The sequence below is a fragment of the Phalacrocorax aristotelis genome, chromosome Z, assembly GCF_949628215.1.
Source record: "Phalacrocorax aristotelis chromosome Z, bGulAri2.1, whole genome shotgun sequence".
Lineage (NCBI taxonomy): Eukaryota > Metazoa > Chordata > Aves > Suliformes > Phalacrocoracidae > Phalacrocorax > Phalacrocorax aristotelis.
Genome location: NC_134311.1, coordinates 9,975,989 through 10,048,077, shown reverse-complemented (window position 1 = coordinate 10,048,077; position 72,089 = coordinate 9,975,989).

Genomic DNA, 72,089 nt, shown 5'->3' with positions numbered 1-72,089 from the left:
GGAGTACAGTACTCAGTAAATTTTATTATTTGCTGGTATGCAAATGGTTTCCCATGCCTCAGATCTCTGTGAGTTTACTTCGTTCCTTTGGAATCTGTGCTAACATCAAACTTCTGTGTATAACTGAGTTGTGGCCACCACTCTTAATTGTTACTTCCATGTGCATGTGAACCTGAACTGGTTATTCTTCAGAATAAACCGCTGTCATCAGAAGTTTACCTAACACCACTTACAGGGATCTTCATCATAGCAAATACAGGCAGCCTTGTGATTATGACAGGGTGCTAACTAAATGTGTATAGGGGATTCTCACATATATGAATGTGTCGTCAGCCTTTCAACTAAAGAATATAAATATGCAGAAAATACAAAGTTAGGGTAAATTCTGCTCCCAGTCATTCCATGTCATATGTGAATGGTAATTCACATCCAGTGGACCGAGGTAGTTTCTAAAGTCAGTAATATTGACAGAGGAAGGAAAGCTGTTACCTTTCTGAACAATCTGGAAAGATGGTTTTGCAGAATGTATATGGAAGAATGACTGACCTAGGCAAAATGTGTAATAATGGAAGTAAATGTCCCTTTCCTCTCTTAAATGAAGTGTTCCTGTTATTACAAAGAGATGCTTTCCATTTGAATTCCCAGTGTATTATTTTGTTGGGTACTTTAGTAAAAGAGATTTTACTTCTGCAAAAGTTGCAGAGTTCAGCTCTTGTCACCCCACAAATCTCTCACCTATTTGAGGTTTTGAAGGCCTAAGTTTTTTTTTCCCTTGACAGTTTTGACTTCTTTTAACTGTCCTGCAAGGGACTGATATAAACCTGTTTGCAGATTGCAGGCAAACATTAAATTGCTTAATCTTAATTTCATAATGACTCTCTGCCTGCTTGCTATTGTTAGCAAAAGAAGAGACAAAGCTTTCCACAGCAGCTTGCCTTTGTAGAATGGTCTTTTAAAATAAGCCTGGCCATACCACTCACATAATAAGAAATAATTTACTTCACTGTGCTCTGGCAAAGAGGTGAGATTAATATTATAACTGAAACTGCATTCCTTTATAACTGGATCTTGAAAATGGAACCTCTACAGGGTGGAAAATCTTTCATACTTCTTAGAAGTAATTAACGTCTGTATTAAGTTTTACATTTTAAAAATAATCCAGAAAAAAATTTACCATAGTCTTTTGTGTTAGTGTCATTAGCTATTTTTGTACGGATCTTCAACAAAGTTATTAATTCTAATCTTCCAAAGACATTGGACTTTGCAAAGCTTGGTGAGGTACCTGTCAGAGACAATGAGGCCCAGATCCTACTGTCAATGTAAAATGCAGCCATTAGTTCTCGACAGTTTAAAATCTGGTTTGATCTTCTGGGGAGTTGGGCCATTGCTTTTGGTGAAAGCAGAACAGATTCCTAAGCATTTAAATCCTCACTTGGCCGTGTGAGCTCTCCTACTTGCCAAAAAAATAGACTAATTCTCTGGAAAATCCTCTGACAGCTGTTTTTGTGATAGATAACTGATCATCATTCATCTCTCTATTAATGTATAAAGGTTTGCTCTGTACTGACCAGAATAAATTGATCTTTGATCATATGAGATTAGACTGCATTAAAATTTCCACTTCTTCAGTTTCCAAAGCAAACTGAAGCAATAATGATCACAAAAAGAAATCGATTGAAAAAAATTTCCATTTAGAGTAATCAAAAATATTTTATTTTCACAACAATAAAGAAGACCTACTTAGGTTCAAAGTCACATTTTGTGTTCCAACATTTAAAGCATAACTCAAAACATTTCAAAATAAAATATCAAAATGCTTTGCCTGAAAGTGTCAAAGCAAAAGGCTTTGGCATGTCAGAACTCTTTCCTCTCTTCTTTTTCAAGTCTTTATTTCTGAATGATGAGTGTAACCCAAATGAAAATAATTTCAGCTAGGTATCTCTTATAGACTTTGAACTGGCCACTTCAGATTTCAATTTTGAGCTGTGTGAAATAACATTCCACAAATGGTTCTTCGATGGCAGAAATTTTAACTCTGAGGGCATTCAAAGCCCTGATCCTCTTTGCAGGTAGAACTTATTTTGCTTTAGTAAGATTTCTATTTAAGGATGGCAGTTAATTGCAGGTTTTTTCCTCCATTTTGTGGTGGTAGGGAATAGAGTTCCAGGCAACAGTTTTGTGTTGGTTGTTTTTTTTTTTTTTTGTCTGACTTTTTTGCAGTACTGCTTTTCACATGGACACCACTCTCTGTTGAGTAAAACTTTATCAGTGCGTCCCACTATGATTTATTACATCAATACATCATTGGAGTGATAGCTGGCTCTGCTGATGCATGATCTAATACATCATAAGAACAACATCTCATTTGGATTATATGTTACGTAAGATTAATAGATAATCTCCCTCCCCTTTTTCTTAGCTGTAGACAGGACTGTTGCTAAGGGCTGCAATAGCATTAGAATTAAAGTGAGGTAGAAGTCCTAGTTTTTCCTTCTATCTTCATCCTTGAAAACAGAAATAAACAACGTTTGTCAGAATAGTTTTAACTGTAGCTGCGATAAGTAAGGGAAACTCAAAGGAACCTTGTCCTTAACTCAGTCCATAGTTTTCACATGCTGAAAAAGGAAGGCAGATGTGCAATGCTTCCCAGTATTATTCAGTGCAAAGTTTCTCATAATAATAATATTCCTCTTGCCAAGTGAGTCTATTTCCACTGGCAGCCCAGTTAAAGCTGCAAGAAGTTAACAGAAAGCATTGCATGGACTTGAGTATGCTTCACGTCAGTCATGGAAAAGGAGAGCAGATCAGGGTCTGAGAACTCCACTGTCAGGTCTCTAAGAGATCATCTCTAGATGTTTCTCAGATTTGGAGGATGCTGGAGACTTGGTCGAATAAGCAGATCATTAGTTTACTACTGCTAACTGACTCCGATTTACGAATATTTAATAAAACCATGGGAAAAAAGCACATGGAAGAAAACTGTTTTTAAAACTAGCTGAATGGCTGGTGCCTCTTGACTTTTTAGTCTCTCTGATAGAGGAAATGAGGAGCTAATGCAGTCATAAAGGAGGTATTTAAAAAAAAATATCTTAGAAGAAAAATACACACTTAAGTCTATTTGAAAGTTTTCCACCTTTCTTAGCTGTAGATAGGAGTCTGCAGGTATGTTTACATTGTGCTGTAAGACAGAAAACATGGTAACACAGATTATTAGAAGTGGAGAGGCCCACAATGACTAGATTTGTAAGTTCACCTGTGGAGAACGCTCTATTGTAACCACAGTAAACTGCTTCATGTTGAAAACAAAAGGGACTGGTTTTCTTGGGGTCTTCCAAATACACAACAGCCAGTGGCCTTTTCTCCCCTGTTTCTTCCTACTCTTCCATTCAGGTAGAAAACCATTGCAGAGCAGATCTAACTGCTTGACTAAAAGCAAGGATGAAAACTTTTTTCCATGTGAAACTCAGAGCTTCGTTCCAGCTTTCCCCAGTGGCAGTAGAAGTGTTTCTGACAAATTAAACATGTGAGTTATTGCTAGCTGAGTCAATCTGAACAGCTACGTTTCACTCCTTTCATCAGTTTTGGGTAGCTGTGGTGACAACCAAACTCAGAACATTTCTCATCATTTGCTATCAACCCGTCAGCCTCGCATAGAGAGAGAGACTCCTAGGAGCCAGAGAGTCTGGCTTCGCCTCTTTCATGGGGGAAAAAAAAAAAAGGAAAAAAGGGGAGAAAAAAGAGTGAGAACAAGAAAGGAATACCCAAAAAGCTGCAGATGATTAAACCCTAAAATAGGCTGGCTAGAACATAATTTCTGCTGACCTCTGTTGAAGTTACTGGAACTTGTGGCCTTACTTCCTTGCTCAGGATCAAGCAGCAAAAAATCTGCAGTAACACATGCAGCTGTTAAAATTAACGATAAATTCATTGAACTGACTCCCCTTGATTTGTGTGGACATTTGCATTGACTGTGCACAAGCTTGTAAATCTGCATTTGTTTTAAATATTTTAGCCCCGTAGTGCTGAAGAAGACATCAGCTTTACACAATAGCATCTTAGGTACATTTCTTTTTTTTTGTAAACCACCCCAGAAACTAATGATTTAATTCCCCAAGAGCTAGCAAAATACTTAAGTGTGTGCTTGAAGTCTGGCATGAAGTTATAGAAGCCTCCTAACTTAAGGTGTATCCCTGAATTGAGACATGTATTTTTAAGGCCAAACAGGGCATGTCTGATGTTCTTGTTTCTTTTCTTTAATTACCCAGCCATACAATTAGTTTTTGTTTACCAGAAAATATGTAGCAATGCATTAGTGGGCTCATATGTAATTCCAGGCCTCTGGGCAAAATACATTGCATGGTTCTTTCTGGATGCTTTTGCACAACTCTAATGGGAATTCCAAGAACAGGATGAACAGAAATCTAGCTACAGTGTCTGAACTGTAGGAGGGATCTTTCCTTAGTTTCTGGTTAGGTTAAAGAAATTCCTAACCTAAACTTGGCACCAGTTGCCTGCACATTGGTGCCTACAGTAAGCCATAACTACCATGTGCTGGTCCTGCAAATACAAAAATGCAGTTTTGAATTCCTTTGGAATAGTCTTTAGTAATGCTTCTGGAGCTTTGCTGTTTTGGTTAGAGAAAAGAACAGATTTATGTCAATATACAACTCTCATCTCATGCTAAAAAAAGCATGGTGGGAAGAGATGTGGTAGTATTTTCTGACGGTGAATTAATTGTCATTCACCCAAAAAGGTTATCTGAACTGTTGACCCATTTCAGTGAAACCTCACCTCTTTCCTGAAAATTTAAAACTTCACTTTAATTTGCTTTTCTTTACTGCAAAATATGGTGGTACTTTAGTTCTGAAACATGTCTATGTTTTACTGTCAACCAGCTTTAAGTAATCTCCAAAGTAACTGAAAATGAATCTGTTTTCAATTTTTACGGGAAAGCAAAAACTTTTACTTTAGTCAATCCTAAACTGATTTTTTCCTTTGATTTTTGTTCAGCAAACTGAAAAATAATTTACGTGAAAAATTTATCTACAGTCCAGCAATTAAAAACTGAAGCTAGAAAATAACAAATAGAAAATAAGCATGCATTTTCTAACAGCAAGACCTGTTAACTCTTGGAAAAAAGTTTAGTTAGAGTCATGCCAGGAGGTTCATTAGTTAAATTATTTAAATCAAGACTGAATAGCTTTCTAAAGCTTCCTTTGTAACTTAGCCTGAATTTGGTGACTTAATGTTGGGATTCGTAAGGCTACCTTCTGTGGCTTACTGCAAGTAAGATTATGTGGTTTCTGTGGACTCATATAGCCTTACAAACCTGTTAGAGTATGCAACCCACAATAGAAATCTAGAACTAGATTAGGGATAGTTAAAACTCTTTTATTCTTAGGAAAAACCTATTCTCTCAAGTAAGAGCAAATAATAGGGCTTCCTTTTCTTTTAGATCCAGTGGCAGATACCTGGATAATGTGGAAGCTATTTCTCTTAGTTGATGCCATATTGTTTGCAATATTACTTGGGGTCAGCTGACTCTCCTCCTGCTTTCCCCTCACACACAACCACCAGAGGAAAATAAGTAATTTATTTTTCATTTATATAGCAAAACTAGTTGAAGAAAAGGCCTGTGTATTAAATTCTAAAACCAAAGGTGTCAACCTTGTCCTACACAGGCAGCCAGGAAGACAGACTTGTGCTTTTAGTAGAGAGACAGCATGTGTGTGAATTGCCATGCAGCAGGATGTTTTAATGCACTAAAGGACTTAAGGTCACCCAACATACAAATGCAGAAAGGCTTTCTTTTCCTTCCCCCTTCCCTTTCCCCCCTTCTCCTTTCTACCTTCCTCCTTTGTTTCCCCTTTTCCTTCCTCCTTTCCCCTTTCACTCATGCTCTCCCTCCTGCCCTCCCCTCTTACCCCTTCCTCCCTCTCTGAAAGCCTTCTTGGACCTTTTTTCCAAAGGCTCAGATTGGCCAAACATGCATACTGACCCCTTCTTTGCCTTATTTCCTGTTTTAATTGAGTGTCGAAGGTTATACATTGCTATTAGAGCAAGACATGAGTGGCAGCAGGGGTCAGGGACTCTGTGGCTTTCTATTAGAGCCATAAAAACAAAATGGAATGATAATTTCACCTGCTCTAACCCCAATTTTTCCAAGATGTGATAGACACTGACCTTAGTGTTTGACTGCTATTGACTATGTAAACTGCAGCCACCCTAATTCTGCCTACTAAACAATAAATATGCCCTTTATGACCAGGATGGGAAATAAAACAATAAAACATACACACAGAAGATTCAAACAAGCAGACTAATCCAGGTGACATAAAATGATAAAATAATGCCTTACTGGGGAGGTCAGACCCTTTCTCTGACTCTTGTGCCCCTACAGTTATTTCTTCTACCAATTTTCAATTTCTTCTCTTTGGCAGAACATACTATATCCCTCTCCAAGTGTTGGGACACAGGCAATAAATCTTAACTGCTAGAGAAGTCCCATCTATGCCACTTCAAAGGTTTGTGGATCTCAGGGGAAGTGGATTGTTTTATTTTGTGTGCATGCGTTTTGGAGAAAGTGAGGGAACAGTGTTTCTTTCTTTTTTTAAGGATACTTTTCACGAAATGCAGCTATATTCCTCAATACCTTCGTGGTCAAATAATAAAATGAAAAAAATAAAGTCTATATAACAACAGAAGTCATTATTTGATATTAGGATGTTAAAATATTAGTATCCATTTGTCACAAACGTCTAAACTGGGGTGTGTGGCCAGATCCACATCCCAGTCACATCAGCTTCTTTTTACCTGGTGTTTCACCTAGGTCCACAATGAGGAAATTCCAAAATGTAGTTCTTCACTACTTTGTAACCTGAGAATTGCCTTTAACCATAAAGGACAGCCGCTATAAAATGACAAAGTGTAATTCTAAATTAATTAGTGATTACTCAATAGGTGATGAAATTCATTCTCTTCTGAATTTCTCCTTCTGGCTTTGACAGAGACTTATGAGAAAGGTGCTTAGTGGAATAACCAATTTGTTTTACACATTATCCTAAAGTTTAAGAAACCTTCTAAGACTGTCATCAGTCACAAATTTTCACTTGTTCTAACCAGAAGTATTTACCCATCCCTACAGAATACTTTTGCCCAGGCTGTAGATTTTAAATCAGATTATGCAAAACAATACCAACGACATCTGTAAGCTTTGCCATAGCAACAGTGAGGAACTGCAGTGGGTCAGAAAGCAGGACAGCCCTCTTTCATTTCCTATTGATGTCAGTATCCATGGAAACCCTTTTTAATAGTAGCTCCATCAGGCTGAGAAAACAGGTAAGCTCTCATCTAAAAGGGAGTGCATTAAAAGAACACAGTCCTTTGCAAGGTCAGCTCTTGAAAGCCTTGAAGAACCTCTTAGCTGAGAAAGCTGGAGGACTGTAAATCCTCAGTTTCTTTGCTAAGAAGCTCAGCTACAGAGAATCACATTAGCACTCTCTAACATGGACTGAGGAAGGTAAAGCCTTTGTTCCCTGCCTGAGATGTTGCACTCCTGAGAACTCACATCCTTCACTAGGAGAATATATAGAAGAGGTGATTACGTGAACCAAGAGATTAATTATGAGCAGAATTCAATGGGGAGAGACTGACACAAGCACATGCACTGTATGTTTAAAAAAAAAGAAAAAAGACTGAATTGCAGGAACACCATATGGCAAGTGCCTGTAAACTAAGAATATGTACACAGGAATATTATTCACACAGTAACACTTTAAATACCTGTAAACTCAGCATTTTATGGATAACTGGTTTGGAGCAAATCGTGCTACCTCCCTTTCCCGTCTGAGCTATTTGAGTGAGAAACAAAAGTTATATTTTTAAATCATCATGGTGGCAAGCCATCCCTGTTTTCCGCTTTTGAATGCCACAACTAAATTAGCATAGGCATGATTTTGAGTAACAAAAGGATACAACTTTATCACCTTGTGATTAATTTACAAATAACTGTCACACACTAAAGTTCAGTTAGGAAGCAGTTTCTGATGATTATTAAGCCCAAAGTATTGTTCAAAGTTTGACAAAATACAGCAAAAAATACACTAGAAAAATCAAGGCTGCGTTAAATTTGAATGCAGTTGTTCCATTGATTTCACTAGATTTGTGACTATGTCTCATAGGGTGAATTTTTATATCACAATGAGAAAAGTAGTCTTTCACAGCAGATACTACATTTTAGTTAATTACATAATGTGGCTATGAATGTGACATTATGACAAAACTTTCCTTTTATTTTCAGACACACTTACATGTCACTGATTGATCTCTTGATCTCTCCTTCCTCACCAAAATAAAAAAAAAAAAAAATCTGAGTTCTCCTAATGAGTCGCTAGTTCGTGGCTAAGGACAGAGTATGTGGATTGCACGGTTTACATGACACACAGCCTGCCAGGGAAGCAACTTGAGGTCTAATTGATGAAGGAATCATATTATTGGAAAGATCTTGTGGTTTAAATTGCAAAGAGTTCTATACATATGATTACAGGACAGCTTCATGATATGTTCTAAGGAAACCTGACAAGTGCAAGTTAGATCTGCTTTGTAAAATCACGAAAACCATGAACTGTAACAAAACTTAACAAAAAAGTAAGGGCACTGCGTTGAAATATTTAAATATGCTTCCTGTCTGAATATATGTAACCCAAATGTTTAGAATCACTGAATCACCCAGAACAATTCAGGGTGGCAATGACATCTGGAGGTCACCTAATCAAAGCCCCTGCTCAAAGGAGGGGTCATTCAGGGAGTTGTCTGGTTGAGTCTTAAACACCTCCAGTATGGGACATCCCACAACCTCTCCAGGCAACTTGCTCCAGTGTTTAACTGCCCTCATGGTACTTTTTCTTATCCTTATCAGGCTTTCCTATGTTCCAACTTTTGCTTGTTGCTTCTTCCTATCACCAAGCACTTGCAAGAAGACTGGCTTCGTCTTTTCCCATTAGGCAGATGCAGACAGCAGTGAGGTCTCCCCTACTCTCCTGTTCCCCAGGATGAACCATCCCAGCACCCTTTACCTCCCCAGGTACATCCTAGGCTCCAGCCCTGACCATCGCAGGGACCCTCTGCTGGACTTGCTCCTGTACATCAGGGTCTGTCATGCGCCAGGAGCCCAGACCTGGACTCGGCACTCCTCGTGAAGTCTCACCAGCGGCAGGCAGCAGGCAGCATCAGTGCCTGGCCCTGGTGCTGCACCCGTGCTGGTGCAGACCTGGGTGCGGGGGCTGCTTTGCTGCCAAGGAGCAACGCTGCCTCCTGGCGGTCTGCTGCCCCCCCAGGGACGCAGGACATATCTGCAGAGCTGCTGTTTGCATCAGCGGTGATAGCTTTCTGATCCCAGCACTCCAGGCAATTTTCCACTCACTTTACTATCCACCTACCCATCCCCATTCTTACCAATTTAGTGAGAAGTAAACTATAAGAGGCTGTGTTAAAGGTTTTTCTTAAATCAACATAGCACCTACTGCCCTTCCTTGCCCACGCTGCTGGTTAGGTCATCACAGACATCAATAAGGTTGGTTGGGCAGGATTTGCACTTGGTAAACCCTTGCTGGCTCTTCCCAGTTACCTTCTTGTTCTTTGTGTGTTTAGAAACGGCTTCTAAGACGATTTTCTCCTTCCCCTTTCAGGCACTGTGGTGAGGCCAAATGGCCTGTAGGTTGCCTGGATCCATCCTTTTCTTGCCTTTCTTTAAGATGGGTGCAGTGTATGTCTTTTTCCTTTCTGGTCCTACAGGCTTCTATATGTTTAACTGGCTTAAGTGCTCCTTGTCTCAGTGATCCCTTCTGTGGGTACTGCCATCCTCCTACAAGCTCCAGCAGAGAGCTGTGAAGCCCTGAAAAGGCCAAAATCAGCAGTTCTGAAGTCCACAGTTGTAGTTCTGGTTTGCTGAATTCTTTTAGGACCTTAAAATTCATAGTCTCATAGTCATTGCAGCCAAACATGCCCTTGATCTTCACCACTTCTTTCTTGTTTGTGAGTAGCAGGTCCAACAAAGCATCATGTCTAGTCTGTTGATTCATCACTCACATCAAGAAATTGCCTGGAGTTGCCAGAAAACTGGATTGCTTGTGCCTGTCTGTATTGCCCTGCAGTAAGACGTGTTAGCATCTGTATCTAATTTTACAGACGAATAGAAATTTCGGATTGGCTGAGTTCACTGCCAATAAACAAAGGAAAATCTCCACTGGGCCTTAAAACAAGTATGAGAAACTGATTTTTCAAAAAACTATAGGAAAATGGAAAAACACCACTCTTAATCTACTTCATCCTCTTCTTCCTGTGCCTAAAACCTGGTTACTTTGGTAGATTAGGTGTGGGGTGGACACTAGTGCCAGTACTAGTCAATACCAGCTCTGAGCAAGAGTGCATGTCCTTGAGTCTCACCCTCTTGGAACAGCTAAATTGAAGCTTGTTGGTAGGGGTCCTGCTTCTGGAGAGAAACTGGCTTTGGGAGATAATCTGGACTTTTAGAAAGAAGCACAGGTTTCTTTTCTTACTTTCATACAGGATTTTGAAGTCCATTAGAGCCAGTTTTTTCTTTTTGAAGCTGGGAATCTGTCACCCTGGAAAGTGTCAATTAGTTGAGAAACATAGGCATTCCAGACCCATACCCTGGAAAGTTTTATGGGAAATAAGCATGTGTATGTGAACAGTGCACTTACTTATACATGAGAGGAATAATGAACAATGTTCACATTTCATAGACAGCCCAGGCAGGTAGGTGATGTTTTTTATTCTTTGTTGTAGCCAGACAACTTTAGGAAAATGGCTGAAATAATATATGAAAGTTTAAGGGGGGTGAGGGGTTGTGTGCTCGTGTGCATGTGTATTCCTGTGCTGGGCTGTACTCAAGGTCAGAATAGAAGATCTATGGTTACTATTGGCCTTTAAAAATCTTTGTCTGAACCCACCTTTCTGACCCACTTCAAGCAAAGAAAGAGCCTTGTCTCCCTAGGCAAGGAGAACTTCTGTTTATAGCCACAGGGTGTGGATTTTGCCTTATTTTTACTCATTTTCCAAGGTCACTTATGAATCTTCTGACTTTTAAAATGGAAGTACAAAGGCAAAATGGCATCACTTACTTCAAAAGTCGTTCTCTAAATTGCAGTGCAAGCCTGCCTTTCAAAGTTCTTTGTACCATGCTTTTATTTCTCCAGTGCAAAAGCGGTAGCCAGAGCAGTAGAAGAAATACAAGTTCCTGTGAGACAGTGTTACTAAAAGTAGAGCTGTTGCAGTATTGCAACAAATCTATGTGAGATATTCACTAAGAACTGCTTTTGTCTGCACAAATGATCACAATTTTCTATGCTTGTTTCGCTGAAAGCTAATTTAATTATCATTACATTGTGCACTGGTATTCTGCTAGCATGAGTCTGAATATCATGCTAGCAGTCAAAACTGTTGGTTGTCCTCCATAGTGGAGTAACACTAGAAAAGCTTATACAGGTAGGAGTTTGTCCAGGAGAAGATAACAGTTTCAACAATTGCCAACTGAAAAGTTAAAAAACTAGATGAAAAACTGCATTCCTTCCCATCATTGTCCACTAGGGTAGCTTGATTTAAGCAACCTTTGTGGAGAAGGTGGCATGCTTCTCAGGGTCTCCTGTGCTTGCATGGGACACTATGTTGGATATGAGTGTGAGCACAGTGAAAGAAAATATCTTTGAAGAAATAATATTTTCATGTGTAAAGTGTTTAGCCTCAGGTAATGACCTCAATATCAGAGACTTGCAGGAGATCTGGGTAATAACACCAAAAGGACAAGGCAGGGGAGAGGTTTGGTGATCCCTGAAGAAGGCTGAGAAGACAAGAGGTTCTGGGTTTAAATTATCCACAGATCATCTGCAAAGACAGGAACACCTACTGCTGCTAAACGAAAACTTTTGTGGAAAAAAAATGCCTATTGTTACAAAACTTGTGTAAATATACTTTTTGTTCTCATCTTGGGCCAGTCTTGTTTAATAACTTTATCAATGGTCTGGATGAGGAGATCTAGTGCACCCTTAATAAGTTTATGGATGACACCAAGTTGGGCAGGAGTGTCGATCTGATCAAGGGTAGGAAGGCTCTGCAGAGGGACTTGGACAGGCTGGATCAATGGGCTGAGGCCAGTTGTATGAGGTTGAACAAGACCAAGTGCTGGGTCCTGCACTTGGATCACAACAACCCCATGCAGCGCTACAGGCTTGGGGAGGAGTGGCTGGAGAGCTGCCCAGTAGAGAAGGACCTGGGAGTGTTGGTTGATGGCTGGCTGAAAATAAGCCAGCAGTGTGCCCAGGTGGCCAAGAAGGACAACAGCATCCCAGCTTGTATCAGGAATAATGCGGCCAGGAGGATCAGGGCAGTGATTGTGCCTCTGTGCTTGGCACTGGTGAGGCCGCACCTTGAATACTGTGTTCAGTGTTGGGCCCCTCAGTACAAGAGGAACATGGAGTTGCTGGATCATGTCCAGAGAAGGGCAACAAAGCTGGTGAAGGGTCTGGAGAACAAGTCTCGTGAGGAGAGGTTGAGGGAACTGGGGTTGTTTAGCCTGGAGGAGGCTGAGGGGAGACCTTATCGCTCCCTGCAACTACCTGAAAGGAGGTTGTAGCGGGGTGGGTGTTGGTCTCTTCTCCCAGGTCACTAGCGATAGAATGTGAGGAAATGGTTTCAAGCTGCATCAGTGGAGGTTTAGGTTGGATATTAGGAAAAATTTCTTTCCTGAAAGAGTGGTCAAGCTTTGGAACATGCTGCCCAGAGAGGTTGGGGAGTCACCATCCCTAGAGGTATTTAAAAGACATGTAGATGTGGCACTTCAGGGCCTGGTTTAGGAGACATGGTAGTGTTGGGTGGATGGTTGGACTTGATGATCCTAGAGGTCTTTTCCAACCTTAATGATTCTATGTTTCTATGATTCTAGACTGCCCCAAAAATCTCTGTCTCAGAATTCTTAAAATGTATTTTTTATTACCTCTTCCATCTTATAAATACTTCTTTAGTGAGAGCACATATTGTTGTAACAACAAAAATTGTCCTCAACATAAGACGTTTCCTTAAGAAGCATATATTTGAGAAGAAGGACCTTATCCATGATCATGGTTGCCAACTAAGTGTCGTTATATGAAGCTGTGAGCTGCAAGAGCATGTGATATGTTAAATTTTCACATATAAGAGAGTATGACGTTTTTATAAGAGTTATCACTATCCAGTTATCACTATTGAAGCAGATAATCATGACAGTAAAGAATCATAAGTGCTGTTCAGAGGTGTTGAGGTGGCACAGTATTACTTCTGCCCCCATGCTTTGAAGACATCTGTCCTGTCAGATGATGGGCAGTGCTCAAGTACCAGTGCAGTCAATCGATGCACAACATCAAGGGGAGGTATGGTGCTGTGTCATAATATATATATAACAGCAGTTACTTTCAAAGGAGACAGTTTTTAGAAGTGGCTAGTACTGACTGATCAGGATCACTAGCTGACATTCTCAGCAATTGCTAACGTGTTTTTGCAGCTTCTCTGTATTGATGTTGTTCGTTTGTATAGAATAGGTTTTATCAAATCTGAGAAGCTGTGGCACTCTCATTTTGAAAAACTCCTTGAGGGGATGTTCACTGCACAAATCAAACTTTATTGTTAGTATTGTGCGGAAAAGGAGATGGTGGATAAATGGGTATTATTTTATTCCTATCCATGTCTCTAGTTAAGAGATGTCCCATCCTTTATAGGAAGTCTGTCATGGCTTAGGTTAACATTTTGGTTTTCTGTATCCAAAAAGCACAAACAAGTGCTGTTCAGTGACATCTAAACTGCTTTGGTTCTGACCTGCTTCCTACTCAAATATCTTTCCTAACCTAATAATTGGCACTGACTTCTTCAGACTTTTATTCCTGATGTTTTTCTGCTTGCTCATAAGCCCTGCTAACTTAATTCTCTATTCCATTTCCCCATGGAGAGGAAATTTTTCCCCAGCTTCTGCCTACCCAAGGAATCCTCTACAGAGTTTAATCTTGGATTTTAGTTGAGCTAGGGCCTGCCACTAGCCCTTATCCATGGCTTAAACTCGCAGGTAATCCTGCAGTACAAGAGATTATAAGGTTGTTCTCCCCTGAGATGACAGATGTCCTTGCAGACAACTGTGCCTCCTAGCCCTTCTTCTGCTTACAGCAGAAATGGCCACAAGTGTGCCATGTTATGTACTATAGTCTGGCAGAGCAAAGTTGGGCAAGATTATTTAAGCAGGGTTTGGCTGTCTGTACATGTCAGTGTGATTTTCATTATAAAGGTATGGGAAGCAAGCAATGGTGTATCAGCAATTGTCATATTAATTCCACTAGTTCTCTGCCTAGCTTCTTCATAAGCAAAATCAAGAGTGAGCAAGTACACTGAAAAGTAAAGGGGGATAAGGACAGAAGGGGAAGGTGCAGAGCTGTAGAGTAAGGCTGATCTGAGCTAGTCCTTAACTAAATTTTCCTGAGCAGAAAAACTACTCAGGATCTTCAGCAAGGCATTCGACACAGTCTCCCTTAGCATCCTCACAGGCAAGCTAAGGAAGCCTGGACTGGATGAGTGGACAGTGAGGTGGACAGAGAGCTGGCTCAACAACAGAGCTCAAAGGATCGTGATCAATGGGGCAGAGTCTGGCTGGAGGCCTGTCACTAGTGGTGTTCCCCAGGGGTCTGAGCTGGGTCCAGTCCTGTTCAACATATTCATCAGTGACTGGGACGATGGATTAGAGTGTACCCTCAGCAAGTTTGCTGATGATACCAAGCTGGGAGGAGTGGCTGATACACCAGAAGGCTGTGCTGCCATCCAACGAGACCCAGACAGGCTGGAGAGCTGGGCCGAGGGGAACCTCATGAAATTCAACAAAAGCAAGTGCAGGGTCCTGTACCTGAGCAGGAACAACCCCATGCACCAGTACGGGCTGGGGGCTGAACTACTGGAAAGTGGCTCTGTTGAGAAGGATGAGGGAGTGCTGGTGGCCAACAAGCTGACCATGAGCCAGCACTGTGCCCTTGTGGCCAAGAAAGCCAATGGTATCCTAAGCTGCATTAAAAGGAGTGTGGCCAGCAGCTCGAGGGAGGTTATCCTCCCCCTCTGCTCTGCCCTAGTGAGACCACGTCTGGAGTACTGTGTCCAGTTTTGGGCTCCCCAGTTTAAGAAGGACCCAGAACAACTTGAGCCAGTCCAGTGGAGAGCTACGAAGATGATCAGGGTGCTGGAGCATCTCCCTTGTGAGGAAAGGCTGAGAGACTTGGGTTTGTTCAGCCTGGAGAAGAGAAGACTGAGGGGGATCTCATCAATACCTATAAATATGTGAAGGGAGGGTGTCAGAATGATGGGACTGGACTCTTTTCAATAGTGCTCAACAACAGGCCATGGGGCAATGGGCACAAGTTGAAACACAGGAAGTTCCACCTCAATACGAGAAAAAACTTCTTTCCTGTGCAGGTGGCAGAGCAGTGGCACAGGCTGCCCAGGGAGGGTGTGGGGTCCCTTCCCTGGAGACATTCAGAACCCACCTGGATGCGTTCCTGTGCCCCCTGCTCTGGGTGTGCCTGCTCAAGCAGTTGGGTTGGATGAGATGATCTTCAGAGGTCCCTTCCAGCCCCTGCCATTCTGTGATTCTGTGATCTGGGTAGCTATGAATAGAGACAGAAATCTGAATCAGCACATCATTTAAATATGTTCATCTATCTCTAATAATAACTCTAGCCTTTTTCAGTGCCTTTTCTCTTTATTTTCTATCAGAGATTACTTTGTCATTTATATTTGTTTAGAAGCTCATGTTCTAAAATCATACATCCAACTGAACTGACTAAATCTACAGATTACAGGCACTATGGCACACTTCATGACATCCCACATCTTGCAGGGACAGGCAGTCACCGCATCGTGAAACCTTTTATGTCATATCAAATTTAATCCCGTGGTTACTGTTATCATAGAATCACGGAATACCAAGTTGGAAGGGACTTCAATGATTATCTGCTCCAACCTTAACTCTTGCTAATAAAGATAAGATCTGATTTTGTAATGTTCCTTAGCACCACATTAACGTTACGTGGGATTAAAAAGGAATACCACTGCAAAAAATAGGGCTAACCTTATTGCATGAAAACAGATATTCTATTAAAAGTTTTCTCTAAAGGAAGGCTTTGCTGTTTTGTTTTTTGGTTTGTTTTTTTTTGTGTGTGGGTTTCCCCCCCCCCAATTATAATTATTTTTATTATTATTTCATTTTGTGCCTAAATGTACTTTAGTTTGTAACAACAAAGAATTAATATTAACTTAACCTTTTGGGGCCATCAAAGGTTCCATCAGTAAGTTTATATACTACTTAGTTCATACACATTTCAGCTTATTAGAATATGAGCCTTCTATGTGTATTTTTCCTGTGCTCTAGACAACGTTTAACATTTATGTCTTATTTTGTGGTTTCCAAGAGTTCCATCTGTTCCTTGCAACATTGGGTAGTTATAGAAAATAGCACTCTTGCTATGTAGCTATTCTCAAAAAGAGGAATAATTGGAGGAAACAGAAAATTTAAGAAGCAGAATTTGTTCTAATGCTTTGTAGCAGCATTTCATTACTCCTTTATTACTAAATTTCCAGGCCTTCTGTGGGAAAATTTATCTGGGAAATCATTATTAATAAAAATAAACTGTGACAGCAAAGAAACAGTGATATAGAGCAGAGTTCATCAGCAGGAGAAAGCACAGCACTGGAACAGGTTGCCCAGAGAAGCTGTGGATGCCCCCTCCCTGGAAGCGCTCAAGGCCAGGCTGGACGGGCCTTTGAGCAACCTGATCTAGTGGAAGGTGTCCCTGCCCATGGCAGGGGCGTTGGAACTATCCTTTTCACCCAAAGCATGCTCTGATTCTGTTCTATGATTCTATGTACATTAACCTGTCCAAAGACCATGGACCTTTGTCAGACTCAAAACCAGTTACATTTACAGAGCTCTGCTAAACCCATTTTAGGAAGGGCAGGGCAGGGCAGGGCAGGGCAGGGCAGGGCAGGGCAGGGAAGGGAAGGGAAGGGAAGGGAAGGGAAGGGAAGGGAAGGGAAGGGAAGGGAAGGGAAGGGAAGGGAAGGGAAGGGAAGGGAAGGGAAGGGAAGGGAAGGGAAGGGAAGGGAAGGGGAGGGGAAGGAAGGGAAGGGAAGGGAAGGGAAGGGAAGGGAAGGGAAGGGAAGGGAAGGGAAGGGAAGGGAAGGGAAGGGAAGGGAAGGGAAGGGAAGGGAAGGGAAGGGAAGGGAAGGGAAGGGAAGGGAAGGGAAGGGAAGGGAAGGGAAGGGAAGGGAAGGGAAATAAAGAGAGAAGTTTCCTTGATTTACAGGGGAGGTGGAGAAGCCACCCCAGACAAATGGCAGTATAGTATAAATGCAGTAGATTGAATGTATGATACCTTTATAAGGCCGTGTGGCCTTAACACTAGTGTTAAGTATTTCTGTTCCTGTATCACTGTGTTAAAGGACAAATGTCTTGCCTGTGAATAGGTTGAAATAAGATTCAGTTGTTCCCTAAAATCTCATAATTTTCGGTATTTCCTGGAAGACTATATTGGTGCCTTTCATGTGCAGTAACTTTAAAACAGCTAAGTTGCTGTTGTGGGATCCTACCAAAAAATTAACTTTTTCACTGAAAAGAGTTAAGAAACCAAAAGAGATTGATGAGATAAGTCCATTCACCTTAGATCTATCCTTTATTGAACAGATGAAAGCAATATGTAAGAGATGGTAAAATAGTAGTTCTGTTAATTTTGAATAGGACTTGAAACTATTTGCCCTCAAACTTGTATACTTAATGAAACTAGTCCATGTACTCAATAATTGTGCTGATTTCTGCCAATTTATTTCTGATTTATAGGCATTCTTTAATTACATCCAGGGCCTCTTTTTATACTGTCTACCATTAAAAAATATTGTTAAAATTAAATGAGCAGCATTTTTATCTGTTCTGTTAAAACCACAGATGCTATATTTGATTTTATTTCTTACACTGAGATTGAAATTCTATTTTAATATGCAGAACTACAGTCTAGGGATTCATAAAATGCAGAGTGTTTTCATTAGATGATGGCTCTGCACCTCTAGTTAACAGGAAAGCTGATTCATCAACAGTAGTGATCAAGACACTGGGGCCTAAAAGGGAAACTGACCACAAAGATGAAAAAAGGATGTACTTGTTTTGCAGTATGTAATTGTTTACTTTTGTGTTAAACTCAGACAAAATTTTCTTTAAAAGTACAGCCATTTGTTACAGATCAAGGCAATGAAAAATTTGAAGCATGCATTATTCTTCCGTTTACAGACTATTAGTTATGGAATTTTAAGGGTTGGTTTCCAAGTGGTAGCTCAGTCTGGTGTTTCTCTTGACACCTGCATAATTTATGGGCTGGGTTGTTTGAATAGTATATTGCTGCTAAAAATGTAGTAAGTGGGTTAAAAAAATCAAGTAAAGCATGCAGAAAACTGCAGGTGCAAAACTATTCCTTTATATAGTGGGTAGTATTTTAAGGAACTATTTTAAATATGAATTTGGCAATTTTCTTACCTTGATTTCACTGATTACATGAGCTAGCCAAGATAACTGGCTTGTGGCATTCCTGTACCAGGGGCACTGACAGGGTTCTTCAGTGCTAGTCATGGTTTGATTGGCATTTCATGGAGTGTAGTGATGCAAAATAATCAACTGAAAGTCTCTGTTTTAGGGTATGAGCTACCATCTTTGTCATGACACACAAAGTGCTGTTCCTTGTAGTTTGAAACTGGGGCACATTTGTGCTTTCCATCAGAGTATCTTGGTACAGCCAATATAGAGACGGGTCTAAAACCATACATGAAAGAATGCATCTCACTTGCTGAATAATAAGCAATAACAAAAGGAGCAAGAAATCCAAAAGAATAAAAATCTCCCATGCAGAATGATGCAGAATGATGCTTTTTGCTTATAAATCTTCACACTTAATCTCTGTTAGCTCCTAACTGTTCTTTGTAAAGTGCTAGGTGCTTCTCAATCTCTGCACTTGGTTCATCCTAGTAGCCATTGCAGAGCTCTGTTTTTCACATGCGACCTCTAAAGAGCTGCTCAAAACTACCTCTGTGATCAACAATCCAGCATGTATTTCCACAAACTGCTTGCGCTGCTGCAAAGGTGTCTAATGGAGTTTCAAGACAGAGCTGACACTCATCTGTGATTAATTTTACCCAGAAACAGACAGCACCCTGTTTTAAGCAGCTGGTTACAGTGTCCAGACCAGGGACCGCTGCAATATCCTGAAATAATATCTATGGTAAACTTATGTCCGTTGCTGAGAAACCTGGTTTCATCTGTACAGTCCACAGTGCAACTGAGTGCTCTGTCATCTTCTGGGGGGTTTTGCTACATTTGTGGGAGCCAAGATCTTTAACTCATGCATGTGAGATAGACATATAAAAGAAAGAAAATATATAAAAGCTCGTCCTCGTAATGCCCTGTTCAAAGTGATCCTTTCCTTATTTTTTGCATATGTATTCAGATATACTGAAAAATAATTCCTAAACTTTCCATTTATTTAATCTTTTTGCTCAGTAAATGATACGAGTACATACTGCAACATGAAATGAGGCTATGCATGTTTAGACTTGCAATTTCCCTGCAGTAATTTATCAGCAATGATATTTTAATTGATCCCTACAGTATAAGCCAATTTATGAAAATATCAGCTAGGCAAGAGCATTTGGAAATCCTTTGAAGTAAAGCAATCTGTGTTCATATTCTCCCCTTTTGCATGTATTTGTTTATAAATGAAAAGAGATACTATCTCTTCCACTCCCTCCCCACATGGCAATGCATTACCTTGATGTTTTCCACTGTTTCAAAATTATAAGATAAATAATAATTCTAACCAATTATATGGGGTTTTTGTGCTTTTTTTTTTAAGGAAGGAAAAAAAAATCAATCCCTGAGCTGAGGCCTTGAGCCCTTCAGAAGAAATACATAGCTATTGGCCTGAGAACAGTTCAACACTCTTGAATCAGAAGAAAAGCGAAGAAAAGAATCATGCTACTAAGAAGAACAAAACAATTTAAATTCATCCACTATTCTCTGAAGCTGATATAATGGTGCTCATTGATTTCTATGTCTTTGGGTCAAACTCCATAGACATATTTTGAAATCTTTGATTATTTCTTTTTCTTAAAGGAAAGAGGGTGGAAAAAAGGAAAACCAGCCAACCAGCTCAATATTTGCTAGAACTTTATTTTTCTTTTAAAATATTTCCAGACTAATATATAAAACCACACAATCTCCTCCTTGTTATGTGTTATTCCTTTTCACCTGAATGGCTTGGTAAAATATTTTGAGGAGAAATGGACAATGGAGCCACGTTGCTTTTCTGATGTAATTCTTTAATAATATCTACAAAATTTCCATGAAAATAATGAAAAATATTTTGCTCATTCAGAATTTCAACAGTCTTTGCTGCCAGCTCACTTCCCAAAAGCTGTCTCTCTGGTGAATTCCACCTCCATTGCCTGTCCCTCGCTGCTCCTTTCCACATGAATATTGCTGTTGCCTTTTACTTGCTCACAGGCCAGGTCCACCCCTTCACCAGAAGATAGCACATTCCATCTTTGTGTGTGTACTTCTGTTGTAATGCTGAGTTCGAAATGGGAAGCAAAGGCAGACTTAGAACTCTGCAGGGTTCATGAGGATTTGTTTTTTTCGTTTGGGCTTTTGTCCAAAATTATGTAATTACACATGAAAGTGTAATTGTGTCTGATTAATAGCTTGCTGCCTCAGGATCACAACGGGAAAACATGGCCTCCATTGCATCCTTGCATTTAGACTAATTTACTCATACATATGACATTTTACCATCTTTAGACACTCCCAACAGGCCTGTTTTCTTCCTTCCAGTATCTCCTCTGTTCACACTCCTACTTCCATTATCTTGCCTTATTTCATGTGGGATGTCTGAAGAGTTATTTTCAAGAAACAGTCTTTAAAGGATTTTTATTGGAAGAACAGCAATGTAAAACATAATAGAAAATAAAAATGCTTTGCTTGCAAGATTTTAGAGATTCAGAAATAAGGCTTGGGTAATAACCAGTCTGAAAACTTGATCCCATGTAACTACAAGAAATAATCACTGGCAATAATTCAGAGTTTATTACCAATTTTATTACTGCTTATGCTTTTTGCCTATCAAATGGAAATATTTGAATTGCTGCAAACCAAAATATTTGCCTCAGCAATTAGTCTGCATGTATCATAAAGTTAACATTTCCTACTAAGATTCTTTTTTGTGCATTTTAAAGTTTAAAAATAAAATTTATAAGCACAAAACTTACAAAAACAGAGACTTGGTTTCTTAAAGCTTTTCTGTTGTTCAGCACTGACCTTCAAGAATTTCTATTGGTCTTACTGTACACTTCGGCCATATAAATGAATTAAGATAGTGGTTCTGCTTTAGTCAGTAAATGTTTAGCTCTGAGGGCCTCCTGGCTCTTGGCTGGTCACATTTTGTTTTCAACATATGAATACCAATAGTAGCTTATTTTTGAAAGATGCTTAATCTCTGAAGGGTATCCCATTGAACATACACAGTTATAAATTAAGAAGGAAGATTTCCTACTCCAAGCAAAAGTGTTTTGGTAGTTTTGGTATCAGAGCTGTGGTGAGCAGATGGCTTCACACAGCAAATAGTGAAAATGCTGTAAACACAAAAAATTCTGATCTTCTTTTGCAGTAAGTCTTATGCAGGGAAGTGAAGGATCCTTGAAAGTCGGTGAGGATATGTAAGCAGAAATCAGAGGAGCTTGGTGTCTATTTCTGATGGGGATTACAAGAATGCGTTGCACCCACAACTCATGCACTAGTGCCTTTCGGTTGCTGTTTCTCCTATAAGCTGCTCAGAGCCTTCTCATGACAAGGTCATCCCTCACAGAGGACTTCTAGGCTTTTGATATCACGGGAGCGTAAAACAAAGGAGTGGCTTGGTTAAGAATGATTCTTCGCTACTTGTAGCATTCTGAAAGTCCCCAAAGTTACTTGAGGTCTTTGTACCTCTAAGGAGGAACATGGAAAATGGGGAAGCTGTAACACCTGAGCTGTGCTTACATCCCAAGTGCATCCAATATCTGTTCCTGGGGGGACAGTTGCTGGGCATGACCAGCAGCTGACCACACTGACACAAGGGTTTCCAACAGTCAGCAGGAGACCTGATGTGACCAAGAGGCAGCAGAGACCAACCTTGACAGTTCAGCTTCAGTCGCAATCCCCAGCCCACCTAAAGCACAATGACAGAAGTTACAAGAAGCTGTTGCCGTCTCCTGCCTTGGGTCCACCTCTGGGTTTGGCAATTCTTTGGCTCTGCTCAGATGGTGAAATGTGTAACCTGGGGTTGGTGGAGCATGTGGAGACGTTGAAGGGCAGTTTGCACTGTTGTGTGTGTTGGCCATGACCTGCAGTGATGTTGGGGTCAAGGGCAAAGGAGCTCTGTTATGTGAGCTGACATAACTGGAGAAGTTTTTATAAACCTCATGCTCAAGACAGTGATCAAAAAATGTTATTTACTGCATTTTTTTAATAGTTGAGATACTTTTTTAGTTGCATTTTTCCCCCCTGCTAATTTGTATTTGTGTTAAAGCACTTGTTTACACAGTGCTATCAGTACCGTTGGTGTTAGACGAAATGGAAATGAAAAGAGAAAATCTTTGCCTTCCATTGGAAACTTAGTAGAGCATCATTAATTCATTCTAACGACTGGGAGATCAATTGCAGAACACTGACTTTTACCAGTCAACAAGCAAGGGGACAAACACAATAAAAAAATCAAGGATAATCTATCATTAAAGGTACTTTGTTGGTTTAGTTGACAAATATAATTTGATTTAAATTATTTATGGTAGTACTGCATTTAGTAGTAGACCCATAAATGCTCTGTAGTACAATTTATAAAAATAAAGCAATACATTACAGTTAAAAAAGATTGTACTAAGTGTGATACTTTATGTACGTATAGTGATATGTAAGTACAATTAATGCACATACATTACCTGTAGAATAGTGAGGTATGCTGTGTAGATTTTAATTTTCTGGTTTTTATCTTTTGTAATTTTCACACGGCATTTCTGCTATACTCTAGCTTTATTTTTGTTTTCCTTTGTTTTGCCTACCTCAAAATTTTGCAGTGAATCATTAAAAGCCTTTAAGGGCTCTTTGTGGGTGGAGTTAAGTCACTTTGGAATACATTATCCATCTGCTTGTACTGTTCCTAAGTCACTTAAGATCCTTCAGCATCTTATCTTTTTCCACTACGTGCAATGGCAATAGCAACTAATAAATATGAATTAAAAATCTGTCAAGTACAATTAATAATATACAGATCTATGTGGGCACAAATGCAAATTTGCATGTATATCAGAAAATTGAACTGGCAGGTGCCAGGGACTTGAAAAAAAAGATGGTATTTAGATGGAAGTAAGTTAATATAACTTTGAAAAGCAGGACTTTCCAGTGAGAAACCATGTGACAGTGCTAGTAGACTGGGAAAATAGTTTCATTCTAAGAAGCATATTTGTTACAGAGGTTAATCCTCATTAGAGCACTACTGCACACCACAAAAAATTCTAGTTCTTACTTTTTTTTAACCTTGTTGTTCCACCTACGCTGAGCCACAGATGTTTCTGTTTTCTTGGCTATAATTTGAGGACTCCTACATTTTGTTCAGAATTGTTCTTTTCAAAGCATAGAAAACATTAATAATAGCATTTCTTTTTCTTCCTGTTATATTGAAAACTTAAACTCTAGCATTTTTTGGACATGAGAAATGGAGATACAAAAGTAATTCTAAAGGCTTGTTCCATTTCTTTATGAAACAGTGAGTAGGGCCTGGAACAGTGTAGATTTAAGTGACTAGCCATGAAAACACAGGCATGAGACACCGCAGTGATTTATGATCTGTCACCTGGGGACTGGTGGGGCCTATTTATGTGCCTATAGGATGCTAAAAATTAATAATTACCGAAAGGACACTGTTTACTTTTTTTCTCAACGATTTTTATGTAGGCAGTAGTCCTTTCTGATACATAAGTAACAGGGGAGTTCTTAGAAATTAGTTAAATCCCAATCTTTTATACTAATCTAGGTGATACTGAAAATAAGCAATTATCTTTTACATAGATGATGCTGTAGGTGCTGCCTTTCAAAGAAGTGTCGTACCTTGGCAAGTATTTTCACATCTAAAAGTGCTGCTGATTGAGATCTGTAGGACAAAATCTTGGAAATCAATAGGAAACATAGGGGGCACAATGTTTCCAAATATTGACTACATAAAAGTAAATTTTTTTTGGCTACTCTTTAGACATGTAGGGAAATCAAATATATTTTCAAAGTAATGAAAAACAATAGTGCAAGACCATATATTTAGCACTTAAAAATCCATGTTCTAATGCAAATGCACTACAGAAGATTTTTTTTTCCCTGAAGAAACAGAAAAGATACTCAAGAATGTTTGATAAAAAGTCCTATTGTGGAAAAAGCAAAGCACAAGAATCTGGGGACAAAGAATAATATATGGTGTGATGGGTTTATTAAAGAGGAATTCTGCACTAATCTGACTAATTTGTCCCCTAGATCTATATTATCAAAATTTCTCAGGTGTTCTCTGCACCATACAGAGGACTTAAATAACTCCCAATGTGCTTTTGTAGTTCCCTCAGACAAGAGGCACAGCTGCCTTTATTGCTACTCAACACATGTAAGACAGAAAGAGTAAAGAAAGCAGCTAAATCGAACACTTAGCTGAAGAAGAGACAAAGAAAGCAAAGAAGGAGAATCCAATTATTTTATGTTTGTTTTGCTAAATGGTTTTTCTGTCAAGGATGTTGGAGAAGAAACCCTTCCTTCCTCCCCCTGCCTTTTTGTTTGTCTCTATTCCATAAGGCTGGGAGCAGACAGTACCATATGACTAGCTATACATTGCTGCTGAGACTTCTGCCAACACTAATTAATGTCCTCCTACAAATATCAACAAAGTACAGTCTAGGCTTTTTCTGCATATGATTTAAAACTACAACTACAATAAAAAAACCCAAACCTTTTCCAATCGTCTTGCAGTTGGTAATTGTTTGGTTTCTTTCCCTTGAAAACAATCCTCCAGCTGAGGAAAATGTCCCTTCCCTCTGGCCTCACAAATGCTTCAGCATTTGTTCTGAACTTGAAATCCCAGCTGCAGATGCAGTTCAAAGAGCAGGAGTGTTATAGCCCTCAGGCTTTCTGCAGCTGATGAACTTTATCGAAATGTTTTGGATCCTGCAAGGTGCTGAGAGCTTAAAACACCCCAACAAACCCCCAAAGGGCATGGAAGATGCTCAGCACCTCTCAGTTAGGACTCTGATTACTTCAGTATCTCCTCTATGGAACATCAGTACACATTAGAGCAGGGAAAGCACACCGAGATGCCACCAGTGACAGGAAAAATCTTTTACATACAAAGATTTTACTCTCTAAGTTTGTTGCAGGGCAAAATTTAGGAATTAACATATGGAAGCAGTAGTCACACAGGAACATGGCTGGGGTCAAGATTTGGACAATTTGGTTCAGAGCAACTCTTAGCAGAAGGGAGCTGAAACAAGTTTTGGGCAAGGCACATGAGCAGCCTGGGGTGGGCAGCACCGGGGTCTGGAGGCAGGACTGGCAGCATGAGCCCTGCTGCTGGCAACCAACGTCTGCCTACAGAGCTGCATCACCAGGACTGCTGGAAACCTCATGGGAAGGAGCTCCTTGCTAAGTCTGGCCAACACAGGGCTTTTTTTCTGCACTGAGCTCCTCATTTATTAACCCACTGTTCAGCCTCTGAAGGGGTTGGCTTATTTTTCTGCTGTCATTGAAATGACCAAATGAGGGAGATGGGGTCTTGTGAAAGTGGTTCAGTGTTAAACAGTAAGGCACTCCTTTCCTTTAAAAATGACTGCTCATTAGTATACAACTATCTTAAGATGTATCTTACCGTAATATCTCTGGGAAGAACATAATTTTAGATAAATAATCTAAATATTTATTTTATGGGCTGTTAGAGCTATCTGTATCAGGAAAAAAAGAGATCACACATACCTCTCTATTCCTAAATCTGTATAAAACCCTTACTTTTGTTGGTTTTTTTGGTTTGGTTTTTTTTTTTTCCCTGTCTGTATTTCTCAGCCTCCAAGATACGCAGATGTTTCTTGAGCAAGATGGTAAGGAACATTATTGGTGCAAACTATCTCTGCGGAGCAGTCTTTCCAGAAAGATTGTTTTAGTTACATACTCACATTTAACTTTGTCTTTATGTATATTTTTTCCTGAAATATTTCCTTTACTCACACCACACTCTCACCAGAATTTCTTCATCCAGTAACTATGAAGTTACTGGTAGTCATTAAGATGAATTCAAGTTATGGTTTCATCTGCCTCCCCCTAATTTGGAGTTGTTGATGTCCCTCAAGTGTGGCTAGGTAGGGTCAACTCACAGAGTATTAAAAAAAGACATTTATGGCTGTCACAGTACTTACTGACATGCGTGTGTCTATCTTCAGTGTAATTTTTTTCCTGCACTAATGCATTTCTCAGAAATCTATAGCTTGACAACTGTGTCTTATGCCTCATATGATGCAGGTTAACACTATGGTTCATTATGAGCTCGTACTTGATATTGGAGGCAACAGAGGCTGATTAAAGTGTAGGATCAGACCTTACATTAGCTGCAGCTTGAATGTAGCTCTTCTCTGTGTGTCAGCAACAAATACAGATAAATATGGCAGGGCTTATATAAATACCATTGAAAAGAAACAACGTTTATGTATATAACATGCTTAGCATTATACAACTTCTCCCACCTGAGAGCCAGAGTCAGACTCTGGCTATGTAGATCGTGTCTTATGGGATTTACATAGTGCTATTTCAGTGAAACACTGGCTTTAATTCTGGCTATAACTATGTGATTGATTTTTTCGTTAAAAAGACTGGCCACATGCCCAATATTAGACATTTGCTTAAATGCTTTGCTGAACTGGGGAATGAATGTCCCTGAGACATTCTGTGGAGCTTCTGAATCCCAGAATCATAGAGTCACGGAATCACAGGTTGGAAGGGACCTCAGGTATCATCTAACAGTTATAGAGATTTTTTTTTAATACTGTACAGTATGTAGCATTAGACTTGACATTTTTATACATGCATTATTGCTGAGATAGAGTTGCTGTGAAAGGTGTAATTTAGAATTTTGCAACCCTTGCACATTTAAAAAACTCTGAGTTGAGTTGTAGTGTGTATGACTTTCATAGGGCTCTATAAAATGTATCTAATCAACCCTATCCATGTTACCCAATTATTTGGGTTTGTGTGATGAGGAATGAGTTTCACACTTAAGAATCAGATGCCTAATTAAATTGTTTAATTTAATTTTATTAATATTCTTAATTCATCCTCTTCTGAGTAAAAATAAGAAACTAACAATATTTGGTCATAGCAATACTTTTCAGCAAAATATTGAAGTAGTTAATTTCTTATCAGGATTCCTTTGAATGATTAACCCGGTACTTTCTGTCCTTTTACTCTACATACTGAGACGTTGGAGCTGTTTAGATTTAAAAAAAAAAAATAGTCTGCATCCATCACGTCTTAGAACAACCTTCAGACATACGGCATACTGCATAAATAATTGATGCCATCAAGGTTTGTGTCAAGGTACAACACAAACTGTTAAGGTTTGACTTGAATGAACAGGTGAACATGAAGACAAATGGTATTAAATAAAGGTGCATTTTTTTTTCATGTCTGCTGTTGGCATTGCCATCAACTTATGAGACAAATTGGATCAATACAATCAGGGCATTAAATATTTAGTAACAACCTAAAACATTTAAATTTTGCTGCAGACAGACCTCTCTCAAGCAGTGGCTTAATCAGTAGGTGAGAACAGAAGGCTGACTGCCCTGCAGAAATGGTGGTGCTGACTGACAGTCCTAGCAGTACCAGATCTGTGAGCTGCCGGCAGGGTTGGTCTGGTGGGCTCGTGACTCACCAGCCTGCTTTGCTTGGTGCCTGCCTTCGTACATGCTTGAGAGACATCCCAAGCATCCAGGTAGCTCTGAGGCTTCGCAGTCTGTCCTTACATGCATGTCCCTTCACCAGGGCTACGCTGGGAGGAATCTGGCTGGATGGAGAAACAAGGGCAGATAAGTCAGCACAGTAAGAAGAAAATACTCAGAGCAAAAACTGCTGCAGAAATTCTCTGTCTACTTGTTTGACCTGTGGTCTGAAGCTGCAAGGCCACCTTTGTCTTCTCACTGTCTCCTATGATTTGTTTTCTCAAAGGCTCGATGCCTGGGAGTAGGGAGACCCTGGACCTTAGAAACCCTTTTCACCTGCAGTATGTGTTGATGCAATTCATGTGTATTGATGCTTCCCCTTGCCTGCTGTCCCTTAATTCCTGCAGCTGAAAGGTGTGATACTTCATTCAAGACATGTGGCCTGGGAGCAGGCATCTAGCTGTGACCATGCATGTGGTGGAAGGCAAGATACTGCCCTTTGTTGCAGCAATACAGGGTACTAGGCTGGGTAAGCTGAGAAGGAAAAACCTGCCTTATTCTCACTGAAGGAATCAATGCAAACCTCATAGTCTAGATGTTGCACAGAGTGTTGAAATAAAATATGTTGTATTGTGTATTAAGACAAAAATCAACCCCCATATCCAGTTCTATAGGATTTCTGAAATAGTCTGGACAGTCAAATGTTACTACTCTTGTAGCACTGAATGAACAAGGCTGTTTGTGTGTGGTGGACTTGCAGCAAGGCTGTAACAACACCCCTGAACACAGCATTACCTTTATCAGCCTAAAGGAGAGATGTGAAATGTAGATTCATAACCTGATCTAAAAATAGGCATTTTAGTGGAAACTTGTATTTCATTCTTGTACTAAAACCAATCAAGCTGATAAGAGTTTCTATTTACTCCTTTGTGCCTCCTTGCCCTGCCATATATTTATGGTATGCCATAAGTTGCTAAGTGACCAGTGGAGCTGGGCTGCCCATTTGTACTGGCCATGTAAGATTTGTTGCAGGCCATGATCTGAGTCTCCTGTTGGGGGTTTTTTCCACTCTTTTGGTGGGGCTTATCAAATTAATTTGAGTGTGGAACCTGGAATCCTGCTCACTGTTTTACATTTACGTACTTTTAGAAAGCCTCTTTGCAAAAGAAGGTAGGCAAAATATTTGAATATCCAGACTTAAATCGTATGTGGCAACAGCATTGCACTGCTGACTTCACGAAGAGGGCAGGCTCAGAAGCAGGAAAATGTTGTAATGAAACCACAATGCATGTCAAGAATCATAGAATCAAAAAATTATAAAAGCTTTTTGTGACATTAGAAGACCTGGGGGGCTACCTAGTCCTGTGCCATGCTCAAAGCAGAGCTAACAAGAACAGGTTGCTCAGGACCATGTTCAGCTGAGGTTGCAACTTCTGTCTGAGTGGAGACCTCCACAACCTCTCTGAGGCATTGTTTGTTCACAGTCACTGTGAAAAAATGTTTTTCATGTCAAACCAGAATTTTCTGCGTTCAGAATTGTGCTTGTTGCCTCCTGTCTCTCAACCTTCAACAAGGGTCAGACAGCAGTGAAATCTCCACTTTCCCTTCTCTTCCCCAGGCTAAACCATCCCAGCAGCTTCTACCTCCCTCGTACATGACGGGCTCTAGTCCTGACCATCGTGGGAACCCTCCACTGGACTCTGCTATACATCAGGGCCTTTTCTCCACTGGCAGCCCGAATCTGGACCCTGCACTCTCTGTGTGGTTTCACTAGCTGAGAATTGGACCTACGTGTTGAAATGCCATGAAACGCATCTCTTGCATGCAATTTCCAGTCTTGCAGCTCTTAATCAGACTTATAAGGATGTCGGGAATGATTTATCAGTGATAAATGACTCTGTGGACTCTCTTTTCCCTTTGGCAAAGCAGCTATGAGTGCCCATTGACATTCTTTCTCTTGTTAAAACCCGATTTTGTTATCTTTGTAGTACAGACTTGGAACCAGAAGTTTTGTCATCCAGGTATGATGGGAAGGACATACCCTTCAACAAACAGTGTTGTGTCATAAATCTATGAAGGTTTATTGGGGATTTTATACCTGCATTCTTTGTTAGAGCTCCTCCTCTCAACCTGCCACTGAGCTGAGTTATTCTAAATCACAGAGCTGCAATATAGCCTTGAGGTCTGTCAGACCATGAGTACGCTTTAGTCGGCTGACTTTTAGGGTTCATGAAGCATAAGTTTAGACTGAGAACTGATACCTTCAGCCCAAAATTCACAGTCATAAGAAGTTGTTTCCTTATGTGTAGATAGAAAGTATACATTTTAATAAGCTTGCTGGCACCCAGGTGTCACTTTTTCTCCCCTGCTGAAAATAAAACTGGCTGATATAGATATTTTAGACTTATACTCTGGAAGTAAAATAATCTGCTGCAACAAGAGCAGGATTCTCAGTTATAATATTTCCACTACAAAGTATGCCAAAATGAGTGGGCAATGTTAATTTTCTGCAAAAGCCTTGAAATTAAATTAACAGAACATTGCATTTATGGCAAAGCATGTGTAGTTGTATTACCCCTCCCCAGCACATAATTTGCCAGCTAATACACATTAGTAAAGCTATATTATACATACTTTTTTTCCCAGGCTCCTAACTTGATGTGTGTGTTCATTGAACCGATCCCTCTGTTGCTCGCTTATTGAATCTGCTCCACTCATCTCAGCAGCTAATTGAGGTGGTGGTGGGAGGAAATCTGAACTTGTTTACTTCTCTTTCTGCAAAAAGTAATGACAAAATAATTGAATCTAAGGAATGTCTACTCTGCCGATAAAAAAAAAATGTTTACCAAAACTTAATTCACTAAGGATTGTTAAAACTAGCAAATTTTTTAATGATGTCTTGTAGGTGTTGGCTCAGACCAAGTCCAGTTTTTAACACTAAGGGCATCAAGGCATTAGAAAAAATGCTTTCTCATTCCAGTCAACTGCCAAGCTCCTCTAATACCAATAATCTAAAATGATGCCAAAGTTTTTATTGCCCACTCACATGTTCTGCATGTACATATGGGCAGTCCATTACCACTATATGAATGAATAAACAGATTTATTTTGCTGTTTGCTTTTCTGTGTGCTTTGGATAAATCATGTAAGACCAGGGCATGCCCAGAGTACTGCTCCCACTGACCTCAGTGGGCCTAATTTCTTTAGCTGCTTGTAAACCGATCCCACACTTCCAGCAAAGAAGTGATGAATCAAGACAAATGGGAACTTGGAGGGACCATCCTACTTTTCCTAGTCTATAAACAAGAAAAGCAGAAGCTGTGGAGCTATTCTACTTATGAGCTTTAGCAGTGTGTGCAATTTGATGTTTATAGGTGTTATGTGTTTTCCTGTTTTTTCACCAGTCACTCTTAGATCCACTTCATGCACTGTGCAGTCCCCAGATTATGGCAAATCCAATCACGTATTAGTTATTTTCATAGAAGGCTTCATATTCTTTCAATCTTAAAATTTGTAAGCTCAGGTCCATTCAAATGGAGGTTTGTCTGTACTTGGAGAAGTAAATATACTGAAGATAGACACTTGTGATGTTATCTGTCAATATGCTAACAAGGATATACTTGACTGTTGCTGTATTTAATTAATTCTTAATACTGGTTACTGCTCAGTGCTCAGTGTCCCTGCTGCTTTAAATGTCACAAAAAATAACTTGTCCCTAGTGAGCAGCTCAGCAATATGTGTCAAGACAAGACACAGGATGGCTGGTGTGGAGACTCCAGCCATGGAGGTGTAGTGTTGTCCAGCCCAGGAGCCATTTCAGGTTAGTGGGTTTAGGGTGAGGCAGGCTCTGGGCACTTCAGACCAATGTGCAGACCCTCTCATGTTGTTCCAGTGACCCTCCCCAAAACACAACAGTCAAAAAAAGCCAAAGATATTTGGAAACTTAGTGCTATATCTGATGTATGCCATTTAATGTGTGAATGGCACAGGTTTATATGTTTGGTGGTTTGTTTGTTTGTTTGTTTGTTTTTTTAAATATCCATTTCTTTTAGGAGTTAACTTTGTTATCACTTTCCTATGTGATGCTGAATATAGCTTTTCCTATTTACCCTGTCCTCTTTTTCTGTTTATTTATCTGTCTGTTTCTGGAGTGTAGATACACTATAATGACTCCAGTGTTTTATATCTGCCTGATGTAAGGGGAGTCATGTTTTATAACTTAATGGATAACTTAAGCTAAAAAGTAACCTTGTTAAATAGATCATATATCTTTTTTCCTGTAATTTAAAAAAGTAGATGCAAAGTGTGTATAATGTATGGTATAATTTGCCAGCAGGAACTTCAGACTTTTTGATAACTTGCTATATATCCTTCACGTATAAAATGCAGGAAGGTGTGAAAGATATTTTGTCTTCTATTACTTTCCTCATCCCCCTTTTTGGTTTAAAGTGAAAAAAAAAAAAATTGTTCTAATTGATGAGGTGGAAGTCTTACCAAAGGTAAAGAACTGAGTCAGAGTAAGGAATTCCTGCTGCTTGATTATACAAAATGAAATACAATTAGATTTGGTATCTTCCTGGTTTAATTTAGTTTATCCCCTTAGGAGAGATACATTCACCATATTTAATTTAGCTGTAATACACCGTAGTAAATATTTTCCAAAAAGGAAAGCTTAATGAGTTGAACGGATGCATCACAAGCTTCCTATTTTCCACCTTAACATCTCAAAAGCTTTTTTGTTTTGGTTCCTTTAAAACTGTTTAAGGGGAAAATCAGACCTCCAGGGATGTCGTTGGTTTTGCAGCCTTAGTGAAGAGTTTGCCTATTAGTTGAGGCACAATCCTAATCCTACTGAAATCACAGGGGCTGCCCCAGCCCCTCTGGCACCGCTGCTGGGGCTCTGCCTGCCAGGGGCAGGGCGGTACGTTACTCCTGCCCCAAGGGCATGTGGCCCTGTTGGCTCTCCCGTTCCTCTGCCCTGGTCCCTCTGGGTGGCAGCCCTGCTCCTTGTGCACACAGACTGCAGCTCTCAGAGGAACCTCCAGCTGATATTTCTCCAAGCCTGAGGGAGTACAGTTAAGTTTAGTCTGTGGAGAGGTATTCCTGCTGCTCCATGTGCCCAAAATGGGCGAGGAAGAGAGGAAAGTGCCTTCACTACCTACATGCAAGAAATGTGTACGGCAAACCCCATTCCTGACTTCATCATCTGTGTGACACAATGCTTGTGTGTCATCACAAGCATTCAGAACCTCCAAAAATAAGACCTGAAAGCTATGAGATTTTAAGAAAAGATTTTTATTTTCATCTGCCTATTAGATTTTGATAAAGATGGCGTATCATTTGAGTTCTTTTCTACATTAACAGGGAATTAGATCATATACTCTCTTCCAAAAGATTCTTATGAAATCATTAAATAGTCCAGGATTTCAAGTGGAATAAATGACCTGGAATCACTGACTGAGACATCAGTCCCAGTGACATTAACAATGGATTTACAACTAATTTATATGCAGCCAATATTTTTCTCAACTTTGATTCCAGTCCCCATTCTGGCAAAACTGCTGCTGGAGAAACAGATGCGAATTTTGCTGGGAATGGATCATCGACATGACACTTCCATCATGTGCTGAGAGATGTAATTTGCCTCCACAAGCATGGATTAGGTAGCAATACAGACCTCATATTTATATTGCCTGTCAGGTGGATACTCATCACACTCTGAAAATGAAGGTGCAAGAAAGGAACAAATTATCAAAACTGACCTTCATGCACCTCTAAGGTTGCATTGCTTAATAGTGTAAATCAGAATGCAAAAGTTGAGGAGAGAAATGAAGATAAAATCTTCAGAGGTATGCACATTTTCTTCCTGGAAGCTAAAGAAAATCATACACACTTGCCTAAAGATCTGACCCTTGTTTGCTGCTGCAGTGTTAAAAAAGCAGCTCTGCATACCTGCATACACGCATTTTCTAATCATGATTTGCTTCATAAATTTGTAGACTGATGAATTTGCTTGATGAATTACAGCAATGTCAGTATTATCCTGAATAAAGGTGTAAGAGTGTGCTCTGCTAGACACTGTTTTCTGTAAGCTCAAACCTCTGATATTTCTTAACATTTTTCTTTTTAAACTGCAGAACTTCTAATTCACAAAGCTGTAGTTATTTTTACATTTTGTAACCTTGTATGAGGCTAATGACACAAATGCCTTTGTCAAAGGTAGACACCAGCATTAGTGTATTGGGACCAATGACTCAGTCAGTGCTTTGCTTGAGATGAAGCGTAGCAACCTGCATTTTCATCACAGATCAGCAGGAGAGGCAGCACATTATACAAACATTAGCACTTAAGCAAAGCTCTAGGCGAGGCCAATATGGGCACAAAAGCAGGGGAAAAAATCTAGTGCAAGCCAGGGACTGTGTTCACCGCAAAGGTGTGTGAAACCTCCATGACACTGTTCACACACCCCTCAAGTGTGCAGCAGCTGCACCAGGGGTGAAGGCTTGCATGGACAACATCACTTTGAGAAACTACTGGCCAGGGCAGTTTATCCATCATCACTAATGAATCATGCTGCAGAGCTGCTTGTGAGAGACTGAGTAACATGGACGAGCCCTGCAGAGGCCACAGGTGTGCAGGGGCTGCCAGGGCCAGCTCAGATCTATTGATCTGAGACACCTGGGGTCAGGCTCTTGGGGAAATAAAAATGTCATGAGCCTAAGGGTTGCTGGTACTGTGTTGATTCTCTCAGGTTTTTTTAGGCTCTTGTATAGCTGCCAAGGTAAGTTTTATCATGTGCTAATCAGGTTGCAGTGAAAGACAGCTTTATTTGCAGCACACCCTGGTCCTGAAGGTAACGGGACAGGGCAAAACCTGGGTGGGTGGCTGGAGAAGGTTTAAACTCCAGTATTAAGTAGGATCAGGGTCAGTATCCCTGTTCACTTGTCAAATCTGCTTGCTAGATTTAACCTGACCTAACTGGGATTTACTCAAATGCCTATTTATGTGAACTTGCAAGGCACTTTCCCGGGCACTAAGGTCAAAAAGAGAAAACCACCAAGTATTTGGTGTTTGGGATTATATATTCCTGAATGTAAGCATTCTTAGTTGAATTTACTCAAAACTAAGCCCACACATTAGCTGAAAATACTGAGAGAACAAACTTACATACAATATTCTCTTTTGTGATGTTTCTCAGAGAAATATTTGGGGAGAGTGAAAGAGGCTGATACTGTCTTATTTTTCACCTTATTCTTCTAAGAGAGTTGGAAATAGTGGTAGCTAATAGGGTAAAAGAGAAATGGACTTCTTAGCCCAGGAGGTAAACCTTTGTATTTGGGGGAAATGTTACAGTAGTTTATTTTTAATTTTTTTAAATAAATACATTGAGTAAAAGTAGTGCAAATCCTTACAGTGATTATTCTTTTAAAGTGTTGGGGAAGGATTGCTGGGTGTTTGTTTTTTTTTATTTAGCTAAAAATCTGTAAATCTGATCTTTTTATTACTGATTTAAACAAATATGAAATTATCTTCAAGAATGTAAAGTTGCCGCAGCTTGAAACCTAAGAATAAGGGAACTTAGCCATTTAAAATTGATTGATATCTGTATAGTTGATTATAATTCTTGTACAGGAGTAGCTATGGCAGGTGAAGCACCTCTGTAGTTGTATAAAGTGTCCACACTAAGACAATAATCCCTTTCTAAAATGCCAGTATTGTTATAGCAGGTCAGTTTTCTATAACAGACAAAGTCTGAATAATTTATTCAATTTGCAGAAAGTTGTATTTAAAGCAGAAGTGAAACATTAGAGTGTTATAAACAAGGTTATATCTATGATGCAGTTATTTGGGTGGCACTGCAAATACAGCTAGGCTGGCCAAATTACAGGTCAGTGCAAGCTAATTTATCTTGCACTCAGTGTTGGTGCCTCAGCTGCCGTGGGCAGAATAGGTATTGTGGGTCTACAATACACCACAGATCCTCCTTTTTAAAGTCAGACTAGTGCAGTTTTCTCAAAGGGGTTTTCCTGATTCCATCGCTGTTTTGGAAGTCAGAAGTAACATACTGTTCAACTGTAAAGTGGCTTGGAACGCAACTCCTTTTTTTTTTTTTTTTTTTTAAAAAGGCCGAATTTCCATTAACCAAGTGTATGTTATAAGTAAATTGGCTGATGAAGGAAGTTCTAGAGATTTCTTTAATGTAAGCATTGAGTAAAAAACATCCCAAACTAAAACAATGAACTTGAAAAAAATATCTACAGTAGCAAAAAGGCTAGTTTTATTTCCTCAGGTTTTGGAATCTCTTTTCTGGTCCTAGGGTGAATGAGAGTTATTTATGACCTGCTCTGAGGAATCACATCTGGAATATAAAACCAGATGGCTTCAAACCGAAGAACTGCTTTGCATGAAATGCAAAAATAAAGCATATTCTCCTTGCACTACTGGCTGTATACAGCAATAGTTAGCATTTCCTGTTTACTCCGATAATGCTAGATGTGTTTGTGGTAAAAAGGAGATATTTATGTTAATGCTTTCTGTTTACTGCAGCATCAGCAGTTTAAACAGTCCTAACTGAGATGTTGCCCTTCAGGTCACATCACATTGTGCTAAGGGCACAAAGGAGAATGTGTTTGTCATGGAAGATACTGAATTCTGAATAACTACAATACAAAGAAGGAAGGAATGCGAAGTTTGGGAAGATGAAGGGGTTGTCCAATAACCACACAGTAAATCATGGTGCAGCTAGGTTAAAACCTAGATTTCTTGGTTCTGCTCAGTAATCCCAGCTATTGAGAATGCGGTTTCTCAGTGCATAACGTGAACATGCAGTACTTTGTAAAGAAACATGCACTAGACATTTTGATGTTATTGACATTTATTCTCAATAACTAAATCCAAGGAGCATTTAAATCTGTGCAAACAGGACTTTTGAAAGGAATCCGTAGTATAAATTCTGACAGGGTAGATAGGTTTTCAGGTCCATAAGCGCAGAAACACACTGAAAATATCCCTGTCACTAAAGCAGGTTGTGTTCTTTGACAGGAATTTATTTCACAATAAATACTCTCCCTGTACTATCTGCAGATGCAGAAGCTGCAACAAGGAGATTTGGAAATGTCTCCCCTGTACTGTGCAGTTTTAAACACCAATAAACAAAAAAAGGAATATGTTTTTCATAACTACTACTGAACATGCTGATGCCTAGTGTCAGGGGCTGCAGTGATGACTGATTTAGAGATTAGAAAATGAAACACAGAATACTTTATGCAGAACAGGGTGCTTCCTTTGCTCAGCAGGTAAAAGGCAAAGTCCCTCAGTATCACACTTGATTTCTCTGTATTTACATTTGCCTCTTCAGGGACTGCAGGAAGCTCAGTGTGCTCTTGACACCTGGCAATTCCTGTCTGTGTTGTCTTTAAAGAGCTCAGACTCAGCCTCAAGACAGCCTGCCTGCATTATCTGCCCACCTGTGTGGCACACGGTCTTCCTCTTTCCAGGGAAACCTTTATAGCTGCTTGTCTGCCTTGCACCGGCCACGGGACAGCTCCTGGACAGGGGATACCGTGCAGCTGTGCTTTGTGAGAACAAGCTGCTATATGTATACTTTCAGGTGCATCCTGATAAGCAGAATGTGCCCAAGAATTCCTTTACAGGATAACAAGTGGGTTTGCCCTGGATCTGCTTCCCAGTCGTTCCTGCTGTTACATAGCATGAACCAAATTCAGCTCTACCCTATGGAGACATGGAGAAGAAAAATGACTCAAGGTTTCTGAAAGTCTGGCCTCTTTATTTAAGAGCCTGTGTGGAAGTTAAACCGCTCTGAAAATAAGGTCCCTGAATAGATGGAGACTTAACACAATTTCCCAATCTTTTGAGGTTCATCTATTAGGGTAAGAACACAGTTAAGCACTGGGGGAAGGGGAGGGAGAAAATACACCCTGCTGTGGTGTGTTGCAGTCTTTTCATAAAGGCAACATACAGATATCTCAGCTTCACAAAAGAGTCGGAGATGAAGAAAACCACAGCAAAAAATATTAAAATAATCTGTAACTGTTTCTTTCCCTGATCAAGATTTCCAGGGTGGTTAGTGATTTTGAGTATCTCTGCAGCTTATGAGATACTTGATTTGAAACCCATAAAAGTGGCTTGGCTTTCAGAAAGAAAAAAATTCATCAGGACTTTCTGTTGTCACAAATTTTCCTGAATGTCTTTGCTAGAGGAGGCTTACACAGAACACCTCTTTTGAGAAGAGGTTTTGGTGCTAGTGGGTCTGATGTTGGTTGAAAAAACACAAGATGAGCCTTTCAGTATATCCTGGCTTAATTACAGATGTCCAGTCATTTAAATTAATACACTAACTTCACTTGCACACATATTCCAAATCTGCCTTTTAATTTTAATGACTAAAGAAAAAGTTTGTACCATCTGGAAACTCTTGCTTTATTTTTCCTCATGTTTTCTGAGGTAGTGTATATAATTACTTGGTGAATGGTCTGCCTAATGCTGCTACATCTTGTCAATAATTTGTATGCAAAAGATGAACTCTGTGTGAGTGATAGTTCCTTTGAGGCAGGACAGAGAGCGGAGGAAACAGTTTTAGCTGAACAAAATGTAAGTGTTGCTGAAGCACTTGTTCTAAACGGCATGTCCACAGAGACTTGTACTGATGATCTAAAATACCAGAGCAGTGTGAAAGATGACTACAATGCTGCCATTGTTGTGTAGCTTGCATTACAGCCAGTGACAACTGTCAAACAGAAAGGCAGGGCAGTAAGCAGGAGGAAAAGGCTGCCAGAGGAGGAAAAGGCAAGAGAGGTGTATCGGAGGTGGGGAAGCACCAGGCTTTACAGCATGGAAAGGAAGACGGGCTGGTAGTGAAGATAGACGTGTGGATTTCCAGGCCAAATTCACGTAAGCCCATATGTAATTGCAGCTTCCATTTCCCTATTTTCATAGTACCCATTTTTGGGAAATGTTTTGTCTATTTGCAGCTTGTTTTCTTACCCAAAGTGTGAGGAAAACCACACTGTTTTCTCCCTTTAATATTATTTCTACTTATTACATACGGTGCTCAAACCAAAAGAAGGAAATTATTTTCCTCTTGCTATCGATACATAGCAGGGGGTTTTTTTAAAGTTTTTTAGGAGGGGGGAATAAGACAAGTTTTAAAAACTGTGTTCACTGTACCTGTTACTCTGACTTTTTCAACTCAGTCGTTATTAGTTTTCATTTACCAATCTATTACAAAAATAGTTCAGCTTGGCTTGACATCTTTCTTTCCCTCCTTGCAACACTCTTGCCACTGCCAATCACTTGCAAATAGTTTCAGTCAATTAAAGCTAGTTTACCTTTGATGAGAATGTTACACAAATCAGGAGAAGGGAGCACAAAATATCTAGGGAGTCACAAGGACTGAGCAGAATACTTACAGGGTATTCTGTCACTGTTTTGCAATAAAATTTCAGTTTAGCTCTTCCTCCAGTGTCTTCAGGACACTGACTTAAACCACAACAGGGTACTTATGCTACCCATAAGCAGTGATTCCATGACGTGGTGTTCATTTCTGAAAAGGGACTCAAACTCTCAGTTTATCACAGCAGCAGTAACTTTCCACAAAATAGATGCAATGAAAAGAAAATAAGCTAGTAAAACTACATATGCAGATGTTAGTGTTGGCAAGGAGACTAAGGAGCATATTAGCCAAAGGAAGTAAATTATTCTTTTATCCTTAGCGTTAGCACCTTAGCACTGACACCAAATCAGAGCTGAAGAAAGAATATCTGAGACTAGACAAAAGCCTCTACTGCCACAACACATGCTATAAATAAGTTTCCATGAGTGTTAATTTTAGAATTAAATTCCCTTCCCACAGACTAGAACTTGGACTGTTCTTAAGAGTTTATAAATATGAATTATATTGCTTAAAACTTTCTAATAGTTTTCTAGTAATTTTGGTCAAGATTTTGAAAAAGAGTTTTAAAAGCAGTTGACTGTAAATATGATGAAAGTCTGTAGATTTCTGTTTACATACACAGTAGTTCATGTAAAATAACAGTGATACCTCAGACTTTTGTATAATCCACCAACATAATTTTCTAAACTGTCCACACTTTTCCCACACAGCAACTGTGCAATTTTGATTTTTTTTTATTCCCTTTTTCTACCCTCATTAACATATAAGTGTAGAAATTTTTCATTCCGGGTATCTATGCTTATTACCTCACAAAAAGATCTGCTTGTGTTCGTTCCTGTCTTGGTATTATGAGTTGAAATACCATGTATAATCTAAAATATTTACCTTTTACATATCATCAAGCTGAACTTGTAACACAGACTCTATACTCTTTGTAAAACTTCTTTACAAAATTCTTTGGATCAAAATAAGTTAATTTAAATTTTAAATATATTGTGTTTAATATCATACTTATTAATCTATAATTTCACATTTCTTAACAGAATTCTTATTTTCTTAATGTAAGTCTCATACCCAGAAGATCCAAATTCTGCAGAATTGTATTGGCTATTCACCATGAGTTTTATTATAACTATTTCTCAATCAGTAAATGTTAATTAACTGTCCTGGCTTTGTTTCATATCTGTGAGTCTGCTGACCTAATGTAAAGAGAAAACCAAGAAAATAAGTTGAAAATAACCTTTGCTAATGTAAAGAGAGGAAGCAAAAATGATGCTATGGCTTTTCTGTAATACTGTAAAAAGGCAATCTAATTTAATTATTACTCTGTCACTGTGCTAATGACTATTTAGCCTTTACAAATGACATTCTACACTAAAACAGAGAGCTGACCCATGCTTTTAATACTAAAACCATTTTTCTCTTTTGTGCTAATTTCAATCAGAATGGAAAATTGTGTGTAATGTTATTACTTAGACTGATTACAGTCATATATAAAAACCTTTGAAGCTTTATGCGTTATATCATTGAAATAGGGTATTTCTGAGAGAATAGAGAGGTTCTGTTAATAGTTTCAACAGCAAGGAAAAACAGAAAGTTAAACCAAAAATTTACATACACTCTCTTCCATCACACCAAAAAAAATTTCTGCTATAGCATTGAATCCTTGCAGCAGAACTCCAACCAGTATCAGACAACACAGTCACATTACAAATATTTCCATCTACATACGTGGAAAAATCACACATGGAAATGCCAGATCCTCCTGGTTCTCATTTTTGCTGGGGCTGTGAAAAACATTTTCCTTCGGCATGAACGAGTTTGTTACGGTTTGCCCCCTGCTCTGTAGTAACTGCTTCTGCGCACTCTTTTATCCCTAGCTGAGCACAGGAGCAATTACTGCATTTCTGCTGTTATCTAGCATGGGCGTCATGCCTCCGACTGCGCATTTTGGGCTGCTTGAGGATTTTGATGGAAGCTCTTGCCCTGCTGGCACTCGATGAGTGGGGACAGTGACATCGAGCACTAACTCGATGGTTAGTGCCCTGCATCGCTTCTGCAAATTATTGTCACTTGTAGCAGAGGCGGCATAACAACAGTTGAAACATAACATGAATATTTACATGGTGTTGGGCTGGTTTTTTTTTTTGTTTGCACAGTAAGCTAAAGTCAATGCTGGATTTAATTTAAAGTTGCAGTGGTTGAGGATTTGATTCATAAGATGTCCATCTTTCTCTCCAACAGGAGCAACAATCTTCAAAAGGGATTGTGTATGTGCTTCTAAGAACTCAAATATACATATATATCTGGTGAAAGTGAACTTGCTTTGGTAGAATATTTTTTTCTCAGTTCAATAATAATTAAACTCCCAAAGCAGGTTATCTATTGTAATAAGGAAACCAAACAGAGGTCTGTATGAAAAAAGTCACCAGTATAAATGGTAAATATCTACAATTTCCTGCAAAATGAATGAAAAGGGGAGGAAGAGGAAACAATACTAATTCAGAGTGACTCTATATTCTACCAACACTCCTTAACTGTTCTAGTGCTTTATAAATTTGCTAGCCTTGCACTGTCTTTGAATATGCAGCTGAAATAGAGGTAAGGTTATGTGATAAATATGCTGCAGGAAATGCGCTTCTTTCATTTCTGTTCACTGTAAAACAGTTTTGATTAATTTGCTTTCAACTAATTCAGGTTTTCTTTGAAAATGTAATTAAGATGTGTTATAAGTGACTGAGACATTGTATTCATTTGAAATACTGAAATGGAAGTAAAAGATTTTCCCCTTTCTTTTCCACGTGGTCAAATGTCTGCTGTGGGAAGAACATTCTGCAACACAATAGGTTTGCAATAGAAGTAGTTTCTGGTTTTGGGGTTTTGTTTTGTTTTGTTTGGATTTGTTTTCTTTTAGATCTTTAAGACACCAAGAAAATGTTTCTTTATTTTCTTATTTTTTGTATCTTTTAGCTGATTTGTTGTAAAAAAGAGCCTCTATTTTCGAATACTGTGAAGTGGTTAAGAAACCCTCTATGTGTACAGATGGCTCAATGCTGTTACTTGAGGGACAAATAATGCAGATTTATTTACGAAAAGTTCCTCCAAGCAACTGAATTATTTTTGTAAACTTAATATTATCCCTAAAGCTCTTCCTAAAATCATACTTTTGCTAACTGAAGTCAGGTTAAAGCTATACAGAAAATGAAGTCTGATACCAACATAAGGAGCTGCAAGTCTGAACTCGAGGTGACAGACACCTCTGTGAAAGACGTTCCCTGAGTTGCAGAGCTTGCTGACCAGGAAACAACAATGTCCCTCTGCTCCTAGGAGCTTCAGCACTATTTCTGTGCATGATCATTTTTTTTTTGTGGTGCAAGAAGTGAAGGATACGTATTATTTGCTGTTGCCTTCACCTTTCCAAGCAATGTGACACTGAAGGCACATTACAGGCAGTGTTTTACAACTAGAGTAAAAGAAGAGAAAAATGTTTAGTGTTCTGTGACCTCACAAACATGTTTTATGTATGCAGGTAACCTTCAACAGTGTTATCTTGTTTAGGTAGACTAAAGACCTCATCTCAAATGTCTGAGGTTCTCAGTCATGCTGGTAAATAATACCATTTTCTTTCTCGCATGGTCACTGGGTATTTTGCCTGTAGCAGGATACTTCACAGCTGGCCTTGGGAATCTCTGGTATGTTATGGCAAGCTTTGCTGAGCAATTCCTATAAAATGCCAAGCTTTTTTGACCCAGTGTTTGGTGCCATGCAGGAAGATGCAGTCTTGCTGCACAGCAGTATGAGCTGGGGAGTAAGAGAAGCGTCAGTTTCCATGATACAGACAGCAGTGTCTTTTAATGGGTTTCAAAATTCTGAACCCCTTCTAAGAAAATCTGTCCCCCTGATACTTATTAAATAAAATCTTAAGAAAATTATGGATTTGTCAGATTGAAAGACTGATGGAAAAATACAGGCTGGCAGGGGTTAGGAGGCCATAAAATGTGTGTCAGCACTAGAATCTAAAAGTTTTATTTGGAAAATCATTGCACAAAGATAGAAAATATATGCAGAGTGATCTACAAGCTCTTGACACAAATGTTGATCAAATTCAGAGGTAATAGTTTAGATAAGAATACAGAATTGTATGTGCTGAGTAGAGATTAGACAAACCATTATGTTGGCCAGAATTTTTTTTCAGTGTTGATATTGGAAGTTATTTGCCCATTTCATTAAAATAGCATAGAGAAAAGGCGATCTCTGGGCCAGAATTACACCATGGGAGGTGCACTGTGAAACCAAGTAATTTTAAGGTGAAAATATTCCAGCATGAAAAGGAGAGAAACTTTTTTTATATATATCCTTTTTTTGGTTGTGCTTATGGTTGGAATTGCAGAAATATTTTTTGAGTAGTGGACTTAATTACTATGCCCTGCTGGGCTGAAAAAAGATGGTCTGTTCTTAGTGGCTCATTTTACAACATTGCTAGGATTTGATGTTTCTTGTTCTAGTTTGTTTGGGTTGCTGTTTGTGTGTGTGCATTACTTTCATTAATGGAAGAAAACAGCAGAGCCATTAAGCACAATGGAGTCTTCAAACTTCTCTCTGTGTTGATATTGAATGGCAGAAAAAATTGTGAGTTTCTGGAAATTCATAGCATTTCCAGCTGATTAACTTCTTTTTGCTTCTGCTTTCTTCTAATGATGCTTTGCACAAGGTCAAACATCACAAAGAAAAAATGGAACAAAGATACTGCCCTATATAACTTAAGGTAGAAATTGAAAGTTTTAATTGTAAATGTAATTCATTTTGGTCAAATAATTGCTATAAACTCACCATGCCTTTCAAGTAAGTTGTCTGACCAGTGGTACTTTGCAAGAGAACTGGGCAGTTGAAGGAATTACCTATAAATTTTAAGATAGTAAGACTCCTAAGAGTTGCATAGAAAAAGCAAAGAATTTTTAAAAGTGTATCAATGATCTTGGACTGATTTTTAGGTACTACTTCTGATTTTGATCCTGCAGTTTCACTGATTTTAATTGATTGCATTTAGGTATTCTGTCACTGAATGAGAGTTACTTATGAAATGTTTAGTCTTCTAAATAATTGCACCTAGGCTCTCTGGGACATCCATTTGATTGTGGGAACAAAATTGCAAACAGAGAATGAGATAAAACTGCTGATAAACAGTGGAAAGTATGAAAACATCTAGTCATTTAAAGCATTGATACTGTAAAGAGACTGCTAAAAAGTTAATGGTTCTGTCTAATATTATAGGTGAGAAAGAAATTAGATTAATGGCCAAATACCATTAGAAAAATCAGCAAAAATTGCAAGTGTTCTTATTTTAAAGAGAAAACTTTGGAAGTCAGAATAACTGCCCTCCAAGGTTCTTGACCTCCTCCTTGGCAATGATACTATTTTTGTTTTGTCAGCAGCACCAATGAATACAGATACTATACTGTATAAAATAATTGTATTATATGGCAGATAAAACAAGGGGTATGCATCAGATTATAAATAATTTAATTTTACAAAGGAATTTTACATCTTAATCTGTTCGACCATCACTTTCACTTAGACTCTGAAATAAAATTATGTTATTGTATTCCTTGCTATAATCTAATATTTCACCCATAAGGAAATGTCAGGTCACATTTATAGCAATCTTGGGGCCTGTAAGCCAGATTGGAAGGTCATTCTGTCTGAACATTGTAAGTGAACCTGTCCAAAAAACTTTTGGTTAAGAACAACCAAGGACTCATTATACAGTCAATTTACCCAAATGCCAGCAAAAGCAATGACAAGGCTGTTACTGTCTGTCCTTTGAAATGGTACCAAGCATACAGGCATTTATCTTTTATTATCAAGCCTGGGAAGAAATTGTATTAATTTTTTTTTGTAGAAGTTCATTATGTTACGGTGCAAATAACATGAAGCAAAATAATATTTTGCTAAAATGAGACAAACTGTATTTTAGTATTATGAACGATATGGATGATCATTTGTTTTCATAAACTACTATAAGGCTTGACTATCTTTAATAGTCTTCCTAAACAGCTACATATGTACTAGTTCTAGCAAGTATAGTTCTAGCAAGAGACATTTTTGTACCAAACTGTGACTCTCTTTCTTATATATGGTCGTGTATGTGTGCATTTACTATATGCAGGACCAGGGAACATGATTGCAGTCTTGAAGTGGCTTCCACTTCACTCAGCTAACATTGACACTAGAAATCAGGAGAAACAGAGATACAGCTGTGAGTGGCTCCTAAGTCACTAATCAATTTGTGTTCCTCCGTAGGCTGAAAGAAGACAAGAATATTTCTTTGTAAATTTGTGAAGGGTCATGGATTAGTCAACATATTGTGATTATATACAATACCTTTTGCGTTCTGACTGTTGTTTTGCAGTGGTATTTGTTTATTTTGTAACATTGCAATGCCATCTCAAAATCACTGTTAGCTCATCTTTTAGCTGAGATTTCTCAAGATGGTGCAAAACCAGCAAGCTTCTGACTAATACCAGTGGTAAGCCACATATTTTGAGCTATATACCAGTAAACTGAATCAAAGCATTTCAGTACTCTCCTAATATTAATTTTACCCATCCTCATCCCTGTATGCTTTCTTGATTTTTATGAAACCTTTACCTATAATATCAGGTGTGGAGATGATTCTGCTTGAAAAGAGAGCTAGTATAAATTAAAGCGTTGGAGTTATTCACTCTGATGTAGACACTGGATAGAAGACCTCTAAGGAAGAAGGAGGAATTTCCTTCCTGGATCATCACGGTTAGTTTTGACCCATGAATAAAACTAACATAACTGAACTGAGTTAATGTGAGCAATTGGAGTTGTCAGCAAAAAAAATAACCTGTCTTCCTCTTCTTCTACCAGTCGAAGTGCCATATGACTACTTTTGTCATGATATCACAGACGTTCACACAGTGACACAAAAAAGGTCATACTTAAATCTAAAAAGTCCTTTTGGCTTTCGCATTATTCAGAAAGGAAACAGGTCTTATTCTGATAAACTAAGGCTCCTGATGTCAGGAATGTAGAGAATACATAGGGGAAAATGTATTTTCTGTAGTGAAGACAATATTTATCTTTTGACACCCTGTAGAAATTTCTGCATTCTGCACCACAAGTCCTTAAAGTCCTTGTGCAGTAAAATGCCATGTATTTTCTTCCCTGCACAGTGCAGTGCAGTGGCGTAGAACTCCTGGAAGAAATTGAACAATCTGTCATGGCTGGTAATGTTTAGTGATCTTTTACCACACCAGGCTGATTTCTTGATTCTCTTGAAGGCTGCTTTCCTCCTCCACTTCTCTGGGGACTTGTAACAAAAGACCTGTCAGACTGTTGAAGACACCATAGGTTGCAAAAGCAACCTACTTGCCAAGCTACAAAACTTGGGCAAGGCAATTTTCCTTTGTGCTATTTTTAATGTTAGACATGTTGGTCACAGACCTGGCATCAATGCTCTCATGCTTATTTCATAGCCATCCATAGCTTTGTCAGGGCTATTATTATTACTGAAGTGACTTGATGTGGGAAGCAAGTAGTTGTAGAACTCCAAGGACCAAAGACTCTCATTCAGGATCACACACGGGTATGAGTTTCAACAGAACAGGGAGGTTTTCTTCTTTAGTGCAATGTCTAATGTAGTAAAGACTGTAATTTTCTGTCAACAAATTTTGTAAGACTTACAATGGAGCCTGGGAACTTGAGCATGGTGAGGTACAGGCAGAGTATCTCCTCCAGGCTTCACTTCTTTCCATCAGAGATGGGTTTGGCTGAAGAAGAGAGCTTTCAGGGCAGTCAACACTAACTTGCTGTCAACTTCTGCAGCATTAGGAATAATGCTTTCAAATATGGTAAACAACTTGTGTGAAGTCCAAGAGTGGAAAAGCCCACTCAGCCACTCTGAAGACTTGCATTATTTTCTCACTGCTAATGTAGGGTAGGCTCCTGAACTCATGGAGGGATAAGTGTTATTGGGTGGTATAAAGCTCCAGGTTCATGTTGTGTTTCCTGCAGGTCTAACTGACGTTTCTGGAAACAACGTTGGAACTGCTGTTTACCAACAGCTGTGGTGTCATTTCTGGAAGTGCCACTTTTTAATAGGAGCTTATCAGAAAGGAGAAGTGTACAGTAATTAATTGGTACCTTACCTGCACATCTCTGTGTGAAAAGAGAACTGCTGCAGAGTGAGGGCATCCTCCCTCTGGTGGCCTCTTAAGGGCACTGTAGACTCCAGCATGGCCAAACATTCAAGAATTCTTCATACTTCAAGCAACAGAAAGAAGCCAAAGTTCTTGCCTGAGGCAGGGCTGTCATGGAGGTAGGGAAATGGCTCTGATAATGTAATTGCTCCCAAATATCTTGGGTGAAATGTGTTTCTTTTTTTTCCTTATGAAATACTATGTTTAAGAACAAAAGGGAGGGCACTGCTAAGTATGTAGTTATTATAAGAAGTAAGAATAAAGTATGACTGATGGTTAATGGGCTTCCTAATTTCTACACTGCTTCTGTAACCATTCTACAAATAAAAGTCCTAACACGTTTTATACTTAACAGGTGGTTATGAAGCGCTAGTCTAAAGAGCAATCAAAGAACTCTGCAAGCGTACAGAATCCTTCATAACAAACTGTAAAAGTGGTTAATTTGTGGCACTTTCAAGAAGGTAGCAGATAACATGTGTCCTCCATTATTTAGCAGAATGAATTGTCTCCTGGATGGGTTCCCTTTGCTGTTTGTCAGCCTGCCACACTGCAAATGGTCTGGGCCTTCAAGCTTTTTTCCCTTTAAATGGTGCGATCACATTTTGCATTCCTTGCCCATAGCTTTTCTCCCTTAAATCAGGCCCTGCTATTTGACACTTACAAACTAAAAATAAAATGAGCTGAGTCCCTAGTTAATGTCTATTTATGAAAGATGATCTTTCATGTATAGAGTTACCAGGACATTTGGCCTGATTTACTATACTAACATTTCCAATTTGGCCCTGGGTAGGGAGCTGTGCTAGTAATGCTGCACCCTATGGTGAAATAGTGCCTAATCAGTATTTATGAATAGGGTTTTGGAAGTCACTAAAGAGCAGAGCTTTCACGATGGACTGGGGAAGAGGTTTTACCTTCTTGAAACACAAATATTGCTGAGCTTTGGGAATCTACATGGCACATTAGGACTGACGAGCTTTCATTTTTAAATTGCAGTTGAAAATGTGTAAAGTAATACTGTCAATAATTTAAATGGAATATACCTCTTTCAGTCATTAATGCTATTTGTTAAAATTTGTAATTAATATGCAAATGAGCTGCTGCACTTAAAAAAATGGCAATACAGTGAAAACAACAGAAAAGAACAGCTTGAAATTCTAACAAATGTGAAAATACCCCCACCCCGCCACCCAGCCTCAGTTTTTTAACTCAATGCTGTTTGGGGAATATTGCATTTAGGGAAGAGAAAATATTTTTTTGGTGTTGAAGGGAGACGTGTTGTGCTAACTCTATACAATAACAGGGTGCTGACAGGGTGATGTGTATGTTTTTTCTAAATCTGGGATCAGTTCTTTAGAATGTCCAGGTTCTAACACTAGCTTTTGACAGAAATCTTGCCTTGGAGGATAAATCCAAGCTATGCAAGGAAGTTTGATGCATAGATTCTTGTGTTACTGGTGACCCATCTAGCCTCATAAATTGGAGTCATCTAGACACGATGAGGATCATGTTGGATCCTTTTACTTTCTGTTCTCTCAGTGTGGAGAGCAGGTTGCTGCTTCCTTTTTTTTTATGCAGCTACCTTATATATAATTATAAAGTTATAGTCCTGATTTATCTTCATCTGGTTATCTAAACAAGTCCATTTTAAAATCTTCCCCAAATTCCTATCTTCTAGACTTACGCACTTTCCTTTCTCAGGAATTCGTCCAGTGATTCAGTGCCCAAAATTTGATATACCAGTTGAAGTCTTCCAAATATATTTCCCAATAGCTAAGGAAACTGTAAGAGTATGTTATTTCCATTACAACCTACATTCCAGTTTATGTGGTCCACGTTGATTATTGCTTTTTTCTTGATATTAAACCATTTTTAATTGCTATTACATTTGTGATGCAGGATAACTTTTAGATTCTTTTCTGCAAGCTTGTTATCTAGAGGGTTGTTCTCCCATTTCTATTTGCATTGCAGGTTATCTTCATTTAAGTGTGGAAACCTCTGTTTATCCTATTTTAAATGCATCCTGTGCTGGTTGTGTTTGTTTGCTTGTTTTCAGTTGGTATTTTAAAGGTTATTCTGTTGAACATGCTTAAGAAAATCTTTGGAATTATAGAGATGAATACTTGCATTTAAGCACAAAATCAGAAGGTATGCAGCTGATCTGCAAAAGTCTGCATCAAATCTTTGTCTACTCTGCATGGTGCCAATGACTTCTGTGTCTCCCTGCTGCATGAGCTAAAGTTCTTTCATCTTGAATTTTCTTCAAGATCTGATTATGGCAAGCAGTAGACTTTCACAGCTGGGCATAAGGCATTGTAGAAGACTTGTAGGAAATGCAAGCAATCTGGTGGAGCTCAAAGCATAAACCTGGAGGATGTGTACCATAATAAAAACTTGAGAAATGCATATGCTAATCCGTATTCTGATAGATAAGCATGAAACATTTCAGTAGAAGAATACAAAATTCAGCACTGAGCTAGGGAAATAGAGCCACACAGTTGTTGCAAGTAATTCTCAAAGGAACCATAAAACTTCATATGACTAAGTAGTTTCTACAGTAAGCGTGACTTTTAAATGTATGGCTTAACACTTAGATTGTACTTTTTAATTATGGATAAATATTTTTCCTATACTACTGGAAATAATTGAAAGGATCAGAGGGGTATATCTTACTAATTGATCTACCTAAGGGAACCAATAACACTGTACACTCTGTTTAGATCCATGTCAAGTGTTGTCCTGAAAGAAAATCTACTGGGACATTTGACTGTGTTTGACTTCAAATCATTTACCCATTATGCTGAAGATTTAGTGTGTCTTGGGGAATCTGAAGAAAAATATATCTTATCCTTTGTAACATATACCTCTACTAACAGCAAATGTGAGTTAGTTAGTAGAGACTGAAATCTTCAGTGTTAGATACTTTGACTAGGAATTTAGGAACGAGCCTATGCAGTCTGAACTACAAATAATTAGTTTCCTGTTACCTAATTCTGTTAGACTCTTGCAAATCAGAATAACAGTCTGTGCTCCAAATAAGCTGAGAAACTAGTGTAGTTGTCTAGTGTAAAACAGAGCCAAAAGGGTAAATTTCACCCTGAACCTGCCAGCACAGCTTTCTTTCAGTAATGGAAATGGTATGAATGGGTCAAGGTACAACATGGTACATGTGCATATAAAATGTCAGTGTAACTGAGCAGAGAAGTTTTTACCCTTAAGTTATTCCTTCTCTTGCATATATGAATATGTACGAACCCTTTTCAAACCACATCTTTTTGCAACAAATCTTCCAAACTAGTCAATAATGTAGTTGCCTGATGTCAAAAACTCTGCTAGATTCCTTTGCAAGCTAGTGATGTTCAATAAGAGTAAAAAGCAATGATTTCTAGCTCTTCCAAAAACATTAAAAATAAATGAGACTAGGTGGAGTTTTAAAATATGACCACTAAAGGTAACCCCCATATAAGGGATTCTTTTTCCTTTCCTAACTACGAAATAGCAAGATATTGAAAATTAAGCAGAGTGAGTAGAGGAAAAGCCCAAAATGTCAGAGGAAAAGCCATGGAAGATTTTACTGTTAGATCAAGGAGCTGTTAACAGGGATGAAGGATGGTCTTGAAATGCTTTTTTTCCTGTTTCAGTTTGAATGATGATCTGGTCAGTTTCAGTTCTTCATGGCAAAGCTGTCAGACAAGGCTGGGGAATTGTAAAATCAGAAATGCTCACACTATTACAATATGTTAATTCACCTGCATAACATGGCTTGTGACTGCAGCTGATAGACCTAACGAGTAAAAACCAGCTACATTAAATGTAAAGAACATTTTTTTTCTTCTTTTTATTTTCTTGTTCTTGCTGTAAGAAGGTGATCTGAGTATTTTATTCTATGCTGTAGTGCAGACACTTACTTCCAGGATTATTCATCATCTTAATATATGCACTAGACTGAGGAAATTAATAGCAAGACAACTCTATGATTGAATTAAAAAACCCAGACTCATCCAGTATTCTCTGCCAACACATCAGCGATCTATTCATGGAACAGCTAGTACAACAGTTTGTCTTCTGTAATTGTTTTCAGAGTGACTTGGTACACCTCTTACAAAAAAAGACTGGAGAATAATCTTTTACAAAATACCATCCACATGTTGTTTAGCAGTCTAGTGTGGACTGATTCAGCCATCAGAGGCCGGAATGAGACCACATGGACTCATTTCTCTATGGTTTTGTGCTGCTGGTTCATGAAATTTATGACTTCTACATGAGCTTAATTCAGTTCATAGCGAGAAATTGTTATCAGGCAACCATACAGTCCATTATAATGTTTAATCCCCTCAGCTCATTACTAAGTTAAGCAATCATACAAATAATGTATTTTATTCAAATGTTTTTTCTGTAGAAGCAAGTAGCACAGTAAAGGTCACACTTAGAGGAGATTCAGTGAGTACATGGGTGTGCCATAATTTATATGATACAGTGGTTGCTGTTGTAACATTTTGATGTTGTTTGGGTGGGTTTTTTTTTGTGAGTGATTTTCAATTTATAATAAATTTCATGTGCTTAAGCAAAAGAACTCTAGTAGATAAAATTATTGTTGAACTCTGGTAAAAAAAAAAAAACCTTTGATAATAATAGCAAGAATAATTTATAAAATCTGCATTTTTTTTGTCTTCATGAATTAAAAAGAATATTAACATAAACCAAAAAAATAATGGAAAAGTCATAAGAAAAATGTGCTTTTCTAGAGAAGACCACAGGCTGAAAAGGGAATAACAGACAATTGGGATGAATTTCCTCACTTCTGCTGTGCTGTTTTTGCAGATCCTGTCATTTGCTCAAGGATTATTTTTTTACTTAAATCTAAAAAGGAGAAATGTGTTCTTTCTCCTTCAGCCTCTCTCTCATACATACAAATACATACACATGAGCAAATCTTCATCTTTATATTCCCTCCCTTTATTTAAAAATATTACCAGCGGTTTGCAACATAGTTTTATGAATTTGGTGTCATTCAGGCTCTGGCACTTAGTGTACTTCTGCAAGTTTCTTTAAAAACGACAGGGAGCAGTTTGCTCCTGGGGAACAACTTGGCAAATGAGAAGGGTAGTTTTTATTATTACAAAGCTGTTGCCATAATTACCTAGAGCAGTTGTGAACACATGTGCACACACTAACACCTATTTCTGTATTTCTCATTGCCATAGTGTCCGTGTGCCTTATAACATTCAACAGGTTTGTCTTCACAACACCTTTTCAAAGCAAGAGACTGCTTTTATTTCCATTTCACAGACAGAGGCTAAAGCAAGGCTTTGTAGCATGCCTGGTGTGACAAAGCAGCCTGGGGCAAATCAGGGAACTGGGTCTGACCTCCCCAGAGCTAAGACAATTGCTCTAACCTACAAAGTCATGTTGCTGCTTTAGGATTTTGCAGCAGGATTCATCTTACTATTTTAAGACAAAAGACATTTGGAATCTGGGCTCGTAATTTTAATTTTTGGAGTGGTGCTTGATTGAGATGATTGAAACAGTCAGAAATTCTGCCATATTGAAAAAAGTAGCAGAGGGACTAGTTCTTTTTCTTTAACACAGCAGCAGTCTGAAACTGAAAAATCTTTAATTTCTGCCAGTGACTAACTAGATGGGGCTGAGCAAGTCTTTTCACTTTCTACTGCATCCTTTTTAATACCTATAACTTGTCATGCATCCTTTGTGAAGCTGTTTGTGTTCTACCTGTGGAAAGGCTAGATCTTACTGTCCACAGCAGAGGTATATTTATATAAATGTGTATTGTATGCAGGGTATTTGGATTCCCCCATTGTCCTTTTCACAATCATTTTAATTAGTGTTTAAGTTCAATTCAGTGTCTGTTTTGCCGTGTTAAAAACTTTGGTCCTTCTGTCAACTGGCAAGTACCTAGCAAGTGATACCTTTTAACTTACCCTCCTAGGATGTGGTTGATCTAATCTCTTTTGCAAAGGAAAGTCATCATCACCACCACTCTTGGTTAAACAATAACAGTTTGCAGGGCGGGAAGGAGTATGCAGAGACATTTCATTTTGTAGCGTAGATACCGAAGTGCATGAGTGTACTCTGTGATAATCACAACTGTCATTTATGCTCTGCCAATTTGAAAGGCCATCTTGCTGTGAGATGATGTTGATGCCACTAGCAGGGTCTATCACAGACTGTAAACCACTTTCAACATTCTGTAATGGTGTTTAAGCATTAAAAATAAAAATGTTGTATTTAAAACTTAAACAATTGTTTAATGTTTAAATTTGTTCTTCTTTAGAGTTGTTCAACCAGGATAAAAAATAGAGGGAGGTTTTTAGGTCTCCTCAAAGCCTCTGCAGTTTCATTATGTCTGGGAGAAATACTGAGTTCTACTCCATGTCCTATTTTTTGAAGGTCTCCTTAGGGACTTTTGTATAGCTTCAGGGCTTAAATGCAGACTTTATATTCACTGAAATAAATAATAGGCTTCCCATTGAACTTTTGCATGCTGGAATAGGCCCTAAAGTACTGTAGAGAGAAAATTATGACCCTGAGGTCCTTTAACGAAAACTAACTTCTCTAAAGCACTCCTCCAGAACATACCCTTTACTTGTCTTCTGGCTGCACAGAAGTAGTCAGCTTTGGTTTTCCCTCCTTCCCTCTGAACTCAGAGAATTGTCTTGCCTTCTCCCATATGGTAGAGCTATGTCTGAGCTCACCACAGGTTTTATTTTCACAGAGCAGGATTTTATTTTGTGTGTGGCAGTGTTTAGAGATAGAGGAAGCGGAGGCTATAGCAGAAGAGCCACCATGCAGCTCCAGGAGACCTGCAGTACACAATGTCTGCCAAACAGACTGTGTGAAGCTTAGAGAGAAAACCTGCATGGAGAAAATAGGGGAACCAAAAGATGGAAAAAAGCACAGAGGAAAAAGTGCAAATAAGAGCTGCCAAAAGCTTTTTAATGTATGCACATAGCAATTTACATTGGCCAGGTAAAATGTGAAGGTGGAAACAAAGAGAACAGGTGCGAGAGAAAGATAAAATAGCAGAAGTATGTGATTAGACATAGCAGATTAACAGAGCTGGTACCCGTCAGATCCCAGCTGAAGTCCCAGGAATACGCACAAAGGACCTTGATGATCTTAAAGGTCTTTTCCAATGATTCAATGATTCTATGATTCCATGATTCAGCAACTGATATATAGAAAAACTAAATAAATCCATGGACCCTTCTATTCAGACTTTTAAAATTGCTATATCCAGAATAGCACAGCTTGGCTGACATCCTGAGTAACACGCAAAAAAAGGGTGTGCTTCTTGATAACTTGTAATACTTAGTTCATGTTCATGTCTTCTCTGTTTGGTGCTGTTTGTGTGCTTGTTTTTTCCATATATGATCTAAATGATTGGAAATACAAACTTGTGTGGCTATGTAGCTTCTGCCCTCAAAATGTATTTGCAGAAGCTTTTCTGGTGTTCATGAAAAAGTGTGTCAGCACTGATCTTTGCAGAGGTTGCATTCTGCTATAGGAAATTGCGGTGATGCAAAAAGCAACTTACATCTGTTTTATATATACGTGTAGAAATGGCTGCATACTGCATTCTGCTATAGCTGCATTTTCATTTGGGCTTTTGATACTTTTGTAATTTATGACATCTGAAAGTAGGGGGTAAAATTGCTTTGCAGAATCTTTGCTTTAAAAATTTGACTCTTCTCCCACCCCCCGCCATTCTCAACTATGCCAAGGATCCCTGTTTTCAAGGTATCACTCCTATAAACTATTTTTTCATTAGGGGACTCTCCATTTATTGAAGATAAAGAATTTGTTGCTTCTCACATTAAAATCAGTGCCAAATTTCTTCTGGTTTTGGTGAAAGCCCATCCTTTGCTTTGTTTTGAGTTGTTACTTTACCAGTTCTTTAGAACATCTACTTTTCTCAGGTGTCAATTCAAAATGCACAAATCTCACCTGTACAAATGATTGACCATTAGCATAATTGCAAAAGAATAAACTTCTTATCTTAGCATTTAATGAACATTCATTTTAGGACTTTTAATTGGAAAGGGTGCACCTCTGCTGAAGTTGACTTCTTTCACATGGTAACTTGAAAAGGTCACCCAAGCTAGTGCCAAAACAAGTGTAGATTCTATGGCTCAGTGACAGCAGAACACAAAGCTCTGAGAGATTGTGAAATATGTATTAAAAAAAAAAAGTCAGTGACATGAACAGAGGGAAAGTCAGCAAAGGAATAAAAATGTAGGGAAGAACTTTATTTTCACCTGTCCACACACAATGTGTGTGGACAATGTCCTTCCTGGTGACCTTGGCAGAGGCCAGCATTCACTATAGTCAGTGAGAGGACTCTCAGAAAGAACAGAGTTGGAATGTCTGAGGCTTTGTTCCTTGGTCTCTGATATATAGCTGAAAACAGGGATTATAGCTGTTTTGTGGAAGCTATTTGCAGGAGGTGGCTAAAAAGAGCCCAGGGGAGTACATCAAACACCCCTCATTTGCATTTTAGTCTCTTGGCTCCTAGCATGAAAGAAAGGGTGAAGACTACATGAAAAGAAGTTGTTTGTCACATTTCTTTTGTACTGAAATTATGAACGGCAGAACTGAATCTCGGGAGAGCTAAGACCCCTTTCTAGACACAGACTTCGAAACTAAGTTTAAGTATTGGATTTGTTTTGAAAAATATTAAAATTTTCTAAAGTTTTCCTACTTGTATGCTAGAACAAGCGCCTATAGTCTAGTCTCACTGCCACTATCATCAGCTGGGTTGTATTGATAGTATTTTTTCCACACATTTATGTTTCACATTTTTTTCACTCCCAAAACTTTTTTTTCACTTCTGTAATTCACTTTTTCGCTTGTAATTCTCTTGCTCCCCAGTGACATTGGTAGCATCCTCACAGCTTCTTCTATAGAAGCAACTCTCCTGCACCATGACCATACAGGTTCTGAACCTTTCAAACCACATCCTAGTAACTCCTCCTAACTCTTACTGGACATCATGCAAAAGGTTAGTCTTTTTCCTGTCCTTTAATAATGGCCAAGTGTCCATGTTTCAAAGCTGTTAATTTCCAAAATTATATATTGAAACGATTATTAGAAAATTGAGAAGAACACAAAAATAAGCAGGATGAAAACCCAGTGGAGCTTAAGCTAAAGCTTGATAATTTCATTAGCTGATAAAGGCACTTGTAAAAACTGGGAGCTGGGTGTGTTGACACTGTATGTTCCTTCGGGTTGAGCATTTCCCCAGAGGTCTCACAACAGAGACTAAATGTTGTCTTAAGACTGAATTCATGTGAGAGTATGGTGTAACATTTTGAGAGTGCGTTGGTGTGCTGTTTCCACCCAGATGTTGCCAGCCTCCCTCTGCTAGTATTCAAAATGCATTTTCCTCTGCTGGTCTGAGACTTCTGAGAGTAATAGCTCCGTGTAGCTCATACCTCTGTTGCTAGGACTGTATTCTGCCACCCTTGCCATTTTAGAGTCCTCTTTACTTTACGCAGTTCTGGTTACTTTAATGACAACATTTCCTCTTATGTTTTCAAATATTAAATTTCTTGTTTAAGCAGTGTTCAAGCAATTATATTTTCTCATTTATAGTTGCTGATTTAAAGTTTCCTGCTATGTCTTTTCTGACACTAGGTTGAGTCTAACCAACATTTAAACAAACTGCAGACTTCTGCTTAGTCTTCTTTTTTTCTCTGTGGTTTATGCATAGTACTTCAAGGGAATCCTCTGTGTGAAGTTAGATGCTATTCTAAAGAGCTTTCTACATGCAGTGAAATCCTTATCTCCTAGAACTTGCTTAGGTTACTGTCTACTAGCACGTTCACAGTTTTTTCACCTCAGAAGATATTTTGCTGTCTTCTGAAGGATCGATCATAGTGCAAAAGTAAAAACCACAGTTCTTGGTAATAGCTACTCTACAACCCCAATAATTCCTATTTTTATCTTAGAGTGATTTTTTCTGACAGTCTTGGTGACAATCATGTATTTACTCCTTTGCAAACAATCTTTGTTCATGCTTTTGAAAATTCTATGTGGGCAGAATTTTGACTTTAGAAGAGATAGCTAGTGTAATGATTTAAAATTTGACTAATATTCCCAGGATCTGGACTTCAGTAAATACATCAGAGACTCATTATCAATCTTTTTAGAAGTGCCATTAACATGAATCCTAAGCACATAATTTATTAGTTGATTCTGTCCTGGGTAATTGCATCAGTGAATGAGGTGGCATGAGTAGGGAGCAAGATACTGGTATCAATTCAGTTACAAAGTTTTCTTCCTTGTGTTTCTTTGTAAGTTACTGGCTTACATAAAAAAAGTGAAAACTGATAGTGTTTGTCTCTGGCAACCCAAATATATTGTCTGACCATTTTCTGTGTGCAAATGCCTTAAGAGTGCCCTTCTCAACGCAAGCAATTGTTATTTTCCACAAACTCTCAATGTTTGAAAGTATAATAAAATGATTTTCGTCTATGAAAAAAACAAGGAGGAAAATTTTCATCACCTCTAGTGCACGTGTAAGGCTCAACAGTGTTTGACTCTTGAAATTGATAACTTGCCTGCTAAATGATTTCAAGACCTTGAACAAATTCCATAAAACAAGGTGTTAGTAGCTATTACCAACTATGTACGATGTTTTGTAATTGTGTTTTAATAATGCTATTAATATTCACCAAGGTGAGCTGTGTTGAGTGTGCTTGATAATATATCTATTAGATATTTGAATACCCAGCATGAACAGACCAAAATGAAGTAATTATCCCAAACCATGCTAATTTAGCACCTGTACTCAAGCCTTCATTTGCATTGCCTTTGAGTTATAACATTGAAGGCAGATTTCTTCCGACCAAATTTGAAGGGCTGTGATACTATCTGAAAAAATGTCAGTGAGAGAGTAAGAAGCAGGCAGGAAAAAATTCACAGATTTCATAGCTGGTTCTGTATCTTCATTTTATAATGCATATGAGTACTCATGGGAAATTTCAGTATTTTCTGTTTCAGTAATTTATGTGCTATTATAGAGAAATTGGTCGTCTAGTGTGAAGATGCAGCTAGCACTTTAGTACTAAAGTTTTTGATAATACCCATTATAAGTCTGTACATTCGACTGCCTGTGTGTTTCGGCTGAACTGTACTTATTGACTATTTCTTTTTTGCTTTCCCCTTGAAAGCCCACCCAAATGTCAGTTTTAAGATAAGGAGACATTTTCATTTTATCCAGGATTCTCACCACAGATCTGTAAGTGGAGAAGCTGCTGCTGGCTCTCTGGAAGGAGTAAAATCTCTACCCTTGGTCAGGTTAAGATCTGACTGGTGAATGTACATTACAAATACAAGTTCTCAGACTTCATAGAATCATAGAATGGTTTAGGTTGGAAGAGACCTTTAAAGGCCATCTGGCCCAATCACCCTGCAGTGAGCAGGGACATCTTCAACTAGATCAGGTTGCTCAGAGCCCCATCCAACCTGACCTTGAATGTTTCTAGGGATGGGTCCTCCACAACCTCTCTGGGAAACCTGAGCCAGTGTTTCACCACCTGGAGTGTAAAATATTTTTTCCTTATATCCAGTCTAAATGTACCTTCCTTTAGTTTAAAACTATTACCCCTTGTCCTGTCACAGCAGGCCTTGCCAAAGAGGTTGTCCCCATCCTTCCTATAGTCCCCCTTTAAGTCCTGAAAGGCTGCAATAGGGTCTCCTGCAGACTTCTCTTCTTCAGGCTGAACAACCCTAACTCTCTCAGCCTATCTTCGTAGGAGAGGTGCTCCAGCCCTTGGATCATTTTTATGACCTCCTCTGGACCTGCTTCAACAGGTTCATGTCCTTTCTGTGCTGAGGGCTCCAGAGCTGGACCCAGCACTCCAGGTGGGGTCTCACCAGAGCAAAGGAGAGGGGCAGAATCAGCTCCCTCAACCTGCTGACCACACTGCTTTTGATGCAGCCCAGGGTATGGTTGGCCTTCGGGGCTGTGAGCGCACATAGTTGGCTCATGACCAGCTTTTCCTCCACCAGTAACCCCAAGTCCTTCTACGCAGGGCTTCTCTAAATCCCTTCATCCCCCCAGCCTGTACTGATATTGGGGGTTGCCCCGACCCAGGTGCTGGACCTTGCAGTTGGCCTTGTTGAATCTCATGAGGTTCTCACAGGCCCACTTCTCCAGCTTGTCCATGTCTCTTTGGATGACATCCTGTCCTTCTTGTGTGTCAGCTGCACCACTCAGCTTGGTGTCAGCTGCAAACTTGGTGAGGGTGCACTTGATCTCACTGTCCATGTCACTGATTAAGATATTAAACAGTATGGGACACCACTTGTCACCAGTCTCCAACTCAACATTGAGCCATTGACCACTTCACTCACGATGTGACCATCCAATCAATTCCTTACCCATGAAGCAGTCCACCCATAAAATCTGTATCTTCCCAGTTTAGAGAGAAAGATGCTGTGGGGGACCATGCTGAAGGCTTTAGAGAAGTCCAGATAGATCCCATCCATAACATTTCCCTTATCCACTGATTAGGCGCTCCATCATAGAAGGCCACTAGGTTGGTCAGGCAGGACTTGCCCATGGTGACGCCATGCTGGCTGGATCTCCTGTGTCCACATCTTGACATCTGCGATAGTAAAGACTTCTTCATCTATTGCAAAGACAGAAGTGGAATGGGCAAAGAGGTAGTAGGGAGATAAGCGATAGTCCAAGGCAAATAAAAACTGCACTCAGAAATTGGTTTCCATCCTTACCACAAAATTAAACCAAACTGATGTGGTGTACTTCATTTTTTTGAATGCCTGACTGGAGTCCTGAAATCTGATTTGCAGAAGTGCTGAATACTTGCAGATAAAATGGAAACCAACGCAAGCCATCTTTCAAATATGCTAAGTGCTATATGCTATTGAATTCTCAAAGAAACACCAAGTTATAGATGTTTTGACTTGGACAGTCAGATTTTACAGGTACTTTGACTCTTATCTTCCTAGACTTTAACATTAAATTTTAGAGTTTCTCCTCTCACAAGAATAAAATATAAATATTGCTTACATGCAGTAATGGAAATCTCATTATTGTATATATGCAATATTAGGTGATCGGATACTGTTTTAGTACTGGACCCTAAGTAAAGCATGAACAAAACATCAAGGAGAAAGTAAATACTGAACCAATGTTTATGTAAATTATCATCAACTTCTCAGTGAATTAAAAGGGTCTTCAAAAAAAGAACAAAAGGATGTAATCTTCAAATTGGAAACTGCATGTGTTCAGTTGAAACTGAATGGTGTATGGCCACTGGTGTAAATGAATGTTGTACAGGCAATTTTAGTTCTAATATTTTAGTATTCTGGGGTGTTTGTCATTGTAAACTTATTATTATTCCATTGATGTTGAACATAGAGCTTGCTATGTTATGCTGTAGGATGATTGGCTTGGAAATAGAATAGTTCTGTCCGCAAAGGTAATAAAGTATCCTGCTAAAGGGTTTTCCACAAAACGCTTTTCTTACATTAAATGTCTTTGTGGGAAGTAATGGAGTCTTTCTTATACAATGACAGTGCTGTTAAGAAGCAGGTTGACTCCAGTTGGCTAAATTAATCTGATATCAGAAGAGTATTTACCCTCCATAAATCAGAAGCGTCGTGTTCAGAGAAGTATTCAGACCTTGACTGAGAGACTTTTTGTTTCTCTGTAGCTTCTTTTCTTTCCTAGCAGAGGGTATCTAAAGTTTCCATTATGTTTCTGGACGAGCTCCACAGCAATCTGCATGAGGGTGTGCTGAAGCAGACCATGGCACACAATAGCTTTTTCTGGCAGCAAAGTAACAAGTAGGGATTGTAGGACTGAACCCAAGGTTGATATGACACATATTGTTTCCTAACATTTATAACTTTCAAGCAGAGTTCAAAGTATGTGAATTCCAAATTCCTTTTGATATTGCTAATGTCTGTGTTAGTGCTTAGCATGATTTGATTTACCTCTATAATAATAAAGCTATACTTGGGGCAACCCTAATCTTGGCTCTGCGTGTTTGCTTTGGATATAGTCTATAGTTACAGAATTATTTATTAAACTCTTCCTTGTATGTGTGGTAGAACAGAGACTGCATAGCTGCATGAATTGCATGATACTGTTGGGGAATATTATTCAATATTTTTGACTTCCAATTATTTTTTTTTAACAACAACACAGATTAGAGAAAAAATGCTGTAAAATAAAATTAAAGATTATATTTAACTTGTCATGCAAAAGCCTTCAGAGAAGATGCTTTTCTTTACTTTAGTCCTTAACTCACCCCGTCATACATGAATATTCTAAGATGTTATACATTAGAAATATTCAAGATAACACTATCATCTAAAAGCTTTGCAGTACCATGGGCACAGCAGCACAAGATGAGCTATTCTTATCCTTACCTTTTTCTTTCAGGTAGCCAGATGAACAGTTCAATACAGAATTTTTTCTTCTCTTGTTTAAAAACAATTGGCAATAGCAGCATACATTCAATGAACCAAGCTGTTTTCACTCCATTCAATACATGGAGCTGCATGAAAAGTGGTCTTTGCCTCACTGTATTCACGGACATCATATTGTGCATGTGTAGATAAACAGAGGCAAATATGTGTAACGCGCCTTTGCAGAATAGCCTGTCAGAGGTTTAGTTTGCTTTTGACACACGTACGCATCACAAAACACTAAAGGAAATCCTGCCGAGTGGTATTACTGCACATGCAGTTAATGGTGTGGGAAAGCTGATTATGGCAGATAATTAGCAAATTAAAGGCAAATAAAGTTTCGTTTCCAAACCAACTGTTAGTAGGTGCAATTGGAAATCCTGAACTTATAACTTTAATATACTTTTTTATTGTGATAATGCCAAGAGAACCTGGTCATGGTTCCACTTTTTCTTGACACATGCGTATCAGAAGTACAGTTAGTGCCTGCCTGAGAGAGCCTATAACAAAAGGAGTCAAGAAAAGGACAGCTAGGAAACTCACTGTATTAACAAATCCACTGTGATTACGGTAATAAGCAGCGGTCATGCCACAGCTGTGGCAAGGAATCTGTTACCTTTCTTTCAAAGTCCTTTACTGAGTATATGGATACATTTTTAATGATAAAGGTAATTTTATGCAATTATAAATTAAAAATAATAAGCTCTGGAGTGTCTGGAAATGTGCTCTCATTGCTCTGTGAAAAGGTTCATGTTTGCATCTTCTTCCCTCATTAGGAATAAACCTTAAGTGACTGGTAAAGGACTAAGAGAGAGGACACATTTAGACTGTGTGGTTAGCACATATACCAGTGTTTCCATGAGTTCCTTTTTTAAAAACTGTTTTTTGCAGGCAATACAACTAAACTGAGTGTTTCTTGTAAGGAAGATCCCTCTGTGTTCACTGGTTTTTACTGTGGATCTGAACGACAATGCATAAACAGTCTGGTAAAAAGTTTGGGGATTAGAAGAAGTGGGTGTTGAAGTGGCCCAGGAACAACAGGAGCATGGACCAACACAGAACAGACAGTGCTTTTGTGTGTGGGTGTTTATTTTATGGTCCCTCCTGCTGTTTAATTCTTATTCTAATTACCATGAGGTTCAAGTTTTTACCTCTCAGATCGTGCTAGTGGGATATGGTATCTCTATGAAAAGTGTCAGATGTCATATATTTATTACAGTTTTGCTGATGATAGCAAAAGAAAAACTCTTATTGGAAACATCAGACCTCTTTCCCTAAATACTATGCAGCAGCCGCTGTTTTAGAGAACACCATTTGTGTGTCCAAAATAGAACCTTTCTTTCTGAGAAAAGAACATATGAAATAATATATTCAGTTTTTGTCTGCCAGAACTTAAGGCATTCCTGGGAAAATGGCTGGAAACAGCTGGGTTTCAGCAAGATGGGGAGAGATATGTCACTGCCCTGAGAAGGTGTCACTCTGTTAGCTCACTTTGAAGATCTTGAGTAAATACAAAGGGGCAACTTAATATAATACTTATCCTAACATTTATTTGAAGTTTGTTCTATCCAGGTAAGGAAGGCTCCTTTGCACGGGGTTACTGGCTGCAGTGGATGTAAGGGACACATTTCTTTTCAGTGTGGTTTTTGGGCATCTGTCAGTCTTCAGCATATCCCTCTGAGGCAGAGAACTGACCGCAAATGGAGAAACAGGGGGATGGAGTAAGTAGTGAAGGTCCCAGAACTCTTTGGTTTGTCCTTGGGTTATTTATTTTTTTCCAGTGTCTAAGAGTCATAAAGTTCAGGGGAAAGACTGGTTAAGAGAAATGCCAGAGAAGATCACTTCTGCTTGGAGTAAGAGCAAGGATGTCTCTGAATTTGGAGATGAAGAAAACACCTGATGTTAATGTTGGACTGAAGAATGGATTGAGGGCAGAATCCTGTTTGCTTGCTACTCTGCTGCATTTCTGTATGGAAAAATTTGCTAGCTTCAATTTGTGTCTTCTGGAGTTGGGTCACAGTGAGGCAGGCATATGGCAGCTTGCATAATGCTGAGAGCAAGATGCAGGCATCCTGGATGAATAGTAATTGGCTTCAGGAAGGAGACAAAAAATTTACAATAAGCAGATACCGGCTTTGTGAGTCGGTCCTATGTGCCCCTTGAAAGATGAATGTTTTGAAGAATATATAAACTCTTGTCTATTGGAAACATGTTTGGTACAAATATCTATGAATTATAATATTAGCACTCTCTTAGTAGTAAAAAGCACATTGGCTGCCTTGCTAATGACAAGATCTGAGTCCTGACCCAAAAAGTTTAGTATAGGAACCAAGGCCTAAACAGAAGAATATTCATATGTCTGAATAGGGAAGGCAGCAGTTCTTTATTGTATCACAGTGGTTGTACACCTGGTGCCAGATCTTTTCTCTGGCTAGGCAAGTTATACATGCTTCCAAGAAAAAAGAAAGTGAAAGGGGTATAAGGTAAAATATATAAAGGGACTCCTTAGATATCAATGGTGAGCATTTAGCATTCAGCTAGTGTTCTTGGTTTGTTTTTTTTTTTAATTCTCAGGAAAAGTTAGAATATGAAGCATACTAAAATGATTATAATAAGATTTATATAATAACTCATTCTTCACTGGTCTTAAGGAAGTTTTAAAGCATTGAATGTAGCCCCAAGGTGAAGGGATGTAAAAGGCTGGTGTGTAGGGAGAAGTTTGGAACCACTGTTTGGGTTTTTAATCTCAATCATATAAACCGAATGACTAGGTTTGCGAGGCTGACATTATTTCATAAAGGGCAGAGGTAAGACTGAAGCAATAAGTTTTGAAAAGTGATACAGATCAACTATAATTTACGTCTTTGAGTGCAGTGAAGTCATACACCCCAGCTTTTTATATAATTATTTGTTTTACGTTATTCTCACCTATTTGCCATAGCCTCCTTTTCCATCCCAGAACAGCTACTTCCTGAGTGGGAAACCATAATGAATCTCTGTATCATACAGAGTTTGGAGGACTTATTCATTTTTCCTGCAAAAGTTAAATAAAGTGCAAAACTTTCAGCTCATCAATCCTTTAGCAAGCTGTCCAAGGTGACATTTCATTAGCACATTTTGTCAGTGGATAAATTGTACAGCATGCTCTGAAGAGAAGGTGGAAAACATCCAGTCCTTTTTCATTAGATCCATCCGAAGCTGAACCGCTGGAGATTACATACAAAAAGCACATGAGACAGAGAAAGTGCTATTCTGTCTATAAACTGCATTAATCATTCATTCCCTTCTGAGTGCTTTGAGTCACTGTCCTGTCTCTGGTTAGGCCCAAAACTGGCGATTTAATTTTGAGCTGCATGACAGATACATTTCAAGGAAAATCACAGACATAACGACTCCTGCCAGGCTTGATAAAGTCCTCATTCGTCAATTAAGGATCTTCCAATAAGGCAAGATGGATAGAGCAAAATGAGGCAGATCACATGGTAATATGTTCAGGGTTGGGATTGCCAGCTTTTTTTCCCCTCTCTTTTATGCACGCACAAGCACATATTTCCCAAAACACACACACACACACACGCGCGCGCGCGCGCGCTCCTTTTCTTGTTTCTGGGAGTAGAAATAATTAGGGAGCTTTAATTCAATAGTATGAACTAATTACCTAAAGGACAGGGATTTCTTTGCTGCTCCACTGACAGTAAGTGTCAAAGGGCTGACCAAAGATAATAAATACCTGAGGAGTCACTCATTTACTGCAGTGTCAAAATGATTTTCTCTTAGTGAAATATTCCTAGCTATGCTGGAAATGAATGTTCAAATAAAAATGATTTATGTAAAGAAATAATGGTGCAGCAAAATCAAATGAATTGCTGGAAAATGTGCTACATAAACAAGTGAAGGTCCAAGAATAAAGAGGAGACACAATGCAATAGATTAATGACCAATTTAAATTAGTGATAAGCTAATTAAAGGGGCACCGTCAGGTTAAAATCATGGGTCTGATACGGAGTTAAGTCAGTGGATGCCTTAGGTATTGAAGGGTCATTTTGCAGTTCAAGGCTTGGTTAAGTACAAAGTCATCCCTGTTGAGAGGTTCAGAATCAAACATCCCTGACAAACTTTATCTGTAGATGTTCTAGCCTAGGATAAGAAGGCTATACCCTTGGGCACCTTTATGTATAAATGAGTCATTTAAGAAATTCTTGGAATACCTTTCACCTAAAATTCCTCTATTGGGTGGTGAAAGCACAAATATTGCTGGAAGCCCTACAATTGTGTTAAGAAGCCTCAAAGGATTGCCCATTTCACTCAGCTCTTTTGATGATACTGGGAGGAGGAACTGATTCATAAATATTGTTTTCCTGGTTCCACCCCCTCTTTTGACTTTGCTTCTGGTTTTGCCTTTCTAGCAGCTATTATAACCTGTCTATCACTTCCCACCACTAAGAATATGGTTTGTTTTATTCCCTAAGTTGAAGGATACGATATTCATAGAAGTCAGACATACATTGTTTTTCGGTGGCTCATTTCTAGTAAAACATTACTCTTTAGACTATTTAAAAGAGAAATGGTTGGTCCCCACTAGCCCACAATGAAAACCATGAAATACTACAGTCTGTGCTAGATTCAGAAGAGATTTCTTCTTGCACACTTGGTGCTCTGACTTTCTGTTGTACCTCATTCCATCTCCAGTGAAGGCTTTTTCTGACATTTAGAGTAAATGAAGACATAACTCCTTATATTCTTGTCTTCTGCCTGCATTTAGAGTGCCACTGGAGGAGACACAGATCCTAAACTGGACCTGTCTTATGACTGGAAGGTTCAATCAAAGAGTGGGAGAGCACAGAAGTGGTGGAAAGTCACCTTTACCTTCTCTTCTTCCATCTTTTAGCACAAGAAATACAATAATAGATAATTCCCTTATATCCTAAGTACATGGTTTGTGCTTTAATCTTTCACTTTTGTGATGAATATTATGAAGCAATTTACTTTTAATTTTTAATCAGTTTAAGCTTTTCTTCTAGTTGTACATATACTACTGTGTTGTTGTTATTGACAAGATTTGCTGGCTGCAAGGAATTGTTTGAATCTCAAAATGCTATTTTAAATTAAACTTTGAAAGAAGGTTTCCAAATTCCTCCTTCCTTTCCTCCCACTTCCTTCTCAAATATTTTAAAGCTGCTGCTTCTTACACAAGGCAGTGCTTAGAAGCTGGCTTTTTATATGTTTTTCATCTTCTAGATCTTGCCTACCCATATGATTGAACAAAAGTAAATCTTGCAGTTAAAATTTCTTTGTTGAGTTCTCAGAAGTAACAGAATAAGATTATGACATTGTTTAAGTTAGCAGAAGTTAGCAGACTTTGTGCAGCTGCTCAGAAGTAATTGACTGTTCTGATATTAATGTCTGTACTCTGGGTGGCAAGACCTTTTCATTTTCTACAGCTACATTAGGCAACATCCTCCTTCTCATTAAATTTTGGCAGTTAGAAGCACTCAAGTCTTTGCAGAGAAATTTTCACTCTGGAGTAAACTTGATCTTTATTTTATGTACTATTTTCCATAATATCTGGAACACCCAAGATTAACAAGCATTTTCTACTAGCCTGACTTCAGTCTCTCCATTTAATTTCATGATGACACACTCACATTTTTGACATCACAGCCAGTTGCTTTATAACTTGTGCTTTCATAAATATACAAGAAAAATAATTTCACAAAATTTGCTGTGAAGGCATGAATGCATTTTTTATGTACTCATAAATTAGTCGACTTGTTTTGAAAGTTTCACCTGAAAGAGAAAATAGTGATCATGTTGCAAAGGACTTTCATTGACAGATATATTTTTGTTCACGTTTTTCCAAGTCATTTCACAGACCTTTTGCAAGCAAAGTCAGTAGACACCCGACACTTTTGAGAGAAGAGTTAAATGGATTGCATTGAAAAATTCCATATATTCCCATAATTTTTACTTTCTTATGGTTATAAATATGCTGAATTTTACTAGAAACTGCAGTTTATTTTTATTTACAGATGATGTTTGAAGCCTGTTGGAACACTAAGCAGACTTTGGCTTTGATGCTGCAGTCAGTGGGAAGACGTCCTCATTTTTTTTATACCCCTGTTCTTATGAAATGCATTATATCTGAAAGACTCTCACACTGAAGAAAAGGGGAAAAAAAGGCAGCTGATGCAAATATGTCTTTTGCTGGAAAGCAAGTGATATTTAAGGAATGAAAGATTGCTATCTAGCACCAGTCCTATAGGTGATTCTCAAAATATTCATTTTAGAGCCCTAAGGTGGCATTTTAGATGTCTTTTATAAAGTTGGCTTCAAAAATATAATGTCAAGTTCAACTTTTAGCCCAGGGAAGCTATCGCTCTGACTGTCTGTTTGGAGTCCATGCTAGGAAATGTGAACAGGGAAATGTTCTATGGGATGCTCCTGTCTCCCACAGAGCTCAAAGGCATACAGGTATGTCTCCTTATTTTCTCCATATTTCCCATGTATTGGCATTCAAGGAGGCATGCAAAACCTCCTTGAAGCCACAGAACTTTCTCTGGCAGCTTTTTCTCTGCTCTGCTTCCTCAGTCTGCCGGTGGGGTGGGAGACCAGGCAGGGATGGGTGTGGACAAGTCCTGTTGTGCTGCTCAGAGAGCAAAGGTGATTAAGGACCCCTCACCCTGGGCAATGACAAATCTTGGTGTACTTCATCACTGTCAGAGAAGAATGTTCTCTGCAGATTTTTTAGAAGTCTGAAAGCCTAAATAAGAGAAAAGTGATACTGAGGAAGAAACAAGAGGGTGTTGAAAACTTAAGGTATTTTTTGCACGCAGGCCTAATTTAGGGCTATTGACAAGCACTGAGACAATAAACCTTTCGTGTCCTTAGAAATTAGTCCTACAAATGTGAAATAGTTTCTATGTACCTGTATAAAATCCAAAGACAAATGCATCACTGTTGTTTAAAGGGCTAGAATATGTCAGTTTATTTAATACTCTACTTAACGTGTTTTAACGAAAAGAAACTATGTTAGATAAGTGTGTTCAGAAATTTCTTCACTTTGGTAAAACCAAAATAGTTTTAATGAAATAATTGCATTTAATTGCAATTTCAAGAAAGGTAACAATAAATGTTCTTAGAGGTTCTGTATATGTAATCTTAAGAATAACTTTAACAGCATTTATCTTTCAATAGCCGGAGCCCCTAAATGTCACTATGGCTCATCCAACAGTAAAACTAATGTTCCTATTTGCAGGTATTGTTCACACTGCCCTTATTTTCTCCCTTTCATAAAATTATATTTAGATTATACATATTGTAGTAAAACCGTGGTAACTATACAAATGATGATATGAAATCATGGCCCAAGATGTTTTATTTCAAGATGATCTTTGTTACTGTGGTTACGACAAGTTTATTGTAGTTGTAAATACAAATAAAATACACCATAGTTTTATCTTGGTGTCTCTATTATAACCCAAATTTGCTTCATGGAACAGTAGCTCTTATAGTTTCTTTGTAATTAATGTGGTAGTTTTATTTTCTACCTACTTTTATGTCATTCATCCTGAGGCTGGAAGCTTCTAAAGGCAGATGAGGAATGGGATGAAAAACACAAGGTGTTTTTTACTTAAAAAAAATCTGAGGATTCTTCATAGAATCTTAGAGTCATAGAATCATTTAGGTTGGAAAGACCCTGAAGATCATTAAGTCAAACTGTTAACCTATCACTACCAAATCCACCACTAAACCATGTCCCCAAGCACCACATCTACATGTCTTTAAATACCTCCAGGGATGGTGACTCAACCACTTTCCTGGGCAGCCTGTTCCAATGTTCGTCAACCCTTTCAGTGAATAATTTCTTCCTAGTATCCAATCTACACTTCCCCTGGTGCAACCTGAGGCCTTTTCCTCTTGTCCCACTGCTTGTTACCTGGGAGAAGACCAACACCCTCCTCGCTACAACCTCCTTTCAGGTAGTTGTAGAGAGCAGTAAGGTCTCCCCTGAGACCTTATAATTTTATGTCTCAGTTCCCAGTAATTTGGTGAAGTCTATAAAGTGCTTCTGAAATCCTCTAAGAGGAAAATTTATGCAAGCGCTATAATAAATGCAGGCATAAAAGTATTTATATCTTTGGTTGCATTCACACACAATTTTTTATACATGAATATTTCTAGTTTGTTTTTATACATGTATATACATACATGCATACAGAAGTATATATGATGCCAACTCCACGACATACATATATTGTGTTGGCATCTGCTTCTAACTGCATACTATCATTTATACTCTCATTCTTTTTTCTTTTTCTTTTTTTTGTTTGAAAAAAGGATACTCTTCCATCAAAAAAAAATAAAAAAGAAATCTCCATTATCAGGTCTTCTTATGTTCCTCTGTTTCTACACTGTATAAAAATAATTATATATGTTGGGCAAAAAGCAGCACTTACAAAGTAGGAGAGTCTTTTTGTTCTATGTTGTGGTTTGGTAAGAAACCAAAACCACAGTGTCCTACAGCAATACATTACAGGGTGTCTATTCTAGACAGAATGTCATGTGAATGGACAGATTTAAGAGTCTAAGAGAGAAAGCATGAACAGCATGGGACCTATACACAGTGACACTTCACCATTTACTCTTCTTGCTTCCATAGAGAATAATGTTGATGTTTTGGCTGCCCATACACAGGTTTCATACCAGATTTGAGAAGACGTTCAAGCTATATCACCACATTTTGCACTTTGAATTTTTTTTCAAAAGAAATAAGATACCCTCACTGGTGCTTGATTAAACACTTTTTTCTTTCCCAACAAGTTTTGATGCTTATTGGACCATTTGGATTTCTGAAGATTAATTACTAGGCACAGGTGATCAGAATGTGCTCACAGAAGTGAATAATAGTGTTAAAATTACACTACCAGGACCCTGACTTTTTAAACATCTCAAAAGCGTGAATATGAATAATTCTGATTTCTTCTAAACAGTGAAACAGAATAGAAAAACTAACCGTTGTTGAATTTATTTGGTTCCTAACTGGTTTGATGACCTGTAGTTGATATGTACCAATTAGGTGAGGAGGTAATATCATAAAAGCCTAACAGCAGGTCTCAAGGAGCATATAGAGAAGGTTAAATTAATTACTTTCTCAATAATAGCTCTAATAGTCTTCCATGTAAACTATATTATAAGGTGAAACTTTTGATTTTGAAAGGCTATATATGGAGCACACCTCAGGTAGCTTCATGGCTGGAAATAAAGCAGATTTCTTACAACTATAAACCTAGCTGTTTGTCTTGCAACATTTTACACTACAGTCCAATTAGCTGTGCTACATGCTACCAGTTGGTAAGTGAAAACTTTGCCTTCATTAAGTTTTCATTACATTTCCAATAGTCTGTTATGGAACAGAGATGTGGTTTATAGTATGATCAAGGCATTAATGTACCACCTGTTCTGTCCCATAATACTTACTCTGTTTAATGGAATAAAGGTCATAGTGGGAACTCGTTTAAACATCCAATGAAAGAATTAAAAAAGATCATGCTGCATACTGCAGATTATATAGGACACCCACACCATATACTCTGTTTTCTCCTTTCTTTTGTGCTCTTAACTTCTATTTAGATCTCTCATCTATCTGTGAGATAATGGTAATGATGTATTTAAACATAGGTTTGGAGCACAAAGGTCTACTATCTCAGGTTTTTTACTTTGCTAATGGCTATTATATAATACTGCTTAGAAACAGAAAACAACCTTGAAAAGTCTTTACATTCCTATCTTGTTTCTAAGGTCTCACATATTTCTGCTTTTAGAGCCTAGTAAGGTTAGGACACCCAAGCCGTGGTCTTCACTGATAATTTGGTAGCTAACATTGGTGCTTAAAG